General features: G+C 40.2%; 5 protein-coding genes and 1 pseudogene across 5 annotated transcripts; 1 reads left to right on the forward strand and 5 right to left on the reverse strand.

Annotated features, from left to right (window-relative positions):
* Nucleotides 1-1,560: 1,560 nt before the first annotated feature.
* LOC125147962 (olfactory receptor 7D4-like) lies at nt 1,561-5,600 on the forward strand. The gene is made up of 2 exons (XM_047825535.1): nt 1,561-2,453; nt 5,555-5,600. The coding sequence occupies exons 1-2, from the start codon at nt 1,561-1,563 to the stop codon at nt 5,598-5,600; spliced, it is 939 nt and encodes a 312-aa protein (XP_047681491.1).
* Nucleotides 5,601-11,483: 5,883 nt separating this feature from the next.
* LOC125149957 (olfactory receptor 18-like) lies at nt 11,484-12,476 on the reverse strand. The gene has a single exon (XM_047829177.1). The coding sequence runs from the start codon at nt 12,474-12,476 to the stop codon at nt 11,484-11,486; it is 993 nt and encodes a 330-aa protein (XP_047685133.1).
* Nucleotides 12,477-20,595: 8,119 nt separating this feature from the next.
* LOC125149935 (putative gustatory receptor clone PTE01) lies at nt 20,596-21,684 on the reverse strand. The gene is given in 1 exon segment (XM_047829130.1): nt 20,596-21,684. A coding segment is annotated over 1 exon segment (1,089 nt).
* A 13,045-nt stretch (nt 21,685-34,729) lies between these two features.
* On the reverse strand, nt 34,730-35,719 carry LOC125149973 (putative gustatory receptor clone PTE01). Its single transcript, XM_047829207.1, is given in 1 exon segment — nt 34,730-35,719. A coding segment is annotated over 1 exon segment (990 nt).
* Nucleotides 35,720-43,213: 7,494 nt separating this feature from the next.
* LOC125149963 (putative gustatory receptor clone PTE01) lies at nt 43,214-44,206 on the reverse strand. The gene has a single exon (XM_047829189.1). The coding sequence runs from the start codon at nt 44,204-44,206 to the stop codon at nt 43,214-43,216; it is 993 nt and encodes a 330-aa protein (XP_047685145.1).
* A 14,322-nt stretch (nt 44,207-58,528) lies between these two features.
* Nucleotides 58,529-59,361, reverse strand: LOC125147975 (olfactory receptor 18-like; annotated as a pseudogene).
* Nucleotides 59,362-60,948: the final 1,587 nt, after the last annotated feature.

The following is a 60,948-nucleotide window of genomic DNA, read 5'->3' on the forward strand; positions in this document are numbered from 1 at the left end:
TACCACAATAGGTCTAGTTAACATCTGCCACCACACATAGTCACAAAAATTTTTTTCTGGTGATGAGAAATTATACGATCTATTTTCTTCTTTTTTAAATATTTTTTATTTATTTTTGAGAAACAGTGCACTAGTGAGGGAGGAGCAGAGAGAGAGGGAGACAGGGAATCTGAAGCAGGCTCCAGGCTCCAAGCTGTCAGTACAGAGCCAGATACAGGACTGGAACTCATAAACTGCGAGATCATGACCTGAGCTGAAGTCAGACACTTATCCGACTGAGCCACCCAGGTGCCTCTATAAAGTCTATTTTCTTAGCAACTCTCAAATATACCATATAATATTATTAACTGTATTCATACAGCACATTATACCTCATGGTTTATTTGTTTTATAACTGGAAGTTAGTACCTTTTGACCACCTTCACCTATTTCAGCCACCCCTTCCCTGCTACTTTGGTTTTTATACCTAAGAGGACTGACAGGGATGACAGTCAATGGTGGCTTTTTCCCTTTATAGTTAGGGGCATTACAGAATAGTAGTTGTGCAAAAATACTTCTAACGAGACAAAATACAACACTGAAGATCATTTTATGATTTTATGCTGTTCAGCATCCTGGGTTATAGGACCCCTTCCTCTGTATCTGGGAACAGGACCTCAGGACCTGAAACAAAGAGAGTAGGAGAGTAGGTGGGCTCCTCTTCTTCCCAGCCTCATTGAATCATCACCTGAATATGAGTGCCACATCTGACTCTCATTTTTTTGGGCTCCTATGTCAACATCCTGGAGCAGTTTCTATGCTTCCTTGGGTATGTCATGAGCACCATAGAGGATATGACTAAAATTCTATTTGTGACCTTTGTAGTATATCATGGTACTGAAATAGTGCAAATGTTAATATGCATTTTTTGCTCGAACGTATGCCATCTGGATGAAGAGCATTTTGTCAAGCAACAAATATCCAGGAAGCATCTGGCCCTGTTCCTGCAGGATGTTGATGGCCCCTGGTACACTAAGCATTAAGAATCTGTTCATGTGATTTATCATTTTGTGAAAACATTTTCTTTTTCTTCCTTTTTTTTCTTCTTGAGGAGTAAACCTACATTCTACTCATCCTACAATAGTGTGTCCAGACATGTGAGATACCCTCAAATTTTCTCACCTCTGAGACATAGTTATCTGACCCTTTTTTGCGTCCCACACAAGGCAGATAATCCACATTAAGTTACTGCAGTTCACCAGACCTCATTTTGCTCATTTGTGTTAGAATGAGTTTGGATCATGTTATGGCTGATGTCCAAAGTTGTTCTTAACTTTTTAGATTTGGTGATTCTAAATAAAGAGGATAAATGAGGGCCCCAAAGGCCAGTGGACAGGGTATTGATCAACATTATTAAATGTTGTACATAAAACAGAATATAGGATGTCTAAATTCTGTAATGTTAAGGCTTTTATGCCCAATGCTTCATTTCAAGAAATAAAAAAGTAGACTCTAGAGTTTGTCTAGTGTCTATTTCATGTGCATTCCCTTCTTCAATCATCTAGCTGATGTGTTGACAATATGGAACCAAGAAATGAAACGAGTGTTTCAGAATTTTTACTCCTGGGATTTTCCCAAGACTCAGAGCATCAACCCATTCTATTTGGGCTATTCCTGTCCATGTACCTGGTCACCGTGCTCGGGAATCTGCTCATCATCCTGGCTGTCAGCTCTGACTCTCACCTCCACACCCCCATGTACTTCTTCCTCTCCAACTTGTCCTTTGCTGACATCTGCTTCACCTCTACCACCGTCCCTAAGATGCTGGTGAACATCCAAACACAGAGCAAATCCATCACCTATGCAGGCTGCATCACCCAGATGTATTTTTTCATGGTTTTTGGAGGTATGGACACTTTTCTCCTCACTGTGATGGCCTATGACCGGTTTGTAGCCATCTGTCACCCCTTGCACTACACAGTCATCATGAACCCGTGGCTCTGTGGCCTCCTGGTTCTTGTGTCCTGGTTCATCAGCTTGTCATACTCCCTGATCCAGAGTCTCTTAATGTTGCGGCTGTCCTTCTGCACCAACTGGGTAATTCCACACTTTTACTGTGAACTTGCTCAGGCCCTCATGCTTGCCTGCTCAGACACATTGGTCAATCACATCCTGCAATACATGGTGACTGGCCTTCTTGGCATTGTTCCCTTCTCAGGGATCCTTTTCTCCTATAGCCGAATTGCCTCCTCAATCCTGAGAATCCCATCAGCTAATGGGAAGTATAAGACATTTTCCACCTGTGCATCTCACTTGTCTGTGGTTTCTTTGTTCTATGGGACAGGGCTTGGTGTGTATCTCAGTTCTGATGCATCTTCCTGGAGGGGCATGATTGCCTCATTGATGTACACCGTGGTCACCCCAATGCTCAATCCCTTCATCTACAGCCTACGGAACAGGGACATCAAGAGGGCTTTACAAAAATTCTCAGGATAACACTCTATGTTCAGTGATGGGAACACTAGTCCTGGGTTTTTGAGCTGACAGTGGTAGCAGCAGGTGGCTGCTAAAGAAATCCTACCTCCTAATCACACTGAGTTGTGCTTCTCACCCGTCCCCCATATGTAAGTGACGTTGCCCAGAGCTGCCTTGCCATTACTTTTTCTAGGTACTTTAACCTCTTATGTTGACTCCTCTGTTATCCTCAGTTCTACCCTCTGCGTCCCCTCCTTTCACTTGCCTATTACTGCACCTCCCCTTGGATTTCCAGTCCTGTGGCCACTTATGCTACTACCAGTTCAGAACAGTTGCATGAGGATTATGAAAAGTAGTGCATTTTATCAATAACCATTGTTAGTTCTTATTAACTAAGCGCCTTTGGTGTGCTAGGCTGCAAGAGATGTCTGGAAAACAGCACTGAAGGAAAAAAAACACACAGAAAAAAATCTTTGCCCTAATAGAGCATAAATCCAGGATCTCAGAGTTTCTGATCACATGATGTGTCCAAACAGAATATTCACTGATGGATTAATTATTTGGCTATTAGCAAGGTTGAACGTTTCTCCAAATGTTTCTTGAGTGCACTTCCAAAATAAGCTCTAAAAATATATCACTAAATGTAGAAAAACTTCTGGGTCCAGAGTATCAGAATTGACCAGGCTCTGATACATCATTTGGTTTAGTTGCCTTGTTGTGCAGGTGAATCTACCAAGGGCCCAACACAGGAGAACACACAGTGATAAAATCTGTGTGAAAGGAAACATGTCTTTAAGAATGATGTCATGGCACAAAAACAGACACATAGACCAATGGAATAGAATAGAAACCCCAGAACTAGACCCACAAACGTATGGCCAACTCATCTTTGACAGAGCAGGAAAGAACATCCAATGGAAAAAAGACAGTCTCTTTAACAAATGGTGCTGGGAGAACTGGACAGCAACATGCAGAAGGTTGAAACTAGACCACTTTCTCACACCATTCACAAAAATAAACTCAAAATGGATAAAGGACCTAAATGTGAGACAGGAAACCATCAAAACCCTAGAGGAGAAAGCAGGAAAAGACCTCTCTGACCTCAGCCGTAGCAATCTCTTACTCGACACATCCCCAAAGGCAAGGGAATTAAAAGCAAAAGTGAATTACTGGGACCTTATGAAGATAAAAAGCTTCTGCACAGCAAAGGAAACAACCAACAAAACTAAAAGGCAACCAACAGAATGGGAAAAGATATTCGCAAATGACATATCGGACAAAGGGCTAGTATCCAAAATCTATAAAGAGCTCACCAAACTCCACACCCGAAAAACAAATAACCCAGTGAAGAAATGGGCAGAAAACATGAATAGACACTTCTCTAAAGAAGACATCCAGATGGCCAACAGGCACATGAAAAGATGTTCAGGGTCGCTCCTTATCAGGGAAATACAAATCAAAACCACACTCAGGTATCACCTCACGCCAATCAGAGTGGCCAAAATGAACAAATCAGGAGACTATAGATGCTGGAGAGGATGTGGAGAAACGGGAACCCTCTTGCACTGTTGGTGGGAATGCAAATTGGTGCAGCCACTCTGGAAAGCAGTGTGGAGGTTCCTCAGAAAATTAAAAATAGACCTACCCTATGACCCAGCAATAGCACTGCTAGGAATTTATCCAAGGGATACAGGAGTACTGATGCATAGGGCCACTTGTACCCCAATGTTCATAGCAGCACTCTCAACAATAGCCAAATTATGGAAAGAGCCTAAATGTCCATCAACTGATGAATGGATAAAGAAATTGTGGTTTATATACACAATGGAATTCTACGTGGCAATGAGAAAAAATGAAATATGGCCTTTTGTAGCAACGTGGATGGAACTGGAGAGTGTGATGCTAAGTGAAATAAGCCATACAGAGAAAGACAGATACCATATGGTTTCACTCTTATGTGGATCCTGAGAAACTTAACAGGAACCCATGGGGGAGGGGAAGGAAAAAAAAAAAAAGAGGTTAGAATGGGAGAGAGCCAAAGCATAAGAGACTGTTAAAAACTGAGAACAAACTGAGGGTTGATGGGGGGTGGGAGGGAGGAGAGGGTGGGTGATGGGTATTGAGGAGGGCACCTTTTGGGATGAGCACTGGGTGTTGTATGGAAACCAATTTGTCAATAAATTTCATTAAAAAAAAAAGAATGATGTCAATTACTGGATTACAATTCAGGAGAGTAAGGACAGAATCACAGAATCACTGCTCTCTAGGTATGTGATTCTGGGCAGCTTCAGCTGAGGTAGAGTATGTTAGGACCAGTGGATCTTCTGATAAATGTTTGTTTTCATATCTTCTTCACCATAAAGCAATTGGATAATGTGCTAAGTCTTGGGATGGTGGTGTTTGCCAAGGCACTGCAACAGGAAAGGCAAACATAAACACAAAAATATCCGTCCTGATAAAGATGAGTTGCTGACCACTCCAGGATGGAAGGAGTCTGACAGAATCTACTTTCCATCAAGTGGAGTCTTCAAGGGATAGCACCATTTTGAAAAACTATCTATGGATTTCCAAAAGGGCGACCCACCTCCCCCTTAATATCTTTTAGGCTTTGTGTCTAAAAACAGATTTCACCTAGAAACTGGGAAAAGAATCAGGATATTCGATTGTGGTAGCCAACATCTGATAATTGCAGGCTTGCTTTTTATATTTTGGGTTATCTAAGTCAACTGATATTCTTTATGTCTGCTCATCTATGATCTGTTACCACCACCACAGGTCTCTGTGGCTCATGGATCCCAGTCACCATTCTGGATTTGTTGCTCAATCACCCATGGTTAAGGCTACTGCCATTTAAGTTTAGAACTCAAGATATTTGTGGATGTAGTTTAGAACTTCTGTCCAGGTATGGAGGTTAGCTAACTGAACCATATTAAAACACTCAAGAATTACAAGTTTGGAACAAGAGTAGAAATTTTGGATATCAGTTGATTAAGACTGCCTTAACATTCCCTGCAGCTTGACTAAACTTAAAACATGTTTCTTCCTGACTGCAAGGGCCTGACCTCCTCTTTGTCATCAATTTTACAACCCAGGATGTCTTCCTTAAAGACCTGGGAGCCATCCTTTTGATATATAATCGTCAATAATGTTAGCACCTTTATCTCCCAACCTCTTTGCATAGGAAGGAAGGCACTTAAGTTCAATAAGCAGCAATTAGCAAACACAGACTAGCCACATCGACCAACCTCCCCCCAATATATTCCACCCCTTTTCCATAAGCTCACCCCAGCTTTTAAAATCCTCCTGTCTTAGATACCATATGGTTTCACTCTTATGTGGATCCTGAAAAACTTAACAGAAACCCATGGGGGAGGGGAAGAAAAAAAAAAAGAGTTTAGAGTGGGAGAGAGCCAAAGCATAAGAGACTGCTAAAAACTGAGAACAAACTGAGGGTTGATGGGGGTGGTAGGGAGGGGAGGGTGGGTGATAGGTATTGATGAGGGCACCTTTTGGGATGAGCACTGGGTGTTGTATGGAAACCAATTTGACAATAAATTTCATATATTAAAAATAAATAAATAAATAAATAAATAAATAAATAAATAAATAAATAAATAAAAATAAAAAATAAAATCCTCCTGTCTTTTGTTCTGTGGAGTTGAGTTCAATCTCTATCCCTTACTGTAATAGTCTTGAATAAGGTCTTCTTTACCTGTTTGACTATGTCCAATGCAATTTTACTTGGACACACAATGAACGACTTTCTCTAGAAAGTCTCTAGAAATTCCTAACAAATTTCTATCAAAGTACTCTTTTGATGAAATTGCCCAGTGTCTTGCCTGTTTAAGCAAATAATATTGCATCTCACAAAGGACTTCAGACTGGAAGAGGAGCAAAACCCACTTTCTTGATGCATCAGTTTCATTTGGAACAAAATATCTGAGGTAGCCTGGTACAAAGACTGTCCATGACACTCAAAACATGTGAACTCACTCAGAAGGTAATGGTAGTAAAAGATGAATAGAGACTAACCTGATGGAGAGAGCATCAGGAGAATTTAGATGGGTGTAAGAGAAGGCATATTTTTTTTTAAGTTTATATTACTTACTTTGAGAGAGAGAGAGAGAGAGAGAGAGAGAGAGCGAGCAAGCATGGGAGGCGCAGAGAGGGAGAGAGAGAATCCTAAGCAGGCTCCTCACCGTTAGCATGGAGCCTGATGTGGGGCTCCAACCCAAGAACTGTGAGAGAATGACTGAAGCTGATCAAGATTTCTTCACTTAACTGACTGAGCCATCCAGGTACCCCAGAGAGAGAACACAGCTTTAAGCTTCGATATTTAAGTGGAAAATTGAGTAAGAAAGGGGAAGAAAATTTTAGGCAGAGAGAATTAAGTGTAATGGTCTAAAGACTGAAAGAATATACTCTGTTTAAAGAAAAATAAGATGGGTGCCTGGGTGGCTTAGTCAGTTGAGGGCCCAACATTGACTCTAGTCATCATCTCACGGTTTGTGGCTTTGAGCCCCGTGTTGGGCTCTGTGCTGATGGTTCAGAGCCTGCTTCAGATTCTGTGTCTCCCTCTCTCTCTGCTCCTCCCCTGCTCCTGCTCTGTCTTGTATGTTTCAAAATAAATAAATAAACATTAAAACATTTTTTTAATTAAAAAAACAAATATAAGATATCCAATATGTCTGGGAATGCAAGCTGGTGCAGCCGCTCTGGAAAACAGTATGGAGGTTCCTCAAAACATTAAAAATAGAAATACCCTTTACCCAGAAATTGCGCTACTAGGCATTTATCCAAGGGATACAAGTGTGCTGTTTTGAAGGGACACATGCACCCCGATGTTTATAGCAGCACTATCAACAAAAGCCAAAGTATGGAAAGAGCCCAAATGCCCATCGATGGATGAATGGATAAGAAAGATTTGGCATATATATATATATATATATATATATATATATATATATACACACACACACACATACATACATACATGCAATGGAGTATTACTCGGCAATCAAAAAGAATGAAATCTTGCCATTTGCAACTACGTGGATGGAACTGGAGGGTATTATGCTTAGTGAAATTAGTCAGTCAGAGAAAGACAAATATCATACAACTTCACCCCTATGAGGACTTTAAGAGACAAAACAGGTGAACATAAGGCAAGGGAAACAAAAATAGTATAAACAAGGGGAGGGGATAAAACATAAAAGACTCATAAATATGGAGAACAAACAGAGGGTTACGGGAGGGGGTATGGGAGAGGGTGTGGGCTAAATGGGTCAGGAACACTAAGGAATCTACTCCTGAAATCACTGTTGCACTATATGCTAACTAATCTGGATGTAAATTTAAAAAAATAAAATAAAATAAAAAAGATATCCAATATGTCTAGGCAAATGGTTCTCACACTTAGTGTGCAATAGAATCACCTGGTGGGCTTGTTAAAATACAGATGGCTGGGTTCCAGCTGTAGAGGTTCTGATTTAGCAGGTCTGGAGAGGGTATGAAAGTTGGCATTTGTAGTTTCCCAGGTGAAGCTGGTGGTGCTGGTCCAGGGACCAATCAAGGACTTGGAAAGGCATAGGAGAGACTAACTGAAGGGTGTTATAGACCTTGGCAAGGGGTTCGAATTGTACTCAAAGAGTAACAGAAAGTGACTAGAAGGTTTTAAGCAGAGAAGTCACAAGTTTTGACTACACCTAAAAAATCTATCTGGCTGCCATGTCCACAGGGAGAAAGTGACTATTGCGCACCCAATTAGGGCACTCTTGTAAGAGCAATAATACAATGTGACCAAGAATTGTTTTGGAAGAATGGGAAAAGCAAATTATATCACTAAAACAGTGCTATACAGATCATTTAATTGCTTTGATATGAAGACAAATAAAACAAAGACCTAAAATGACAAAATTTGGGGGGGTCTGAGTGACTTGAAAGGGAGGAGTAGGTCTCTCACTTGAAAATCTGAACAGCTATATTGTATGTGCTAGATGCGAGATGCTAGTGAATTTTGGCAGTGGAAACAAGAAGAGACTTACTAGTATGTCTGCCAACATGCAGTTAGAGCAAGTTCCACTAATGGACCAGTGTTGGAATGTTTCTTAATTCTTCAGAAAACTCCTCTTCCGAGAAGGGAAGGAATAGCCTCAGTGTTGAACACTGAAGTCATCCCCACGAGCAATGCTTTCAAAATCCAATCAACAGAGGAATCTGTGGGGCGATGGTAAAACTTGTCACAAAATAAGAAGTTGGGTAGGGAGGAAGTGTTTACGGTTGGACCACTGACTCCAGAAATTTGAGGATTACAATAGCAGCAGCAGCAGCCAAAATTGTCATTTTTAATGCATATTTTATTTACACCAAGGGTTTAATGTTTTAAAATAAACTTTTTAAAAGTGTAACACACATGGGGATATGTATGTTACCTTATTATCTCAAACTCTACACTCCTTTTCTATCAAATATCTCTGCGTTTGGGTTTCCAGAGTCATTAAAAATTTCAATGGTGACCTCCCTGCTGCCCCCAGGGAGCATTGAATGAATGAATGCCCCCATTCTTCATCTCTTGCCCTTGAATTTTCCTTTTCATGAGCCCAGCGGTAGGTTTGTAATTCAAAGAATATTTCAACTACTTCAGAACTGCCTTTAAAATTTTTTCAAGGAGCACCTGGGTGGCTCAGTCGGTGAAGCAACCAACTCTTGATCTCGGCTCAGGTCATGATCTCACAGTTTGTGAGTTCATGTGAGCCCAGTGTCGAGCTCTATCTTGGGCTCCCAGCTGACCATGCAGAGCCCACTTGGGATTTCTCCCTCCCCCTCTCTCTCTGCACCTTCCCCCTCTCAAAATAAGTAAATAAACTTGAAAAAAAATAAAATAAAGTGTTCTCAAATACATTTTATTAGTAACAAGGTGTCCCATATTGAGTTCCTTCTGAAGCCGACTCTGAGACAATGATTAGCACACAGGATGTTTACCAAGCAATGTTCCTAGAATCAACATCTGTGGAAGGGCATATGTGTCGTAAAGAATTTGGCCTCACCTAAAGAGAGATGGCCTTTGTCCCAGCTCCTGGGAGGTAACCTTTAAATGCTTGAAAATTTCCTAGTGATAGAAGTGATTGGTTATTCCTGAAAGACCTCAGGTTACTCATGAAGGACCACAGCTGATAGTTTATGCTAATGAAATGACTTAGGATGGGAACTGGCCTTGCCAAAAAGACCAGCCATGTGATTAAAGGGTTGGAGTGTTGGGCAAAGGGATATCAGGCCAATATAAGGAGGGAGGTTGGAAATTGGGTTCAACCTCATAGGCCATAATTCAACTACTCATGTCTATATAATGAAGCCTCAATAAAAATTCTGGACAATGGAGCTCAGGTGAGCTACCTGATTGGAAATGGTCTTTGAGTATTGTCACACATATTGTCACCAGGAGGAGGTAATGGGTCTGGACTCCAAGGGAAGAGAACAACAAGAAGCTTCGCATATGGGAACCTCCATATGCCCTTCTTTGGCTGACTCTAACTTGTGTCTCTTTCCTATAAGCAAACTGCAATCATAAGCACACTGCTTCTTGAGCTCTGTGAGTCATTCTGGTGCATCTGAGGCAGTCCTCTCGGTTTCAATCATTCTAGCAAAGTATCGAATATGAAAAAGTTCCCAAATTTGTATCCAACTGGTCTGATGTGAGAGTGGACCTAGGGGCTCCTGGACTTGCATCTGGTGTCAGAGGTGAGGACAATCTTGTGGTTTGGCAAATTCTTTGCAGCAAAGAAGGAGACTGGAAAAAGTCGAGCCAAGATGAAGCCCATCAAAGATCTCCAACAACCAGCAGGAAGTTCTGGAGCTAAGATGATCTCTTAGAGTTGTCTGGAATTAGGGCAAAGGGACCAAATGTTTGCACCCCCACACCTAATCAGTCATGGGATGTGGGCTGCCCCAAGAGGGAGGCATGAGCTTGCTGAAGTAGGTCCCTATAGAGGTTGATTGTTGAGGGCTGAGTAACACCCAACATTTGAAGCAACATGTCCCTTATTCCTGACACAAGATCTTTTTTTTAATTGTGGTAAAAGAACATAAAATTTACCATCTTAAGCAGTTTTCAGTACAGTGGCATGAAGTACATTCACAATGTTGTACAGCCATCACCACCATCCAACTCTAGAACTTTGCTTTCTTCCCAAACTGAAATTCTGAACCTACTAAACACTACCTCCCTGTCTCTTGCTCCTCCAGACCCCAGCTCCCACCATTCTACTTTCTGTCTCTATGGATTCAACTACTTTAGGCACCTTATATAAATGGAAGTATACAATATTTGCCCCTTTGCGTCAGGTTATGTAATATGACTGGGGAGAAGTTAGATGGAATGGGAAGGAGAATTATCAGGAAAATTGGGAATCACCTCTGTTCTGGTAGTTCCTCTCCCATCTATTCCTTGGGAACCATACATCCCAATGTTCCTAGAGAAGTCCCAGGAAACTTGATAACTGTTGACTCAAACTCAATATTAATAGCGTCCCATTTCAATTTCAAAAAGAAATTAGTCATCCTACTCACTCAAAAATCTGACCAAGAGCATTAAGGTGCCAAAATGTATCAGACGTCTGGGTCCTTAAGGTAGGGTTTAGAACCTCCCATCAAATTGGTGGGTGGATGGGGCGGGGGGGAGGAATCTCAGGAAAAGTATAGAAACAATACATAACAAGAGAGAGTTATGATTATTTTGCATTGATAGAAACAAGACTGCTCATGACCAAGAGTCCTGGGTAATGCAAAAGGAAAGTGAGAGGGATATATGGATATATACATAATCCTGCAGAGGTTATAATTTAAATGGGGAGCCCAAAATAATCTCCCAATTCCATTAGAGCTATGCTAAGAGGAAAAATTGTGTAAGCAAAAACCAGAGATCCATATAGGTACCTATACCATGTGACTGCACATCCAAAATGTCTTGTGCATGTTTGATTTGCTGCATTTTGCAGTGCAATGAACCGAAAAGGATAAGACACATGCTGAGATTAGTCTGTCCTGCTGATAATCCCCCACAGTGCTCTCTTGATATCCTTGTTTCTCAGGCTGTAGATGAAGGGGTTCAGCATTGGGGTGACCACAGTGTACATCACCGAGGCTACTGCACCCTTCCTAGGGGAGGGGGAGACAGATGAACTGAGGTATACCCCAAGACCTGTTCCGTAAAACAAGCAAACAACTGATAGGTGAGAGCCACAGGTAGAAAAGGCTTTGTACTTCCCGCCTGTTGATGGGACTCTCAGAATGGAGGAAACAATTCGGGTATAAGAGCAAAGGATCCCTGAGAGTGGAATGCCACCAAAAATGGCCCCCACGAAATACATTAGTATGGTATTGATGGAGGTATCAGAACAGGCAAGGTGGAGAAGCTGAGGTGCATCACAAAAGAAATGATGAATTTCCACACTTGTGCAGAAGGTACGTTGTGACACCATCAAATAGTGAATCTGAGAGTCCAAAAGGCTGCTGAAAAATGACACGAGGACCAAAAAGCCACAGAGGCATGGGTTCATGATGACTGGGTAGTGCAGGGGGTGACAAATGGCCACAAACCTGTCATATGCCATCACAGCCAGGAGTAGATTGTCCAAACATCCAAATAGAAAAAAAAAGGACACCTGAGTTAGGCACTCTGCATAGGTGATAGATCTACTGTGTGTTTGAATGTTCAACAGCATCTTGGGGATCGTAGTGGTGCTGAAACCAATGTCAGCCAAGGACAGGGTGGAAAGGAAGAAGTACATGGGTGTGTAGAGGTGGGGGTCAGAGCTGACAGCCAGGATGATGAGCAGGTTCCCCAGCACAGTGACCAGGTACATGGACAGGAACAGCCCAAAGAGAAGGGGCTGTAGTTCCAGGTCATCTGAGAGTCCCATGAGGAAGAATTCTGAGACACCAGTTAGATTCTGTGGTTCCATGAAGATGGGACACCTCTTGAATAAGAAGAGAGTGTTGAATAAACAAAACAAGTGTAGAGACATCCAGCTAAGTGTGAATATTTTGATTCAAGCAATTCATAAGTAAAGCATTCACACTTGAGGATCCTACCTCCTGTTACCTTCAGCAACATTTGTCAATTGTAAACTCTTCTTAGAACTCTTTCCTGATTGGTGTCTTGGCAATTTACCTGGTTCTACATATACCCATCATGAAGACATTGAGCCAAAGAATGTTAGACAAGCATCTAAATATATAAACATAGAAATATTTAGGGGCAGCTAGGTGGCTCAGTTGGTTAAGCATCTGACTCATGAGTTCAGCTCAGGTTATGATCTCATGGTTTGTGGGTTCAAGCCCCTCATCAGGCTCTGTACTGACAGCATAGAGCCTGCTTGGGCTTCTCTCTCTCCCTCTCACTCTGCCCCTCCCTTGCTTGTACTTTCTTTCTCTCTCTCAAAATAAATAAATAAACTTTAAAAAGAGAAATATTTAGTTATACTTGCTTTGGAACTCATATTTGTGGCCAGGAAAAGTTGAGTTTTCTTGCTATCCCTGCATGATCCCATTGCCCTCTTCACTTCAGCTGCCCAAAGGCAAACACTGTCACGAATGTGGCAGTATATTTTCCTTTCAGTGTTTTCATAATATTAGTACTGATGTATTTATGAACAGTTTTCTTAAAAACTTAATACTGGGGCGCCTGGGTGGCTCAGTCGATCGAGTGTCTGACTTCGGCTCAGGTCATGATCTCATGGTTTGTGAGTTCTAGCCCCGCGTCAGGCTCTGTGCGGACAGCTCAGAGCCTGGAGCCTGCTTCAGATTTTGTGTCTCCCTCTCTCTCTACCCCGCCCCGACCTGTGCTCTATCTCTCTCTCTCAAAAACCAATAAAGTTGAAAAAAAACCTTACTTAATACTATAATAATGCTCACATTGCTTTCTTCATTCTCACTTACCACAATAATGTGTTTTAAGTGTCTCTGTGAAGTACACACATCTATTTCAAGCACTTCAAATGATGCATAGTATTACCTGATGGATGATTTTATTTTATTTTTCCATTTCTTATTTTAATATTCGTAATAAAATTCTTCTGCACACTTCCATATTATACAAGAATTTCTATACCATATAACCAGAAAGGTGAAGAATTGTAAAAATCAATACATGTACAATTGTACTATTAATTATCTATATTTATTTTCCTAATAGAAAAGGTAGACAAAAGCAACTTCATGCTTTTATTGTCAAGGTACAGAATTGGAAAGATGCCTGAAGTCTGTGTTGCCATGCTCTTTCAGAGTAGATCCACATGAAAATTCTATTTTTGTCTAGGGAATAATATTTCCAAATCACAGATCTCCAAAATAGGCTGCCAAATGCATTACTCCTCATAAAAAAATCCATGATCTATAATATTCATACAGTAAAGGCCCCCGTAAACCATTTGGCCCATTTCCCTAATTGACAGACAAATTCACAAAATCTCAAGAGAAGGAATTGGTCGTCCTCTTTCTGTTTTCTCATCTGGGACAAAAGCATGTGTGAAATTGAAGAAATCATTCCACACTGGTGGAGTGCACAGAGTCTTGGGATGGGAATCAGGACTTTGAGTCTCACATCTGTCACATACTAAATCTGGAGTATTTGCAAGCTCTCAACCTCTCCGTGCTGGTATCCCTCTAGGTATCACCTAGAAATGGGGACAACAGTACCCATGTGGCACCTAACAGAGGTTTGTACTGGAAGGAAGAGAAGCACGCAGAGAGAGCATTGAAGCCATATTGTCTATGCTCTGTTTCTGAGAACCCATGTAGGGTCTATTCAATATTGAACAGAGATCACTGTTGTCCTTGTCAACTACACTGTGCCAAGCAAAGTATAGACTCTGGGAAATCAGAAATGAATGGGATTCAGTTGTTTCCCTCCAAACACTCAGTACCTACCTGCATAAGAACAACAACAACAACAACAACAAATGTTCTCTTAGGATCTCAGGAAACCCAAAACTTCCAATCACAGGATATTTAGTTGGATAGATGGTGCTTAGCCTTGATAATGACAGTAAAAACAATATTAATAATGCCTAAAATTTACCTTGCCCTTACTATATGCATTCATCACATATTTAGTCACATGTACAGTGTTCATGTTAATTCTTACTCAGTGCAGTTGTATAAATCAGGTCAAAGATATTAAGAGCTTGCCCAGTCCCATACAGATGAAAAAGTAGAGCAGATAAGATTCAAAATTCAATGGTGGGTCCCTGTTTCCCTGAACTTCAGAGCATTTAAGGAGAAGTCCAGAGGTCTTTTCCAAAATCGCTAAGATATACCTTTGAACTGTTTCTTTCTATTTTGTTGTTGTTCTTGTTGTTGTTGTTTGTTTGTTTGTTTTTTGGAGAGAGAGAGAAGCATGCAGGGCAGATGGACAGAAAAAGGGAGAGAGAGAATCCAAAGCAGGCTGCATGCCCAGTGTTGAGCCCAATGTGGGGCTCAATCCCACTATTCTGGGATCATGACCTGAGCGAAAATCAAGAGTCAGAAGCTCAACCGACTTAGCCACTCAGGCACCCCTGAACTCTTTATTTCTTAAGAATGGGATCTCATGGGGCGCCTGGGTGGCACAGTCAGTTAAGCGTCCGACTTCAGCCAGGTCACGATCTCGTGGTCCGTGAGTTCGAGCCCCGCGTCAGGCTATTGGCTGATGGCTCAGAGCCTGGAGCCTGTTTCTGATTCTGTGTCTCCCTCTCTCTCTGCCCCTCCCCCGTTCATGCTCTGTCTCTCTCTGTCCCAAAAATAAATAAACGTTGAAAAAAAAATTTTTTTAAAAGAATGGGATCTCACATACTGACTCTATCCCCTTAGAGATCAAGAGGGCCGAAATTACAAAAATGGAGGAGAAAGTGGAGTGTGAAGCAAAATCCAGGAGAAGGGGCAAGAGAGAGCTTCTCTGAACTGTCATGAGTTCTTTTTTTTTTTTTAAATGTTTATGTATTTTTCAGAGTGGAAGACAGAGTGCGAGTGGGGAAAAAATATAGAGACGGAGACACAGGATTCGAAGCAGGCTCCAGGCTCTGAGCTGTTAGCCCAGACCCAATGCGGAGCTCAAACTCATGAGTCCTGAGATCATGACCTGAGCCAGAGTCTGACGCTTCGCTGACCGAGACATCCAGGTGCCCCATGAGCGGACTGTTTATATGATCTCTACCTTCATGTCAACTATCTTTTCTATAGTTGACGCAGCTGGTGGCACCACTGCTCTCTGGTGTCTTCTACCATGAACCCCCAAAGGAAAGAGCACAGAGAGCAGGAGTCTCTTCCTGGAGTAACGGGAAAAAGACAGGCAGGTTGGATAAGCAGGAGTGAATACAGTCTAGGTGCCCTGTGAACAGAGTCTCACTGTCTGCATCTAAACCTGACTTCATCCCTATCTATTCCAGGACCTGGTAAAACTTAAAAACTTTATGCATAGCAAAGAAACAATCTTTCCAAAGAAGACATACAGACACGTGACAAGATGCTCAACATCACTCATCATCAGGGAAATACAAATCAAAACCACCATGAGATACCATTCAACACCTGTCAGAATGGCTAAAACTAGCAACACAGGAAACACCAGGTGTTGGAAAGGATGTGGAGAAAGGGGAACACTCTTCACTGCTGGTGTAGGCATTCTGGAAAATACTATTGAGTTTCCTCAAAAAATTAAATATAGAACTGCCCTATGATCCAGCAACTGCATTACTAGATATTTACCCAAAGAATATAAAAATACTAATTCAGAGGGATACATGCACTCTGATAGCTATGGCATTATTATCTACAATAATAGTTATAGAAACAGCCCGAGTGTCCATCTATTGATGAATGGATAAAATAGTCGTGATATGTATATATATATGTATATGTATATGTACATATATATGTATATATGTGTGTGTATATATATATATATATATATATATATATATATTTCTCAGCCATAAAAAAGAATGAAATCTTGCCATTTGCAACAACATGGATGGAGCTAGAGAGTATTATGCTAAGTGACATAAGTCAGTGAGAGAAAGACAAATACAATAAGCTTTCACTCCTATGTGGAATTCAAGAAACAAAACAAACAAGGAAAGGGGGAAGAAGAGAGGCAAGTCAAGAAACAGACTCTTAACTATAGAGAAAAAACTAGAAGGGAGGTGGTTGGGGGGAATGAGTGAAATGGGTCATGGGCATTAAGGAGAGCACTTGTCATGATGAGCATTAGGTGACATATGAAATTGTGGAATCATTATACAGTACATCTAAAACTAATATTATGTTAACTATGATCACAAACTGGGATTTAAATTAAGTCTTAAAAATAAAAGTGGGTTGGACACAAAAAATAAATAAAATCAGGAAGTGAAAGAAAATGCTGTGCTCCTCTCCTTATCTCTGAAATGATGATAATGCATGTTGTTGTCTGTTGGGAGTGGTAATGCAGATAAAAGGTAGCAAGCTACATAGAAAACTTAACTCAGTGCCTGAAACTCGGAGTCCCAAGGTAAAAGTTTGTAACATTCTGGTTACTGTCATCATTGCCATCATCACCATCATCATCACCTTCATGATCATTTGCAGGACTTGTGGGCAGTTAAGAAGGACCAATTTCCTGCTCTGATGGGGAAGATGCCCACAGGAGACAGAAATAACATGGGGGCAAAAATAGAAATCTAAATAAGAGTTCTTGGATCCACACCAAAACCAATAACAATAGGTCTTTATAGGGCTGTGAGTTGAATCTTTCCATTTTGGTCCCCTCATGTCTGGCTATTCCAACGGCTCTAGTTGTCTTGATGAGGAGGAAACAATGCTCCTCCAGTCCCTTCTGCCTTCAGTCTCTCCCACTGCACTTACTCCTCCTGGACTGTGCTGTGTCTCTGCTGGAGCAGGTCTGAGGAATGCAGATCCCACTGCCACTCCACTGCCTGGAACTGGATGAGGACAGAGGCTTTGTTTCCAGGACTGGCAGGAACACAGATGCAGCTACGGGTCTTCTGGAGCAGACAACTCTGGGAGAAGGAGGGACATGTATGGAGCCCACTTAACTGGAACTGGCCACTAAAGGGCTGGAAAGCACGGGCTGATTGTTTACAGCTGTTTGACCTTGAGGGCTCAAAGCACATGGCACATAATTAGCCAAATTGGTCCCTGTTCTCTCAATCTCTAAGGACATTCTATTACTAATGGAAGAGGAAAAGGAAAAAAGTGAATGTACTGACGTTGCAGGGGGTTGGGGACGGGGTGTCAAGACCCTTCCTCTTCTCAGGAAAAAGCTGACCTCTACTCCTCACTTCTGACTTCCAAGTTACATACCTAACCATAAAATTCAGACACATTTTTTTCCAACCAGAGAAAGCACCTTATGACTTTTATATCTGTGAGGCCATTAACTTAATCATAATTTAGAGATAATTAGGTCTTCTATACCAAGAATCTGATACACCAAAAAAAAAAAATAGAATCTGATAGTATTTGTATTTTCTCACTGAAAATTTATGTCTCTACGGAGAACTTTCTATTTTTCTCTCTATAGACCTGGTTTGGGGTTTGGAATTTTACACATTGGAGATGTCTGGTTTTTGCTGTTTTGAATGACTCTCCAGGTTCTAAATTTACCATCTAGCCATATAGATTGCTACATTAGACAAGTGTTTATTTTTACGTATTTATCTGGTGAGTTGATAGTTTGCTTAAATACTTCAGGGGCTCTCAGAGATCTCTACATTCAAAATGTGGGCCAGGGATGTAGTCCTCTCAAGGCTTGACTGGAAGATGAGCTCAGAGATTGATTTCTCATTTACTGATACAAAGAAAACCTCAATAATTATCAAATTAATTGGATATGAAAGAAAGTGTGCTAATCATGTTTGTGTGTGCATAAATGGCAGAAGAAAATTTTAGAGTGTCCAAAGGACCAAATGACAGGAATATAGAGAAGGGTTGGAGAAGGAAGTGTGCATACTGAGATATTTTATAATGCTTGAACAACAGGAAAATTTAGTATTAAACTGTAGTCACTTTGTAGCAGGAAGAGCTAATCCAATGCTAGGTTCATTGCCAGTGAAGCTGGTAGGCCATTGGCTTAGTGTAGAGGCAGAGCAAATGAAAGCAGTTATCAGAAAGCTTTTCAGAAAGCCCCCAAATTTCTACCTCAGAAACTATCTGTACCACCTGTAAAGGAAAGACTGATATGAACATGGGTTCCTGGGAGTGTAGCAGAAGAGAGAAGAACCCGTCATGATAGAAGTGGTCATGATAGAAGAGAAGGAAGCATGGTGACAAAATGGAATCCTAATAAGGTGGTTACTAGTGAAAGGGAAGATCTGCCCTTTGCTGAGGACACGGTCCTTTGCTATCCTTGAGTAATGACAATGAAGATACAGTTACATTTATCCACAAAGACTTAGGTGATTTACAACCTACAGGCACAATCAAAACCACTGGAAATATCACCACTGCTTGAAACCTCAGTTGTATACCCTTGACCAAGACACATCATTACACTCACCTTTTCATCTTCACCCACTTGCATTCTTCCCATCGCATCTCACAATGTAGCTTTATTCCCCACATTATGATTTACCAGACTTCAATCCAGAAAAACCTGCACTAGTTATTGTAATGAAGGTAATTTAATGTAGTTATGATTAAATACTTATTGAACAGTGAAAGACACAAAAGGGAAAATATGGCAACAGAGCAGTAGCCACAGGATGTAGTGATAACAGCATGGGCTAGGAAGTATGGGGAAAAGATTGGGGATTAGTGCATGTGACATTGATCACCATTACTGGAAGAACTTAAAGAAAGGACAGATGGAAAATTAGAGCAGTGGTTGAAAGGTCCCTAGCCCCTACCACAGCATCACAACTTAACGTAGAGAAGGGTAAGTCTGGAGCAGAGAACAAGAGCATAATATTCAGCTATTCAGCACAGTTAACCAGCTGTAGAGTATGGAGGAAGAAGACATGTAAAAAAATATTACCAGGCATATGAAGGAAAAAAGCATATTGGTTATGGCTATGGAAAACTCATGTCTCCTCTATTGGATATGAGCTATGGAAAGCTCATATCTCCTCCTTTACAAGCTCTGATCACTTGGAGATTTCCAGGATCTGGCCATGAACAGTGAAGGACCCAACACATGTAAGTCATCTTTGAATGCAAGGTCTGACAAAATCCCATAGGCCTCCAAATTAGCTGCACATTAGCCCCACCTGGGGAGCTGTTAAAAAAGAAAAAGAAAAAAACTGTTCACATTCTTTTCACTCTCCAGTCCAATTGAATCTTAATCTATAATGGTGGGACTCAGGCATGAGGATATTTTTAAAGATTTTTTACAGTTTATTTATTTATTTTTGAGACAGAGAGAGAGAGAGAGAGAGAGAGAGAGAGAGAGAGAGAGAGAGAAAATCCCAAGCAGGCTCCTTTCTGTCAGCATAGAGCCCAGTGCAGGGCTCAATCTCATGAAACCTGAGAACACTACCTGAGCCAAAATCATGAGTTGGACTCAAGGGACTGAGCCACCTAGGGGCCCCAAGATTTTAGTTTTAGGTAATCTCTATACCCAATGTGAGGCTCGAACTTACAACCTCAAGATCAAGAGTTGCTCACTCTGCTGACTGAGTCAACCAGGCACTCCATAGTATGAGGATTTTAAAAGGCTTATCAGATACTCCAAATAGGAAGCCAAGATTACGGACCAGTGACATACATTCTCTCACACAACATGGATAAATAGATTTGACCAAAGCCAAATTTTTATGGATAATAGACATTATGGTGAAAATGGCTGAGAATTGTGTATCTATTTGAAAAGGGAGCTGTGAATTTCTACAGGAAGCTTGGGTCATAGGTGACAAATCAGAAGATTCCATAGGTATAAAGAGATTCAATTGTGCAGTGATATTGGGATACATAGCGTCCTGGAATACTCCCATAATTCCATCAAAAGGGTGCCAAGATAAGCAATATTTAGAAATGACAAATCAAGAGGAATGGACCACGACCTACAAAAAATGTGACCAAAGAGGCATGCTTGCCAATTCCATATGTTTGGTTTGGCAATCATTTCGGATCAATAGGCACACACACACAAAAAAAGCCCAAGTATTAAGACTAGGCTGTTCTGTTAAGGAGCCTCTGCAAGGCCCTCTTGATGTCCCTGTTCCTCAGGCTGTAGATGAAGGGATTCAGCATGGGAGCAACCACAGCATACATCATGGAGGCCACTGCATCCTTCCTGGGAGAATGTGAGACAGTCGATCCCAGGTACACCCCAAGACCTGTTCCATAAAATAAGCAAACAACTGACAGGTGAGAGCCACAGGTGGAGAAGGCTTTGTACTTCCCACCTGTTGATGGGACTCTCAGAACGGAGGAAAGAATTCATGTATAAGAGAAAACGATCCCTGAGACTGGAATACCACCAAAGATGGCACCAATAAAATACATGAATATTTTCTTGGTGGAAGTATCATTACAGGAAAGCTTGAGGAGTTGAGGAGGGTCACAGAAGAAATGGGGAATTTCCACGTTTGTGCAGAAGGTAAGTTGTGACACAATGAGGCATTGCAGCTGAGAGTCCAGTAGGCTGATCAAAAATGACACCAGAATCAGCAGGCGACAGAGGCGGGGGTTCATGATGACTGGGTAGTACAGAGGATAGCAAATAGCTACAAATCGATCATAGGCCATCACAGTTAAGAGTACACTGTCCAAACAGCCAAAAAGATAAAAAAAAGACAACTGAATCAGGCAGCCCACGTGGGAGATCACTCGGTTATGAGTCTGAATGTCCGAAATCACCTTTGGGACTGTGGTAGATGTGAAACCGATGTCAGCCACGGACAGGACGGAAAGGAAGACATACATGGGGGTATGGAGGTGGGAGTCAGAGCTGACAGCCAGGATGATGAGCAGATTCCCTAGCATGGTGACCACATACATGGACAGGAACAGGCTGAAGGTTAGAGGCTGCCGTTCTGGATCATCTGAGAACCCCAGGAGGAGGAACTCCAACACATCTGTTAGATTATCTGGTTCCACAGAGCAGAGACAGCTTTTGGAAAATAAATGAGAGTTTACATAACAGAAACAAGTATACAGGAATCCATCAGTGTGGCTATACTTTGGATGCACGCAATTCACAAATAAAGTATTCACCCTTGAGGGAAATGTGGCAACATTTCTCAGTTGTGACAACATATTCTTCCTACAACTCTTTTCTCACTGTCTTTTGCTCCATTCACCTGTTTCTATGTGCACCCACTTTGGAAAGATGGAGTTAAAGAAATTAGAGATGCCAAGGATACTTACAGATTTAAAATTCCATAAACACACTAACATATCAGTACCCTCCTTAAAGGAAACAAAAGGAATAAGAAATGTCATTCTCCCTTAAAAGACTGTTCTAATCTAAGGGCACTTAATTATCAGTCAAAAGTACTTTATTTCGTCTAAATGCAGAGAAATTACAAACACCCTAAAGAACTATGTAATAAAGTGTCTGACTCCATTTTTTGTGGTGATATTTGGCTGCAAACGGTGGTTAAGGCTCTCTTTACCCCATCTGCCCAACACCTGGGCTAGCTGATAAAAAAACCCGGGTCCTCCAGTTATAAGTGAGTTCTAAGGATGTGATGTACAGCATGTTAACTATAGTTAATAATACCGTGTTTCATATTTTAAAGCTGTTAAGAGTAGATCTTAAAAGTTCTCATTACAAGAAAAAAATTTTTGCAGGGCACCTGAGTGGCACAGTCGGCTGAGCACCCAACCCTTAATTTCGGCTCAGGTCATGATTCCAGAGTCATGGGATCAAGCTCTGCATCCAGCTCTGCATTGAGTATAGAGCCTGCTTAAGATCATTTCTCTCCCTCTGACCCTCCCTTGCCTGTCTGCTCTCTCTTTCTCTCTCTCTCTCTCTCAAAAAACATTGGAACTATGTATGTGATGGAAGCTAACTAGACCGTAGTGATCATTTTGTAATATGTATAAATTTTGAATCATTATGTTGTATACTTGACCCTAATATAATATTATATGTCAATTTATCTCAAAAACAAATAACAAAAAAAGCAAGCCAGGCAGCCTGGGTTCTCCCTCCTTTGGAGACAGTGAAACATTCAAACCTCACAAGCACATAGGCAGGAATTCTCTCTCTCTGAACTCACACCATAGCCACAATACAAAATCGAAGCCAATCACTTTCCTTGAACTTTTGTACCATTTCGTTTTTTTTTTAATTTACATCCAAATTAGTTAGCATATAGTGCAACAGTGATTTCAGGAGTAGATTCCTTAGTGCCCCTGACCCATTTAGCCCATCCTCCCTCCCACAACCCCTCTAGTAACCCTCAGTTTGTTCTCCCTATTTAAGAGTCTCTTCTGTTTTGTCCCCCTCCCTGTTTTTAGATTATTTTTGTTTCCCTTCTCTTATGTTCATCGGTTTTGTCTCTTAAAGTCCTCATATGAGTAAAGTCATATGATTTTTGTCTTTCTTTGACTGACTAATTTCACTTAGCATAATACCCTCCAGTTCCATCCACGTAGTTGCAAATGGCAAGATTTCATTCTTTTTGATTGCCGAGTAATACTCCATTGTACATATATATATACACCATCTTGTGCCATTTCAGACCAGTTTAGAAAGCCTGCTATGCTTTCCCTAAAAGGAGATCTTTATGAAGAATAAAACGTTTTATAACCTCTTGTATGTGTGGCATTATCAGCCTCAACATCCAAGCCAAATTTTGAATAGGAGTCAATCCTATTTCTGCAGTGTCCTATTGATGCAGTGACTAGGGCATGAGGCAGTGACCACCACCAGACGAGGTCTTTCTTCTCTTGGTCTGGCTTGCTCACTGGCTCTGCTGCCTCATGGCAAGCATGCACTCTGGACTGTGCTGCACTGTGATGCATTTCTTGAGCCCTTCCAATCCTTTCTTAGAGATCCAAATGACCTAATTTAGAAGTGTCAATAATCACTTGGTTGTTAGAGACAAGAGTATGGGATGGGGTCTTTTTCTTTTAACATTTATCTTTGTGAGGGGAGCTAGCGCAAGTGGGGGAGGGGTAGAGAGAGGGGGACAGAGGAGCTGAAGCATGCTCTGTGCTGACAGGCTGACAGCAGTGAACCTGATGTGGGGCTCGAACTCACCAAGCACAAAATCATGACCTGAGCCTAAGTCGGATGGACGCTCAACCGACTGAATCACCCAGGTGCCCCAGGATTGGGTCTTTTCTTAATGTGGCCCTGGGTCTTGTGTTTTGGCCCAGACCTATCCATGTCTTAGAATAAAGCTGTGACTGACATTAGGGTTGAGGAAAGGCTCTTACCCTGACTGTTGTGTAAATTGAGCATTGGCCTCTATGGGTGCTCAAGGGAAAGAGTACACCCTGTGCATGATCTAGGTCCATTGGGTGGTTGCACATGGAAGTGTCATGAGAGAGATAGAAAGGGAAAGAGAGACAGAGGGAGGGAAATAAAGGAGGAAGGGGAGAGGGGAGGGGAAGGAAGGAGAAGGAGAAGAAAAGCAGTCATTGTGTGTCATATGAGGTCTGCATTCCTAAAAACAGACTGGGACTTTTCAATACCTCTGCTGTTCCTGTTGCCCATGCCTTTGTCACAACAAAGATCCAGATCATCAGGGTTATAGGGAGAAACATCCATAGCATCCCTGTAGCACAGTAAAGAGGTTAGTGTAGACCTGGCTTAGGCATGGGGTATCTAAACCCTATAAAACAATCATCATCATGGAAGAGGCCCCTCATCATGAAGATCCTGGCTTGAGGCTCTCTGGAGAAATAAATTTACAAATATGAGCAGGATGGAGAGGACCTCCTTTGAAATATATACAGTGTTTAAAAATAAAGAAAACAAAAGAAGAGAAAGAAAGAAACTTGCATATGGGGAAGGAGACAAAAAATAGAACAGGTATACAATTTGATCCAATTAGAAATCTGAAATGTACTAAAATACTTTATGGAACAAAAAATAAAAAGGTGCTGATTGGCTTTCCATCTCTTCACACAGGTACTGAATTAACTTTAATATCTGCTGAAATGCACCAGTTGGCAAATTTCATGTTCTCAATCAATACATGGGTTCAGGTCACAGTCATTTCTTGGGATCCCATTAAATTTAAACAACGTGCCCTCTAGAATCTTAGGGAGGAGGTTCTTGAACATAAGAACAGTGAAAAAACATGTATGCTTCACCTTCACCATTAAAACTATTGCCTTGCCCTCAAAGATCCCACAATGGGCATGAACACTCTGACCCTATGAGGAGTAAACTAAAATTGAATTAAGTCTTTGGCACTGTATAGGAAAAACCCACGCACTTTTTCACCTCCTCCAATTCTCCATTATTTTACACAGAATACTTTCCCCCCACACTAAGCAATTCTCTACAAGAGCTGAATGTCCTACAGTTTAACTCAGTTCTGACACTATCTGCCTGGAGTGTCAGATCCCAGAGGATGAGGGCTCAGTCTCACAAGACTGCTCCCACCCCACTTCAGATGCCAGTCGCGAGTAGTATGTCCGTCATGTTCTGGCCAATTTCTGTCTGATTTGGCTACAAACCAGGGGTTCCCATGGCCCCTTCCTCAGGGTTTAGTTAATTTGATTTGTCACTCTGGAAGAGTGCTTGGAGGAAACCACTGAATCTCATTCATTTGTCATACAGGACATCCCTGGAAGAAAAGAAAACTTAGACGGGAAAGCCTCTAGTGTATGGAAGCCATATTGATTACATTGTCTTCCTGTGAACTAACAAAGGGTAATCAATATTATATATATTATATGTATATATAATATACATAATACATATACATACACATACACTATGCTAACCACAGTGTAGGTGCTGAGGAATGAATGAGACTCGGTTGTTTCCTGCTGACATTCTGCCTGGAGTGACCTAGAAAGAAAAAGGAAAGGCAGGTTGAGATGTTGGTTGGTTTTCTTTTGTTTGTTTGTTGGTTTGTTGGTTTGTTTTAATATTTTACTTCACCAACTATGTCAAAATATATTATAATTTCACCAATAAACAACATTGAGATATTTACATTCTTTTTTGAACATCTTCAAAATCTGGTATCTTGTATGGGCAGAACATGTCAATTTGGACCACTCACGTTTCAAGGGCTCACAAGCCACATGAAACTAAATTGTACGGAAAGACATTGCCCACACCCTGTGCCTTGTGAATAGAGTCTTGATACTCAGATCCAAACCTGACTTCACCCCTTTTGACCCCAGGACTTGGTGAAAATAAATAAGAATGCTGTGCTCTGTTCTTCAATTGTGCACCTGTGTTTTGGGAAGGATTATGTACATGAAAATAAAAAGCTGTATAGCACAAAGTTCAGAGCCTGGCACATGGAGACTCTCAATAAAGTGTTGTAGAATGGCTACTCTCCTCATCACCATCATGATTACCATCATCACATTCATGATCCTTTTGGAGTGCTTAGGGAACAATTTGGAGACATCCATTTCTTGCTCTCATGTGAGTGTGACATATGGAAGCTAGAAATGGTGTTGGAGGAGAGCAGAATTCTGAATGAGATTCTGAAATTCCCAACAGGAAAAAGAACATCAACTTCATAGGCCTCTGAGCTGAAACTTTGCAATGGCTGTCCTCCCATCTGGCCAGCCCCAGATTGTCTTGCTGAGGAGGAAACAGTTCCCCACAGTCCCTCTTCCATCCACCATCTTCCTGGACACTCACTGGTCTGTGCTATACCTCTGCCGGGTCATGACATAGGAGTTTGGGTCCATCCTCCCCTCCTGCCTGGTAAGTGATGATGGCTGAGGTTTTGTGCTCAGGACTGGCAGGAAGACAGCCTCAGGCATCAATCTTGTTCTGCAGATGATGACTCTTGGAGGAGAAGACACAGTATGAATCCTAACGGAATTGCCATCCAGAAAGGCTGGAGGCACTAGCTAATTATTTACTACTGTATGACCTTGAGAGCTCAATGCACAGAGCTCATAATTAGCAAAATTGGTCCATGCTATCCCACTCTCTGAGGACTTCCTAATAACAGAAGAGTGAAATGAGAAAAGTGACTGTAGTTAGAAGGGTCTAGGCCCTTCTTCCTCTCTGGAGAAAGCTCATCTGTCTGTACACTTTCCTTCTGACTTCTAATTTCAAGGATCTTAATATAAAATACAGACTCTTTTTTTTTTCAATTTAGTGTATGGCTTTTTGACTTTGACATCTACAAATCGATTATGTCAGTCATGTAAATTAGGGAGAATTTGGTTTTCCACAACAAGAATCAGAGGCTATTTCCATCTTCTAAGTTAAAATTTATGTTCCTAAGAGGAACTTCCTTTTTCCCGTTTTTAGGGGGTTTTGTTCCCTTATTTAAATGACAGCCCAAGTTCTAATTTTTCTGTTTCTTTGATGTATGTTGGCATATTAAGTACTATTAATTTTTATATGTTTATTTATAACTTGCTACTTCTCTTAAATAAACAAGAGTATCTAACAAGACTGCAATGAGTGTGCCAGCTACAGTTACAGTCCCCTCAAAGTTTCACTGGGAGAAGACCTATTTCCAAGCGCACTCACATAGCTGTTGGAAGGATGGACTCCCTGTGGGCTGTTGGCCAGAGGTATTCTTCAGTTCTCTGACACATGGGTCTTTCATGGGGAAGCAACATAGCAGCTGGCTTCCATCAGGATAAGCAGGCCGGTGACAAGGAAACTACAGACAGGAAGTTGAAAGCCAGAGTCTTTTTGTACCCCAATCTCAGAAGTGACATCCCATCAGTGTTGCCATGTTGTGTTGGTTGGAAGCAAGTCACTAGGCCCAGGACACTTAAGGGGATAAGTCTCCACTTTGGTATAAATCCAGGAGGTGGAGGTCTTTGGGAACATATGAGAATCTACCCACCATGCAGGTCTCACCGTTTTTCAGGACATTGGTCTTAAACACCACAAGACTTTGAAGATGTTCTCTCTGCTTCCCAACACAGCCCACAACCCATAACACCAAAAGACTCTCAACAAAATTCCTCTGCAAAAGATCTGACATGTGAGCAGAAATGGCCACTGATTTGGTATTTCTGCAGACCCTACCATGTTGCTTCAGGACATGAAGCTAATATAGCTTCTCTTCTACCACCAGGGTAGAAGATCCAAGATAGATGTCTACATCCATTGACATCACACCAAGCTGAGCCGTTCTGTGCTCAAATTTAACAAACATCCCCAGTAGTTTCTGATTTCTACACATTGAGAAGAATTCATTTGCCCTCGAATATATTTTCTTTACATTACGTTGTGTTCACAAATCCTAACATTTAAATAAATGGCCTGTTGAGGGGAGCCTGGGTGGCTCAGTCGGTTAAGCGCCCGACTTCAGCTCAGGTCATGACCTCGAAGTTTGTGAGTTCAAGCCCCGCATCAGGCTCTGTGCTGACAGCTCAGAGCCTGGAGCCTGCTTCAGATTCTGTGTCTCCTTCTCTCTCTGCCCCTTCCCCACTTGTGCTCTCTGTCTCTCAAAAATAAGTAAATGTAAAAAAAAATTTTTTTTAACATTTATTTATTTTTGAGACAGAGAGAGACAGAGCATGAATGGGGGAGGGTCAGAGAGAGAGGGAGACACAGAATCTGAAACAGGCTCCAGGCTCTGAGCTGTCAGCACAGAGCCCGATGCGGGGCTTGAACTCACAGACCGTGAGATCATCACCTGAGCTGAAGTCAGATGCTTAACCGACTGAGCCACTCAGGTGCCCCCCAAAAAATTTTTTTAAATAAATGGCCTGTTGGTTTTTTTCTGGGTGACAAAATAAATTGTGTGAAAATATTGGTCCCTCACAACCTGCCACAGCCTATCATGTGGTTCTCCTGGTTCAGAGGAGTCTGGGTGAGTAACTCAGAGAACGGCTTATCATTAACTGATGCAAAGAAAAATCAATTAATCCAAGATGCTGAAGAAGCAACCCTGGCCTCTGCCACACCCACCTGAGAGATCAATAATTAACCATCCATGAGCAAAAACAGCTCTGGAAGAGCTCAGGAGTCTACTTAAGAAACTTCAGCAAACAGTGACTAACCACACAAAAGGGAATAACCTGAGAATAAGGTTAACACAAGAATAACTACACAAAAGGGAAGAAATAGCTTCATTTTGCCTGCATCATTCCATCCCTCAGCTAGCACTGCTCAGCACCCAGAGGGTATTCCTCAGCTAGAAGAGCTCCTCTCAAAAGGAAAGGGAGAGTAGGGTGAGTGACCAGTTTGCCCTGAGGTTCAGGGATCTGCACAAAGGACCTGCTTCTGGTATACCCCACCCAGAGAATGGCAAAGCTTGCACATATAGATGCAGCTAGAAACAAGGAAGAAGTGTAAGCACTACCAATATCAACCACAAGCAGGTATGGTAATGACATAAAAATAGACACAGAAACCAATAGTACAGACTCAACAGCCCAGAAATAAACCCCTGCATATATAGTCAACTAATTTTTTTTAATTTTTTTTTAACGTTTATTTATTTTGGGGACAGAGAGAGACAGAGCATGAATGGGGGAGGGGCAGAGAGAGAGGGAGACAAAGAATCGGAAGCAGGCTCCAGGCTGTGAGTCATCAGCCCAGAGCCTGACACGGGGCTCGAACTCACAGACCGTGAGATGGTGACCTGAGCTGAAGTCAGACGCTTAAGCGACTGAGCCACCCAGGCGCCCCTATAGTCAACTAATATTTAACAAGAGAACCAAGAACACTCAATGTGGAAAGGATATTCTTTTCAAAAAATAGTGTTGGGAAGGGGCATCTGGGTGGCTTAGTTGATTCACTCTTGATTTCAGCTCATGTTTTGCAAGATGGAGCCCCGTGTTGGGATCTGCACTGAAAGCATAGAGCCTGCTTGAGATTCTCTCTGCCTCTCTCTCTGCCCCTACCCAACTCACACTCTGTCTCCAAAAAAAAAAAAAGTTTGGAAAACTAAATTACTACATGCAGAGGAATAAAATTGGACTCTTATCTTACACTACTCACAAAAACGGACTTGAAATGGGTTAAAGATTTAAACAGAGGACCTGAAAACATAAAACTCCTAGAAGAAAACATAGGGGAAAAAACTCCTTCACATTGGTCTGGCAGCAATTTCCTAAACAGGACACCAAAAGCACAAGCAACAAAAGCAAAAATAAATAAGTGGGACTACATCAAAGTAAAAAGCTTCTGCACAGCAAAAGAAACAACAAAATGCAAAAGCAACCATGGAATGGGAAAATGAGAGGACATATTTGGAAATCATATATCTGATAAAGAGTTAATATCCAAAATATATAAAGAACTCACACAACTCAAGGACTAATAATAATAATAATAATAATAATAATAATAATAATAAACGGGCAGAGGAACCAAGCAAGCAGTTTTCTAAAAGTAGACTAACAAATAACCAAAGGGTGCATGAAAATGCTTGACATCACTCATCATTAGGGAAATGCAAATTGAAACCACAATGAGATATCAACTCAGACCTGTTAAAATTACTGTCTTCAAAGACACTATAACAAATGTTGGCAAAAGTAGAGAAAAGCGAACCCATGTGCACTTTTGTGGGAATGTTCATCAGTACAAACACGATGGAAACGGCATGTGGATGTCTCAAAGTATTGAAAATAGAACTAGCATATGATCCAGCAACCCCACTTCCAGGTATATATTCAAAAGAAATTAAAACTGGATCTCGAAGAGATATCTGTGCTCCCATGTTCATTGCAGCACTATTCACATTAGCCAAAATACAAAAATAATCTAAATGTCCTTCAACAGACAAACAGATAAAGAAGATGCAATATGTATCCATACACACAAAAGGGAATATTAGTCAGCAAAAAGAAAGAAGTAAATTTGGGGTGCCTGGGCGGCTCAGTGGGTTAAGTATCCAACTCCTGATCTTGGCTCAGGTCATGATCTCATGGTTCGAGTGTTCAAGCCCTGTGTTGGGCTCTGCAATGGCAGCATGGAGCCTGCTTGGGGTTCTCTCTCTCCCTTCCTCTTTCTCTGCCCCTTCCCTGCTCACTTGCTTTCTCTCTTTCTCTCTCAAAAATAAATAAATAAACATTTTTTAAAAAGAAAGAAACAAGCAAATTCTGCCATTTGCAACACAGATGGACCTTGAGGACATGATGCTAAGTGAAATAAGTCCGAGAAAGACAAATACTGCATACTATCTTATATGTGGAATCTAAAACAACCAAACTCAAACAAACAAAAAGTAAAAAACTGGTTACCAGGGGATAGAGGGTAGGGAAAATAGGGATATGTTGGTCAAAGGGCACAAACTTTCAGCTATCAGATAAATAAATTCTGAGGATCTAATGTACAGCATGATGACTGTACTATATCATATACTTGAAAGTTGCTGAGAGAGTAGATCTTAAATGTTCTCACCACAAAAAAGAAATGGTACTTATGTGAAATATGGAATTGTTAACTAACTCTGTGGTTGTAAATCACTTTGCAACATATCAGTATATCAAATCAATACACTGTACATTTTGAACTTACACAGTGTTGTATGTCAATTATATCTCAATTGAGTTGAAAAAAAATATATCAACCTTAGGATATAATGATGATAATGATATCTATATTTATTTAGTTGTTACCATGAGCATATTGTCTTTTTATTTTTACTTTTCTTTAAATTATTTTGTTAATGTTTATTTATGTTTGAGAGAGATTGACAAATGTATGAATTGGGGAGGAACAGAGAGAAAGGGAGACACAAATGCGAAGCAAGCTCCAGGCTCTGAGCTGTCAGCACAGAGCCCGACGTGGGGCTTGAACTCATAGACTGCGAGATCATGACCTGAGCCGAAGTCAGACACTTAACCGACTGAGCCACCCAGGTGCCCCCCCCTTTTGCTTTCCTGCTGTCTTTTTAATCCTAGAGTGCTTTCAGCTAAATATTACTTAGAATGAAGGATCAGAGGCCATGAAAGTTATAAAAATATATCCCAGTGCACTCAGCTAATGAGTTAGCTGATGGTGAAGCCAGAGCTGACGTTACAAGTCAAATTTTGGCCTACAAAACCTGTATGTTGGAACTATACACTGGCCTGTCAATATACTACAACAATGTGCCCTATCGACTCCTTACTATATCCTAAATTGTGTTCTATCATTACATTTGATGATATCTTCTCAATCAGCCTCTCATTTAGATGCTCTTACTATCATAACTCTACAGATAAGAAATTAAATAGAAATATGTTATGTATCATACTCAAAGTCACACTGTTTGTAACATCAAGTTACTTATAAATTACTGGAATGTTTATTTAAATTAACTTCCTTAATGGTATAATAAGAATTACCATATACCATCTGACTGGCCCATGGCACAATTATATATAATTATTTCATGGCCTCAGAGGATAAACACTGTTGCACTTCATTTGCTGCTGAGGATTCTGAGGCTCAGAAAAGAACTTTGACTTACTAATTTGCAAATTTTTGAGCCAATACCAGGCCATGGAGTATTTTCCTATCCCACATTTTTTCTATTATCTGTGTTTCCTATTCTTTTTTGGGTTTTGGTTTTTTTTTTTCTTTTTTTTTTTGATGTTTATTTATTTTTGAGAGAGATACAGAGTGTGAGCGTGGGAGGGGAAGGGGCAGAGAGAGAGGGAGATACAGAATGCAAAGCAGGCCCCAGGCTCCAGGCTGTCAGCACAGAGCCTGATGCAGGGCTCAAACTCATGAACAAGATCTTGACCTGAGCCGAAGTCAGACACTCAGCTGACTGAACCACCCAGTCTCCTTCTGTGTTTCCTATTCTAATCAAGTGTTGTCCCACCACATTTACATGGCTGTATGAATCTTCCAGTCTTTTCCCATGCTCAGCTTTCTTCTAAATCTAAACCTAAAAACAAACAAACAAAACCAAAGTGCTGCCACTGGGTAGAGTCTACCATCTGACAAAAAAGGCAGCATCACTTTCCCCCTTACCAAGGTTCTTTGGCCATCACTTAGGTCTGCATAAATGGATAGGCAAATATAGAAATGTGGTAATTTTTCTTGGATGGTAACTTCCCGCTAACTGTTTTGGCTTCATCATCTGTCAATGTCATGCCTTTCTCCAATATCAAGTTCCTTATCCATGTAGTTGGTAGATGATTTACCATAGAGGTAAAAGACAGGGTAAATTAAAGTAACTTTTGGACAGGTTTTCAGAGAACCAAGATTACTACCAATAAACTACATATGACATTTCTAAGGAAAGATAGATACCAAATGGAGCCCAAAGACTGATTTATCAATGACAGAAGACAAGACGGTAAGACAACAAAGTGAAGTCCTAAACAGGCTGTTTGTTACCAGACAAAGAAAAGAGCTCACCTTTGCTGACAACATAAACCTTTGCTGCTGAGGATTTTTTAAAAAGGAGGACAAAGTACAATTTATTTATAATGAAATTTGTGACTTTATAATCCTCAGACACCATTAGAGCCACTCATCTACTGGAAATATGATTCCAGGACTTAGATCTCAGTTGTACATTCCTAAATCTATATTTAAAACCACCTTTATTTTATGAGCTCATTATGCAATATTCCAACTGCACACAACTTATTACACACCTTTCGCCTCATGTTATAATTTAACATTCAGGGTTCGGTCAAGAAAAAAAAAATCAATGGATTATTGTAATAAAGAGAATTAAGTGTAGGTAGTTGAGTAAATAGCTACTTCAAGACAAAGCAAAAGATGGGAAAATGTGGTGACAGATGGAAGCCAATAAATACCAAGGGCTTAGGGTTTTTAGAGGTAGGAGTGAACTTTAATTTTAGAGTGTAATATAATTTGCTGACCATTATTAAAAATATGTAACAACTCATTTTTGATTTTTTAAATGTTTGTTTATTTTTGAGAGAGATAGAGACAGAGCATGAGTGGGGAGAGGGGGAGAGAGAGAGGGATACACAGAATCCAAAGCAGTCTCCAGACTGAGCTGTCAGCATAGAGGCCAATGCAGGGCTCGAACTCATGAACTGTGAGATCATGACCTGAGCCGAAGTTGGGACACTCAACCGAGTCACCCAGGCGCCCCCAAATTATGCAACAACTCTTAACTGTAGTAAACAGACTGAGGGTTGCTGGGGGGGAGGTGGGTGGGGGGATGGGCTAGATGGATGATGGGTACTAAGGAGGGCACTTGTTGTGATGAATCACCGAATTCTACATCTGAAACTAATATTGCACTCTACATCAACTAACTGGAATTTACGTAAAATTTTGGAGAAAGAAAAAAATATATATATGGAAAACAAAGCAGGGATTTCAAGAGACCCACTCTAGCATTACAGGATAAGTATAGAAGGATGAGTTTGGAGCAGAAAGAGTTAACAACCAGCACAAGGGAAAAGCTTATTGTGTTGAAGGACAATATATTTGAAGAAACCCCTTGCTTCGAGCTACAGTACGTTTTTTATGACTTAGCCTTTAGAGCTTGATCTCTTTAGCAACTCACAGCTAAGCCATCTTGGGTGCTTTTTAAAAAAACCCTCATACCTAGACACACACCTGTCCAACTAAATCAGAATCTCTGGTGATGAGACTCAGTCATCATTAGTTATAAAACTTCTCAGCGTATTCTATACAATCCATGATTGGGGGCTGCCTGGGTGGCTCAGTCGGTTAAGTGTCCAACTTCAGCTCAGGCCATGATCTCACCATTCATGAGTTTGACCCCACACTGGGCTCCGCACTGACAGTGCAGAGGCTGCTTGGGATTCTATCTCCCTCTGTCTGTTCCTCCTCCACTTGTGTGCTCGTGTTCTCTCTCTCTGTCAAAATAAATAAACTTAAAAAAAAATCCAAGATTGAGGGCCAGTAATGGCATATTTAGACATTACCCGGATAAATAGCTTTGACAGATGCAGAATTTGTATGGAAAATAAACAGAAACCATGGGAAAGGATATAAATTTTAAGTATATAAAAGGAAGAATGCACCCTGGATACCAGGGTAATTGAGGAGAACTTCTCATGCATTCATTATGATGTACAAAGTGTCCCAGAATACTCCTCCAATCCAATTAAAAACAAATTTTAAAAAATAGTATTCATGTATGAAACATGAAGAGGAATGAAAACCATGAGACTTAAAAAATAATGGGGCCCAGAAAGCAGTATTTGCTGATCTACATGTTTGGTTTGGCTGATTTTTTCAACACACACTTCAAAAAGGAATGCACACATACTGAGATTATCCTAGTCTTCTGAGTGACCTCCATAGGGCACTCTTGATGTCCCTGTTCCTCAAGCTGTAAATGAAGGGGTTCAGCATGGGGGTGACTACGGTGTACACAACTGAGGCCACCACATCCTTCCTGGGAGAAGGCAACAGTGCTGATCCAAGGTATACTCCAATAGCCGTTCCATAAAATAAGCAAACAACTGACAGGTGAGAGCCACAGGTGGAGAAGGCTTTGTACTTCCCACCTGTTGATGGGATTCTCAGAATGGAAGAAACAATTTTATAGTAAGAGAAAAAGATCCCTGAGATAGGGAGAAAGCCAGAGATGACACCAACAAAATACCTGACTACGTTATTGGTGAAAGTGTCAGAGCAGGCAAGGTTGAGGAGTTGAGAAGGGTCACAGAAGAAATTAGAAATTTCCACATCCTTGAAACAGGTAAGTTGCAACACGATTAAATTGTGCAACTGGGAGTCCAAAAGGCTAACACAAAAGGACACCAAAACTAAGAAGCCACAGAGATGTGGGTTCATGATGACTGAGTAGTGTAGAGGATGAGAGATGGCCACAAATCGGTCATATGCCATTGCAGTCAGAAACATACCATCCATACATCCAAAAAGGATCAAAAAAGACATCTGAGTCAGGCAGCCCACATAGGAGATGACTCTGCTCTGAGTTTGGATGTCCACAATCATCTTAGGGACAGTGGTGGAGATGAATCCGATGTCAGCCAAGGACAGGTTGGAGAGGAAGAAGTACATGGGGGTGTGGAGGTGAGAGTCAGAACTGACAACCAGGATGATGAGCAGGTTTCCAAACACACTGACCAGGTACATGGACAGGAAGAGCCCAAAGAGGAGGGGCTGCAGTCCTGGATTATCTGAGAGTCCCGTGAGGAAGAATTCTGAGACACTTGTTAGATTTTGTTCTGTGTAGCTTTGACACCTTTAGAAAACAAAAAGAGGGTTGGAGAAAGGAAACAAGTAAATGGGCATCCAGCACTGTGTCCATGTTGTATATTCAAGCAATTCACAAGTAAAATATTAATACTTGTAGACATGTACCCTAGTGCCTTTAGAAATATTTTTCAATGACACATCCCATTTCTTAGAACTCTTTCCTCATTGGTTTCACATTATTCACCTCTCTATATATACATTTACTTTAGAGAAATTCAACTGAAGAGTGTCAGAGGAGCAAGAACATAAGAGGTAATAAACCATGATCACAGTAAACAAGCCTACTTCTTTAAGAGAAACCACAGAATAAGACAAAAATCACTCTAATTTAAAGAAATGGAGATGCAGTTAAATATATCTTTCTTTACTCAAATGCAATGCTAGATATTCTCTTCATTTAGAGTATTCATAAACACCCCATGAAAGGCAGGACTGTGTGATTTGGATTCTGTATTAAAGTTCAATATTCATAATCAGAAAATATTTTGTTAGTTATATTCATGAGCTTTATCATTTTTTGATTTTCTTTCTTCTCTCCTTCATGGAGGTAAGCAATGATTTGATGTTGGTTGTCTTTTAAAAGTCATTTAATATGTAATTTCTATCCTTGGCTTTGGTGGACTTCAAATTTTGAAAAACACAGTTTAGTTAAGTATGTATAATCATCCAACATTGATGACTATGAAGATAGTTTCTTCTTTGTTTCTGTGAACAATGGAAAGGTTTACCCTACATTTAACAGAGATTTTTAAATTTTTTATGGCTCCCCTGTGCCAAAAAGGTATAGACTCCAGGGATTCAGAAATAAATGAGACTTGGTTGTTTCTCTCCATATGTGAAAGATATACTTGTGTAAACAAAAGTAAAATGTACTGTTAGAACTGTAGGGAAATCATAACCTCAGGTCATCAGATAGTTAAGTCCAATGACATGATAGTTAACTTTATCATTATTAGTAATAAAAATTCTAAAATTTAATTTGCCCTTACTTTATGCACTCATCACATACTTATTGCATAGAGTGCATCCTTTGTTTGTTTAATATTTTTTCAGTTGAGTTGTACCAATTAGGGATCAACTTAGACAACAATTCTAAGTCTCAGAGATACCAAGAACTTGACCTATAACACACTAATAATAAGTGGAGCAGACAGGATTCAAAATTAAATTGTTATTCTCTGAGTCCCATGAACTTCCTTGTCTCTATAATTTCTGAAAGTTTTCAACAGGGGTACAGAGATTTTAACTATAGGTACATCTGAGACATATTTTTTAATTGTTTTCAGTTTCCTAAGTAGAAATAGACCCAAGACTCTGACTTTGTCTCCTTTTGTGATTGAGTAGGCTTATTATAAGAATGGTAGAGGAAGTGGACAGTTGAAGGGAAATCCAGGAACAGGGGCAGAGAGAGAGAGAGAGAGAGAGAGAGAGAGAGAGAGAGATCTCCTGAAGAACTGTGTGCCAACTCTCTAAGATCATTGCCTGTGATCTCAGCCATTCTTCCCATAGTTGATGCAGGAAGTTGACTGCTCTCCAACTGTGGTCTACCAGAAACCCCTAAAGGGAAGAGCAAGAAGTCTCTGCCAGGACTGACAAGGAAGTGAAATGACCATTTTGGGTTGTCGGGGGGGAATACTGGTCTGATGTTCAGATTCAAACGTGGCATCAACCCTTTCCGACTTATGACCTGGTACAAGTTACATAAAATTCTGTTCTCCTTTCTCCTTATATAAAATAATAATAATGTGTGCATTTATCATTTGGGACAACTTATGCAGGTGAAATCAAACAAGATACATAAAATACATATCTCAGAGCCTGGCACTTAGGAAGCCCCCAGTACTATGGGAGTACTTAGGAAGCCCCCAGCACACTATGTTGTGGTTAATGGTTAATGTCATCCTCCTCCTTGTAATCATCATAATCTCCTTCATGATCATTTTGGAGTAGCTTAGGAAAAGGCTAGAGAGATCCATCTGCGGCTATATGGCGGGGCAGATGTCAATAAGAGCCAGAGCCAGTGAGAGGTGGAAGCAGAACTATTTTTTAATTTTTTTAAATGTTTATTTATTTTTGAAAGAGACAGACAGAGTGCAAGTGGGGGAGGGGCAGAGACAGAGGGAGACACAGAATCTGAAGCAGGGTCCAGGCTCGGAGCGGTCAGAGCAGAGCCCGACTTGGGGCTTGAACCAAGAACTGCAAGATCATGACCTGAGCTGAAGTTGGACGCTTAACCGACAGACTCACCCAGGTGCCCCAGAAGAACTCTTAATGAGAATTCTCACACCTCCACCAGAACCAAGAAAATAAATTTCACAGGGCTCTCATCTGAAGGTTTATATAATGATGCCCTCCCATCCGTCTATCCCAAGCATCATCATGTTTGTGTTGTTGAGGAAAAAATGTTCCTGATGGTCCCTCCTCCAATCACTGTCCCCTTCAGCACTTACTGGGTGGGAATGCATCTCTGCTGGAGCATGATGGAGGAGTACAGGTCTCCTGTCGGGTGTATGATGAAGGTTCACAGTCCCTCCTCAGGACAGGCAGGAAGACAGACTTGGCTGGGACCTTCTTATGCAGATGCCCACAAGGGGAGGAGACACAGGTATGGAGCCACTGTATTAGAACTGTCAAACTAAACAGCTGGAGGCACCTGCCAATTATTTACAACTGTATGACTTTGGAGGCTCAATACACAAAGCTTATAATTAGCCAATTGGTCCATGTTGTCCCGATCTCTCAGGACTTGCTAATGTTAATAGAAGAGAAAGGGGAACAAATGAGTATCTTTAGAAGGTTCTAGGTCCTTCCTCTCCTATGGAAGAAGTTCAGCTCTCTCCTTGCTTCTTACTTCCAAGTTGTAGGATCTTAAAATAAAATTCAGACTTTATTTTCAATTGAATCACTCAATATGAGATTTTGATATCTGTAAATCCATTATATATGAATCATGAAATCTAGGCAGAATTAGGTCTTCTATACAGAGAATGTGATACTATTTCCATTTTCTCAGTCAATAGTTGCCTTTCTCTTTTATTTTTTTATTTATGTTTATTTTTGAGATAGAGAGACAGAGTGTGAGCAGGGGAGGAGCAGTCAGGGAGACACAGAATCTGAAGCAGGCTTCAGGTTCTGAGCTGTCAGCACAGAGCCTGGTGGGGGGCTTGAACCCACAACAGTGAGATCATGACCTGAAGTCAGATGCTTAACTGGCTGAGCCACCCAGGTGCCCCAGTTAATAGCTGTCTCTAAAGATAACTTCTTATTTTCATTTTTTAGCTCTTACTTGGGTCAGCATTTTTTTTTTTTTTGAGAGAAAAAGAGAGAGAGAAAGCACATGTGGGGGGAGGGGCAGAGAGAAGGAGAGGCAGAATCTCAAGCAGGCTTCACACCATGAGCACAGAGCCTGATGTGGGGTTTGAACTCACAAACTGTGAGGTCATGATCTGAGCCAAGATCAAAAGTGGGTCACTTAACCGACTGAGCCACCCAGGTGCCCCAGGTTGGCATTTTATATGTTGGAGATTCACAGGGTTATTTTTATTTTTTTGCTAATTTGAATGAGACTTTAGTTCTCTTTTTTTCTTTCTCTCTCTAATTGAGTTACACTGATATATTAGGAAACTATTGATTCTTACATATTTATTTGGTAACTGATATTTTACTTCAATACTTTAGAGAGCCTCTCATAATGTTATAATCAAGGTGTTGGCCAAGGCTGTTATCATCTCAAGTCTTGACAGGCAGAAACCCATTTACAAGCTCATTCATGGGCCATTGGTAGGATTCACATGTTTGCAGGCTGTTGGCCAAAGAATACCCTAAGTTCCTTCACACTCAGGCCTCTTGATGGGGCAGTTCATAACATGGCAATTGGGTTCCATCAACATGATCAACTGAAAGAGTGAGAGAGAGGCGGTAGGAAGAAATCTTTTTTTTTTCACCCTATTCCCAAAAGTGACTTCCCAACATTTCTTCCACTTTCTCATTGTTGGAAGTGAGTCGCTATGTCTATTTCACACTCAGGGGGAGGGAAATACACAAGAACCAGAAAACCAGGAGTTGGGGATCATTGGAAACATCTCAAGTACTGCTTATCACACAAGTCTCATCCTCCATAAGAACTTTGTGCTCCAAGCACTTCAAGACTCAGGTCATTTCTGTCTGCTTTCCAGTATAGTCCCGAATTTGTCACACAACAAAAATTCCTAGGAGACACACTGGCAAATGGGTAGAATGTGTTCTCCATTGGGCACTTCTGCAGACCCCACTTTACTGCTTCTGGTCATGCCATCTCAAGTAGACTCCTTGGTTTCTGTTGCACCATGAGAGCCCCTCCACCAACTTTAAGCCAACTTGCAGCTATTCCATGGCCAAATTTAACAAATATCCTCAGCGGTTCTGATTTCTGCCAACTAGAGAGGAATCAACTCACTCTAGAATCTATTTTCTTTAGATTTCTGTATTCTCAGCTTTTAAAGACATAAATAAACTGTGATTTTTGTTTATCTGGTTTTTTTTTCTAGTGGATAAAGTGAGATGTATGTGGATAGTGAGATGTAACCTTCTAAATTCCCTCTAAGCATCCTTCCTGACTCAGAGATCTCTCTGCTGAGAAATATGGAGATTAGTTTGTCATTAAGTGATATGAAGAAAACTTTAGGGTATACCCAATCAAACTGGGTACTAGAAAGAATGCTATTTACCTATGTGTGGATAAATGACAGAAGGTATTTTTAGGGGAGAGCACATGACAGATAAGTAGAGGTAGATATGAGAGGGAGAGGTGGGGTGTTAAGGCATTTAGAATAGTTAGCCCATAGAAAAACTGTGTTATTAAACTGAAGTTATTTCAGAGTAGGGTGTATAAAGACATTAGTAGGGGGAAAGGATACTAGGGTCATGATAAAGATGAATTTATAGGACACAGAATAGGAAAACCAAAGGCATTTATGTTTGTGTAGTAAAATGTGATATGTGCTTTCTTCTTTTCCAGTTTCCAATTCCCGCTGCCATGATGAGTAGTGGCCAAATGGCAAGTAGGTAGAAGAAATGTATTGGAGAAGGAGAAGGTGAGTATTGGGGCCTTTTAATATTTGGGCAGTAGCAAAAATATTATTAAACTGAAGTCAGCATAGTGGGTAGAGGAGATGAGATATTAGTGTCACTGCCAAAGATGAGTATAGAGGACATGAATATCCAACAAAGGGGTCAATTTCCAAAATATGTAAAGAAATTATACAACTTAGGGGCGCCTGGGTTGCGCAGTCGGTTAAGCGTCCGACTTCAGCCAGGTCACGATCTCGCGGTCCGTGAGTTCGAGCCCCGCATCGGCCTCTGGGCTGATGGCTCAGAGCCTCTCTCTGTCCCAAAAATAAATAAACGTTGAAAAAAAAAATTTTTTTTTAAGAAATTATACAACTTAACACCCAAAAAATTTTTTTCAATTAAAAATGGGCATTTTTCCAAAGAAGACATAAGATGACCAACAAACACATGAAAGTATGCTGACCATCACTAATCACCAGGGAAATGCAAATTACTTGATACCTGTCAGAAGGGCTAAAATCAAAAACATAAGAAGTAACAAGTATTATTGAGGACGTGGAGAAAAAGGAAACTGCACTGGTTGTGGGAATGCAAATTGGAGCACTCACTGTGAAAAACCATATTCTAAAAATAGCATTGCCATACGATCCAGCAATTCCACTAGAAATGGAAAATGAAAATAGAAAAGAAAATAAAAACACTAATTTGAAAAGATATTTGCATGCCCAAATACATATCAAAACCACAATGAGATATCTCACACCTTTCAGAATTGCTAAAATTAACGACGCAGGAAACAACAGATGTTGGTGAGGATGTGGAGAAAGGGGAACACTTTTCCACCATTGGTGGGAATGCAAACTGGTTCAGCCACTCTAGAAAACAGTATGGAGGTTCCTCAAAAAATCAAAATAGAACTACCCTACGACCCAGCAATTGCATGACTAGGTATTTATCCATAGGATACAAAAATGCTGATTTGAAGGGACACATGCATCCCAGTGTATAGCAGTGCTATCAACAATAGCCAAATTATGGAAAAACCCCAAATATCCATAGACTGATGAATGGATAAAGAAGGTGTGGTATGTATAAACAATGGAATATTACTTGGCAATCAATAAGAATGAAATCTTGCCATTTGCAACAACATGGATGGAAACAGAAAAATAGGTCAGTCAGAGAGAGACAAATATCATATGATTTCACTCGTGTGTGAAATTTAAGAAACAAAGGAGATGAACATAGGAGAAGGGAAGGAAAAATAAAATAAGATAAAAACAGAGAGGGAGGCAACCCATAAGAGATTCTTAAGTGCAGAGAACAAACTGAGACTTGCTGGAGGGGAGGTGGGTAGGGGGATGGGCTAGATGGGTGATGGGTATTAAGGAGGGCACTTGTTGGGATGGACACTGGGTGTTATATGTAAGTGACGAATCACTAAATTCTACTCCTAAAACCAATACTACACTATATGTTAACTAACTTGAATTTAAATTAATTAATTAGTTAATTTTAAAAAAGATATTTGCACCCCTCTGTTTGTTGCAGTATTATTTATAATAGCCAAGGTATAGAAGCAACTCAAATGTCCATCAACAGATGAATGGATAAAGAAGATCTGGTATATTTATATACAATGGAATATTATTCAGCCATAAAAAATGCAGTGTAATCTTGCCATTCCCAACAACATGGATGGACCTACGGGGTTTAATGTTAAGTGAAATAAGTCAAAACAAATACCATATGAATTTACCCACATGTGGAATTTAAGAAACAAAACAAATGAACAAACAAAAACATGAACAAGAAAACAGACTTTTAAATACAGAGAACAAACTGGTGATTGCCACAGGAGAGGTGGGTGAGAGGATGGGTGAAATAGATAAAGGGGATTAAGAGTACACTTATCACAATGAGCACTGAGTAATGTATGAATTGTTGAATAATTATAATGTACACCTGAAACTAATATAACACTGTATGTTAATTATACTTGAATATAAATGAAAGAAAGAAAGGATAAATGGGATAAATGAATGAATGAATGAATGAATGAATGAATGTCAAGTTTGACAACCAGTGACATGAATCCTCCCACATAACCTGATTGGAAAAATGAGAAATCTGTATGGAAAATACACAAGAACTGTGGGGGAAATGTGATTTAAATGTATAAAAAAAGAGAACCTCTCATCTTTCTGGGATGCTTGGATCACCAATGCTAAAGCACAGAATCTCCACAGATATAATAGGATTCAGTCATGCAATGATTATGATATACAAAGGACCCCAGAATATTTTCTGTCCCATTGAAGACATATGAAAAAAAGCAATATGGAAATGTTCAGCAAGGAGAGGGGTGAAAGCCATGACAGCTAAAAAAATGATATGGTGAGAGAGGTAGGATTTGCAAGTCTAGGTTAGTTTTGCTGCATTTTCCTACCTACACTCCAAATGGACAGCACAGTATTGAGATTAGATTGTTTTGCTGAGGAGCCTCTGCATGGCCCTTTGGATGTCCCTGTTCCTCAGGCTGTAGATGAAAGGGTTCAACATGGGGGTGACCACAGTATACACCACCGAGGCCAGTGCACCCTTCCTGGGGGAAGTTGACACAGCTGAACTGAGATACACCCCAAGTCCTGTTCCATAAAATAAGCAAACAACTGACAGGTGAGAGCCACAGGTGGAGAAGGCTTTGTACTTCCCACCTGTTGATGGGATTCTCAGAATGGAAGAAACAATTTTATAGTAAGAGAAAAAGATCCCTGAGATAGGGAGAAAGCCAGAGATGGCACCAACAAAATACATGACTATGTTATTGGTGAAAGTGTCAGAGCAGGCAAGGTTGAGGAGTTGTGAAGGATCACAGAAGAAATGAGAAATTTCCACATCCTTGAAGTAGGTAAGTTGTAACACGATTGAATTGTGCATCTGGGAGACCAAAACACTGATGAAAAGTGATGCCAAAACCAACAAGCCACAGAGGCGAGGGTTCATGATGACCAAGTAGCGCAGGGGGTGACAGATTGCCACAAACCGGTCATATGCCATCGCAGCCAGGAGGAGACTGTCTAAACATCCAAAAAGCATAAAAAAAGACATCTGAGTCAGGCAGCCCACATACGAGATGACTCTGCTCTGAGTTTGGATGTCCACAATCATCTTGGGGATGGTAGTAGAGGTGAAACTGATGTCAACCAATGACAGGTTGGAGAGGAAAAAGTACATGGGGGTGTGGAGGTGGGGGTCAGAGCTGACGGCCAGGATGATGAGCAGGTTCCCGAGCACGCTGACCAGGTACATAGACAGGAACAGCCCAAAGAGGAGGGGCTGCAGTTCTAGATCATCTGAGAGTCCCGTGAGGAAGAATTCTGAAACCCTTGTTAGATTTTGTGGTTCTATGTACCTTGGACACCTTTTGAAAAAGAAAAGAAGGTTGGAGAAAGTAAACAAGTCAATGGGCATTCAGCACTGTGTCCATATTGTGTATTCAAGCAGTTCACAAGGAAAATATTCACACTTAGGATCATACACTCCAGTACCTTCAACAATATTTCTGTGCCTAAAATTCAATTGTCTTAGAACTGTTTCCTCACTCGTTTCTCTGTTATTCTCTCTTTCTCTCTCTTTTTTAAATTTTAGACAGAGTCCACAGGAGTGGAGGAGGGGGCAGAAGGAGTGGGATTGAGAATCCAGCGTTCCATCTCATGACCCTGGGACCATGATCTGAGCAGAAATCAAGTCAGCCACTCAAACAACTGAGCCATCCAGGTACCCTCTTCCTATACACACTTTAAAGATACTCAACTGAAGAATGTTAGAGGAGCAAGAACATTCAGAGATAAATGATAAATCCATGATCACCACAAAATACTCTTTTAAAGAAATATATTGAATAAGAAACATTCTTCTCCCTTTAAGGAAAAAATTATTCTAATTAAAGGGCACTTAGAAGCATCCTATTTTATTCAAATAATTGCAAGAAATTCTCTTTAGGATATTGATAAACTGTGTAATTGCTAGAATTACATTCTGACAATCTAAATTAAAGTCAAATATTTACAATCAGAAAGTTTTTCTTTTTTTTTTTTTTTAATTTTTTTTTTCAACGTTTATTTATTTTTGGGACAGAGAGAGACAGAGCATGAACGGGGAAGGGGCAGAGAGAGAGGGAGACACAGAATCGGAAACAGGCTCCAGGCTCTGAGCCATCAGCCCAGAGCCTGACGCGGGGCTCGAACTCACAGACCGCGAGATCGTGACCTGGCTGAAGTCGGACGCTTAACCGACTGCGCCACCCAGGCGCCCCAGAAAGTTTTTCAAAGTGTATTAATTTTCTTCATGGCTTTCATCACTGTCTGGTTTTCTGACTTTTCTCCTCAGTGGAAATATGTGTTCACTCAAATATGTGGGTTGTCTCCTTAAAGTCTTTTCAAATATAGGGGTGCCTGTTGGCTCAGTTGGTTAAACGTCCAATTCCTGATTTTGGTCATGACTTCATGGTTCATGGGTTCAAGCCCTGTGTTGGACTCTATGCTGACAGCACAAAGCCTGCTTAAAATTCTCTCTCTCTCTCTCTCTCTCTCTCTCTCTCTCTCAAAATAAATAAATTTGAACGTCTTTTCAAATATAACTCTTAACTGTAGACTTTAAATTTTGATAAACATATTTTAGATAAATGCACAAAATCATGCATCATCAGTGACCCCATAGATGGCATTCGTGTACAATGCAGCTCTCAATCATTAAACTATAAATAACTTTTAAAAAATACTGTCATCCTATCTCATTTTATGCAGGATTATATATAAACACTACACAATCTCAGGGAAATTGACACTGGTGTTTGACACTGCTCTTTGGGGTGCTTTTTGTTTGTTTGTTTGCTTTTGTTTTGTTTTTTTGGTCTGCATTTTGTAGTGCTTTGGTATTAGTACAAGTGCTTACAGGTATTTCTAACCCTAAACATTTAGAAGGGCTGCTTCTTTTTATATTTTTAAAATATTTTTCACTTTTTTGTGAATTTTTTTGTTCCATTTTACTTTCATCATTTCATTTTATTCTATTTTATTGTATTCATTTTTTAAATTTTCAAACATTTTCCTTTTTTTCCCTTTATTTTCTTTCCCTTCTTCCTCTATTCTATCAAGCCTCTTTCAACAACCAGACCAAAACAACCTAGGACCTAGCATCCTTTATTTGATTTTTTTGTGTTGTTTTTAATTTAAAATTTTTATTTTATTAATTCTTTTTCTTCTTCCAAAATGACAAAACAAAGGAATTCACCCCAAAAGAAAGGATAGGAAGAAATGACAGCTGGGGACTTAATCAATATATATACAAGCAAGATGTCTGAACAAGAATTTAGAATCATGATAATAAGGACACTAGCTGGGGGTGAAAACAGATTAGAATCCCTTCCTGCAGAGATAAAAGAAATAAAAGCCAGTCAGGGTGAAATAAAAATACCATAACTGAGCTGCAGTTTCCAATGGATGCCATGGCAGCAAGGATGCATGAAGTAGAACAGTGAATCAGTGATATAGAGGACAAACTTATCAATAATTATGAAGCAGGAAAAAAGAGGGTAACTAAGGCAACAGAGCATAATATAAGAATTAGAGAACTCAGCGACTCATTAAAAAGGAATAACATCAGAATCATAGGGGTCCCAGAAGATGAAGAGACAGTAAAAGGGGTAGAAAATTTATGTGAGCAAATCATAGCAGAAAAGTTTCCTAACCTGGGAAAGACATAGACATCAAAATCCAGGACACGCAGAGAACTCCCATTAGATTCAACAAAAACTGACCATCAACAAAGCACATCATAGTCAAATTCACAAAGTACACAGACAAGGAAAGAACCAAGAAAGCAGCAAGGGGAAAAAAAAAGTCCTTAACCTACAAGGGAAGACAGATGAGGTTCATAGCAGACCTATCCACAGAAACTTGGCAGACCAGAAAGGAGTGGCAGGATATATTCAACGTCCTGAGTCAGAAAAATGTGCAGCCGAGAATTCTTCATCCAGCAAGACTGTAATTTAAAATAGGAGAGATAAAAAGTTTCCCAGACAAACAAAAACTAAAGGAGTTCGTGACCACTAAACCAGCACTGCAAGAAATTTTAAGGGGGACTCTCTGAGGCAAGAAAAGATGAAAGACAACAAAAAAGACCAAAAGCAACAAAGACTAGAAAGGACCAGAGAACACCACCAGAAACTCCCAACTCTACAGGTAACACAATGGCAATAAATTCATATCTTTCAGTACTTACTCTAAATGTCAATGAACTAAATGCTCCAATAAAAGACGTAGAGTAACCGAATGGATAAGAAAACAAGATCCATCTATATGCTGTTTACAAGACACCCATTTTAGACCTAAAGACACCTTCAGATTGAAAGTAAAGGGATGGAGAACCATCTATCATGCTAATGGTCGCCAAAAGGAAGCTGGTAGCCATACTTAGACAATCTAGATTTTAAAATAAAGACTGTAACAAGAGATGAAGAAGGACATTATATCATAATTAAGGGGACTATCCACCAAGATGACCAAACAGTTGTAAACACCTATGACCCCAACGTGAAGCGCCCAAATATATAAATCAATTAATCATGGACATACAGAAACTCACTGATAATACCATAATAGTAGGGGACTTCAACACCTCACTTACAGCAATGGACAGATATCTAAACAGAAAATGAACATGGAAACAATGGCTTTGAATGACACACTGGACCAGATGGACTTAACAGATATATTCAGAACATTTCATCCTAAAGCAGGGGAATATACATCCTTCTGCAGTGCACATGGAACATTCTCCAGAATAGATTACATACTGGGACACAAATCAGCCCTCAACAAGTACAAAAGGATCGAGATCACACTGCATATTTTCAGACCACAAAGCTATAAAACTCAAAATCAACCACAAGAAAATATTTGAAAAGACAACAAACACTTGTAGACTAAAGAACATCCTAGTAAAGAATGAATGGGCTAACCAAGAAATTAAAAGGTAGATGGAAGCCAATGAAAATGATAACACCACAGCCTAAAACCTCTGGGATGCAGCAAAGGCAGTCATAAGAGGGAAGTATATAGCAATCCAGGCTTTCCTAAAGAAAGAAGAAAGGTCTCAGATATACAACCTAACCTTACACCTTAAAGAGCTGGAAAAAGAACAGCAAATAAAACTCAAAACCAGAAGAAGACAGGAAATAATAAAGATTAGAGCAGAAATCAATGCTATTGAAACCAAAAAACCAGTACAACAGATCAACAAAACCAGAAGCTGGTTCTTTGAAAGAATTCACAAAATTGATAACCTTCTAGCAAGTTTGATCAAAAAGAAAAAGGAAAGGACCCAAATAAATAAAATCAAGAATGAAAGAGGAGAGATCACAACCAACACAGCAGAAATAAAAACAATAATAAGAGAATATTGTGAGTAATTATACGCCAATAAAATGGGCAATCTGGAAGAAATGGAAAAATTCCTAGAAACATATAAACTACCACAACTGAAACAGGAAGAAATAGAAAATTTTAACAGACCATAACCAGTAAAAACCATCAAATTAGTAATCAAATATCTCCCCAAAAACAAAAGTCCAAGGCCAGATGGCTTTCCAGGGTAATTCTACCAAACATTTAGAGTTAACACTTACTATTTTGAAGCTGTTCCAAAAAATAGAAATCAAAGGGAATCTTCCAAACTCATTCTATGAAGCCAGCATTACCTTGACTCCAAAACCAGACAAAGACCCCCTATAAAAAGGAGAACTACAGATCCATTTCCTGATGAACATCCTCAACAAGATACTAGCCAACTGGATCCAACAATATATTCAAAGAATTTTTCACCAACCAAGTGGGATTTATACCTGGGTTGCAGGACTGGTTCAATATCTGCAAAACAATCAATGTGATAGATCACATCAGTAAAAGAAAGGACAAGAACCACGTGATCCTCTCAATAGATGCAGAGAAAGCTTTTGACCAATACAGCATTCTTTCTTGATAAAAACCCTCAAGAAAGTAGGGATAGAAGGACCATACCTTGAGATCATAAAAGCCATATATGAGAGAACGACTGCTAATATCATCCTCAATGGGGAAAAACTGAGAGCTTTCCCCCTAAGGTCAGGAATAAGACAGGGATGTCCACTCTCGCCACTGTTATTCAACATAGTATTGGAAGTCTTAGCCTCAGCAATCAGACAACACAAAGAAATAAAAGGCATCCAAATTGGACAGGAGGAGGTCAAACTTTCACTCTTTGCAGATGACATGTTACTCTATATGGAAAACCCAAAAAATTCCACAAAAAAAACCCTGCTATAATTGGTCCATGAATTTTCAAAGTCTCAGGATATAAAATCAATGCACAGAAATTGGTTGCATTCCTATACACCAATAATGAAGCAACAGAAAGAGAAATCAAGGAATCGATCTCATTTACAATTGCACCAAAAACCATAAAATACCTTGGAATACACCTAACCAAAGAGGTGAAAAACCTATACACTGAAAACTATAGAAAGTTTATGAAAGAAAGTGAAGAAGACACCAAAAAATGGAAAAACATTCCATGCTCATGGGTTGGAAGAACAAATATTGTTAAAATGTCAATACTACACAAAGCAATCTACATAGTCAATGTAATCCCTATCAAAATAATACCAGCATTCTTCACAGAGCCAGAAGAAACAATCCTAAAATTTGTAGGGAACCACAAAAGACCCTGAATAGCCAAAGAAATCCTAAAAGAGAAAACCAAACCTGGAGGCATCACAATCCTGGACTTCAAGCTGTATTACAAAGCTGTAATCATCAAGACAGTATGGTACTGGCACAAGAACAGACCCTCAGATCAATGGAACAGAATAGAGAACCCAGAAATGGACCCACAAACCTATGGCCAACTAATCTTTGACAAAACAGGAAAGAATACCCAATGGGATAAAGACAGTCTCTTCAGCAAGTGGTGCTGGAAAAACTGGACAGCAACATGCAGAAAAATGAACTTGGACCACTTTCTTATACCAGACACAAAAAGAAACTCAAAATGGATGAAAGACCTAAACGTAAGACAGGAAACCATCAAAATCCTAGAGAACACAGGCAAAAACCTCTTTGATCTTGGTTGCAGCAACTTCCTACTCAACACGTCTCTGGAGGCAAGGGAAACAAAAGCAAAAATGAACTATTGGGACCTCATCAAGATAAAAAGCTTCTGCACGGCAAAGGAAACAATCGGAAAAACTAAAAGGCAACTGACAGAATGGGAGAAGATATTTGCAAATGACATAACACATATAGGGTTAGTATACAAAATCTACAAAGGATTTCTCAAACTCAACACCCAAAAACAACTAATCCAGTGAATAAATGGCCAAGAGACATAAATAGACACTTTTCCAAAGACATCCAGATGACTGACAGACACATGAAAAAATGCTCAACATCACTCAACATCAGGGAAATACAAATCAAAACCACAATGAGATACCACCTCACACCTGTCAGAATGGCTAACATTAACAACTCAGGCAACAACAGATGTTGGTGAGGATGCGGAGAAAGAGGATCTCTTTTGCGCTGCTGGTGGGAATGCAAACTGGTGCAAGCCACTCTGGAAAACAGTATGGAGGTTCCTCAAAAAATTAAAAATAGAATTACCCTATGACCCAGCAATTGTACTACTAGGTGTATATCTGAGGGATACAGGTGTGCTGTTTCAAAGGGGCACAGGCACCCCAATGTTTATAGCAGCACTATTGACAACAGCCAAAGTATGGAAAGAGACCAAATGCCCATTGATGGATGAATGGATAAAGAAGATGTGGTGTGTGTATATATATACACACATACACACACACACACACACAATGGAATATTACTTGGCAACCAAAAAGAATGAAATCTTGCCATTTGCAACTATGTGGATGGAACTAGAGGTTGTTATGCTAAGCAAACTAACTCAGAGAAAGACAAATATCATATGACTTCACTCGTAAGTGAAATTTAAGATACAAAACAGATGGACATAAGAGAAGGGAAGCAAAAATAATGTAAAAACAGGTAGGGGAACAAACCTTAAGAGACTCTTAAATACAGAGAACAAACTGAGGGTTGTGGATGGGCTGTGGGGGGGCGGGGATGGGCTAAATGGGTAAGGGGTATTAAGGAAGACACGTGTTGGGATGAGCACTGGATGTTATACATAGGGGATGAATCACTGGAATCTACTCCTGAAATCATTATTGCACTACATGCTAACTTGGATGTAAATTAGAAATAAATAAATAAATAAATAAATAAATAAATAAATAAATAAATAAATAAATAAAGTAAATGAATAAATAAATAAATTCCTGCGGAATCTAATTGCCCTGCACACCTGCCCCCAAAGCAACCACTGTCATCAATTAGGTGAGTATATTTTCTGTCGGTGTTTCCATAATGTTAGTACTGATTTACATATTTACAAACTTTTCTTGAAAATTTACCTAAACAGTATATTACTACATACACTGCATCTAAAGTGTTCTTGTTTACTACATTGTGTTTAAATCTAGATATAATACTTTAAGTGATACATAGTACTATCCGAGGAATTAACTTCATTTGATTTGTCAATTCCTTATTTCAATAACTCTATGAAAATCCTTTTTGCATATCATGCAGGTGAGAATTTCTATATGACATGTGCATGGAAAATAGTTGTTTGTGTTGTAAAAATCAGTGCAAGTCCAATTTCACTATTTATTGCCTACATTTGTTTTCCCAGTAGAAAAATTAGTTGGTACAACTACATGCTATTATTAAGGTATAGAATCAGGAGCACCTGGGTAGCTCAGTTGGTTAAGAGTCCGACTTTGACTCAGGTCATGATCTCGTGGTTTGTGAGTTCGAGCCCCGCGTCGGGCTCTGTGCTGATAGCTCGGACCCTGGAGGCTGCTTCGGATTCTGTGTCTCCTTCTCTCTCTGCCCCTCCCATGCTCATGCTCTGTATCTCTCTGTCTCTCAATAATAAATAAACATTTAAAAAAATTTTTTAAAGGTATAGAATCAGAAATATTTCTCAAGTATCTAATAATAGTCATTCTGTGATAGCTCCATTTAAATATTCACATTTTATGTAGGGAATATATTTCCATATCTCAGATTTTCAAACTTGGCTGTAAAGTGCATTACTATTCATAGGAAATCCTATAATCCACTATATTAGTGCTGTAAGTACTCCCCAAAACCACAGTAACCTAATTCACAGAAATATGTGTAAATCCCTCAACCTCTCTGTGTTGAACTCCCTCCTCTGGAAATGGAGAGGATAAGAGCCATCTCCAGAGATGTGTGGCACTTAAAGGAAGAGGAACTTAATAAATATTTGTCACTTTGTACCCAGAATTTGAATCATTATTGTAATAGTGGGTTTCTTGATGAAATGCAATCCTATGCACATTTGAATCACCTTTTACTCGATTATATGGAGAAAATCTGAAGGCTCTCTTCTCAAGGTGCTAGGAATCTTAAAATGTGTCTAAGCTGACACAGTAAAATTTATCTTCCCCTTCTCATTCTGCCTTTTCTTTTTGATACTTATGAAAATCACTGTAACGATTTCTTAGTAACTGAATGTTGTAGATGCTATTAAATAGAAAATAATAGATCCTATTGAAAGTTTATGACATAGATACAAACAAGTGGTATTTTTTCTTATCCCTTGTCCTATGGGATGTCCCCAGGATGGATGAAGGGTCAAGCAGGAAAGCAGCAGTTTGTGCAAGCCATATTGACTATGCTTCGTTCCTGTGACTCAAAGAAGGGTCTATTCAATATTTAACATATTTGAGGGTTTCGTTGTTGTTGCCTACTCTGGGACAAAGATAATATAAGTTCTGGAGAATCAGAAATGAATGTGACTCAGTTATTCCCTTCCAAGTACTGAATACTTGTACAGGGACAAAAATTGAAATTTTTATTAGTATCCATTGAAAATCAATCAGATCACAGGATATTTGGGTTGAATGGTATAATAAAGCTTGGTATTAACAATATTAATCAACATTATCAATAATAATATCTAAATCTTTTGCCCTTACTATATGGATCCATCACATATTTAACGACATTGTTAGTATTCATTATCTATTTAGTCCTTACTCGGTGGAGTAGTATCAACAAGGAATCTATTCAGATGACAATTTTGAGGCTCAGAGATGCTAAGGACTTGCTCCAGGTCACTAGATAATAAGTAGAGAACATAGGACTTAAAATTATATTATGAATGGGGCACCTGGGTGGCTCAGTTGGTTCAGTGTCTGACTTCAGCTCAGGTCATGATCTCGAGGTTCGTGAGTTCAAGTCCCACATTGAGCTTTCTGCTGTCAATGCAGAGCTTGATTTGGATCTTCTGTCTCCCTATCTCTCTGCCCCTTCCCTGGTTCTTCTCTCTCTCTCTCTCAAAAATAAATAAACATTAAAAAAAAAAGAAATGCAGATTTCCAGCAATCTTTGTTTTAAAAAAATTATATTATGGTTCTGAGGCACATGCATTTTACTTCTTCACTCTGTTAAAACTCAGAAACTTTAAAGCAGGGATCCACAGGTCTTCACAATAACACATCTATTGTACATCTTTTAATAATTTCTGGCTTCCTGATTGTGGATAGAAACTGAGACATTGACATTATGTCTCCCTTTGAAATGGAGAAGGGCTAAATTATAAGCATGGAGTAGGAGGGGCACCTGGGTGGCCCAGTCAGTTAAGAGTCTGACTTTTGATTTTGGCTCAGGTCATGATCTCATGGTCATAGGATCGAGTCCTATGGCTGACTCCACTCTGGGCACGGAGTCTGCTTAAGATTCTTTCTGCCCCTCTTCCCCACTTGCAATCTCAAAAGAAAGAAAGAAAGAAAGAAAGAAAGAAAGAAAGAAAGAAAGAAAGAAAGAAAGAAAGAAAGAAAGAAAAGGAAAAAGGAAAAAGGAAAAAGGAAAAAGAAAAAAAGAAGAAAAAAAGAAAAGAAAGAAAAGAAGAAAGAAAGAAAAGAAGAAAAAAAGAAAAGAAAGAAAGAAAGAAAAGAAAAGAAGAAAGAAAGAAAGAGAGAGAGAATGGAGGAGGAAGTGGACAACTGAGGCAAAGTCCAGGAGCCAGGGCCAGAGAAAGACCTACCCTAAGCTGTACTGTCATGAGCCGGCTCTTTCTGTGATCTGGGCCAGCGATCTCAGACGCCCTCCCTATAGATGATACACCAACGGCTCACCACTGTGGTTTACCAGTTACCTCAAATAGAAGAGCACAGTGAGCAGAGAGTGTATGGGTGGAATGACCAGAAAAGTGAAGTGGTTGGTTGCATTGGCAAGGAGAGAATACTGGCCAGGGGCACTGTGTCTGGAGACAGACCGTTTGATTCAAACCTGGCTTCATCCCATTCTATCCCATGACCTGGTACAAGTTACATTAAAAGGCTATAATCCTCTCCTCTTTAAAAGGACAATAATGTGTACACATATTTTAGGGGTGACTACGTAGGTGAAAAGAAACAGGCTACATAAAGCACTTTATTTCAGAGCCTGGTACTTGCGAATCCTTAAAAAGGCTTCATGATATCAAGTACATAGTCATCTGGCATCATTCCCCTGCTCATCTTCCACTTTCATGATCATTTTGGAATGTTTAAGAGATGGTTTAGAGGGACTTGTTTCCTGCTCTGGTTAGAAAGGTTCTTACAGGAGGGGCGCCTGGGTGGCTCATTCAGTTGAGCTTCTGACTTTGGCTCAGGTCATGATCTTGCAGTTTGTGAGTTTGAGCCCTGCATCGGACTCTGGGCTGACAGCTCAGAGCCTGGAACCTGCTTTGGATTCTTTGTCTTCCTCTCTCCCTCTGCCCCTCCCCCGCTCGTGCTCTGTCTCTCTCTCAAAAATAAACGTTAAAAAAAATTTTTTTTTAAAGAAGTATTTAGAAAGGTTCCTACAGGAGCTAGAACCAGTGTGGGAGGAAAGCAGAACTTTGAGAATTTTCAGATTCCCACCAGAACCAAGAACAAACCTCATAGCCTCTGAGCTGAAACTACTACAAAGGGGACATATGGTCCCCTTCCATCTGGCTTCTCCAACTATCCTGCTTATCCTGATGATGAAGAAACAACGCTCCCCAAGCCATTCCTGTATCCAATATCCCCAGCATCACTCACGGCACTGTGCTGCCTCTGTGTTGGGGAATAACAAAGGAATGACGATCCATCACCCTTCTTGTGCCTGGTGAGTGATGAAGGCTCAGGCTCTGTTCTCAGGACCTGCAGGAAGACAGAGTCAGGTATGGACCCCTTGATGCATATAATGATTCTGGGAAGAGAGGACACACATACAGATCCAACTGTGCTGGGACAGGCCAACTGAAAGTCTGCAGAGCACAGACCAATTATTTATAGTTGTGTGGGCCTGAAAGCTCAATGTACAGAGCTCCTAATTAGCCAAATTGGTCTGTGTTCTCCCAATCTCTGAAGACTTGTTAATATTAATGGACCAGGAACATAGGGAAAGGAAATGTCTTTTGTCGGCTCTGAGGCCTTCCACTTCTCAGGGGGAATAGCACCTGTACGCTTCTGATTTTCAGGTTTCATATATCAATAAAAAACCGAGACTTAATTTTTAAATTAATATACATAAATGTGAGTTTATCATTCATCAAATGCATTCAAATGACTGAGCAATTTAGGGAGAATTAGGACTTCTATATCAGGAATCTGGTAGTACTTCCATTTTCTCAGTTAATATTTGTGGCTCTAAGAACACTTAACATGAGATCTACCCTTTTAACAAACTTTGAAGTATTCATATATTATTGTCGACTTTAGGTACAATGCTGTACATCTCTAGAGCTTATTCCTCTTGCTTGACTGAAACTTTATGCCCTTTGATTGCCCATTTCCCCCTCCTGCCACAACTCTACTCTGACTCTATGAATTTTACTATTTTAGATACATAAACGGAATCATGCAGTATTTATCTTTCTGTGATTGGCTTATTTCATTTAGCATAATCTCCTTAAGGCTCACCATGTTGTTTCAAATGACAGAATGCCCTTCTTTCTTCAGGCTGAATAGTATATATATGTATATATACTAGATAGATAGATCACACACAGTTTTTTTATCCATTCATCTGTCAGTGGACATTTAGGTTGTTCCCAGATCTTGGCTATTTTGAGTAGTACTACAGGGAACATAGATCTCTCTTTGGGATCTTGATTTCAATTCTTTTGGAGATACACACACACACACACACACACACACACACACACACACACCCCAACAGGACAGGTGTGAAGTGACATCTCATTGTGGTTTTGATTTGCATTTCTTTGATGAATAGTGAGTGATATTGAGCACCTTTTCATACACTTTTTAGCTACTTATATATCTCCTTTGGAGAAATGTCTATTTAAGTCCTTAACCCATTTTTTTTAAACAAATTAGTTGTTGTTGTTGTTGTTGTTGTTGTTGTTGTTGTTGTTTACCATTGAATTGTAGGAGTTCTTGCATATTTTGGAGATTAACCAGTGATCAGTCATAGGGTTTGCAAATGTTTTCTCCCATTCCATAGGTTACCTTTTCACTGGTGAGGAATCTGAAGTACACTGATTTGCCACAGGTTTCAAATTGTTGTTGAGATGAGATAGAATTGTGTCTTTGAATCCCATACCCTTTCTATTATCTGTGGTGCCTCTCTCATATCAAGGATATTAGCACCACTCTTAGATAGCTACTGTGGACCTACCTGACACATTTCCCTATCCAGGCTTTCACCTCCATGCCTAGTGTTAATCAATTAGCACTCATTCTAAATTTTGAATTTGAAGAAGAAAAAGAAAGCATCACCTTTGGGGACAATGTTAAATGAGATATCAACATCAGTATTACTGTATTAGCATTCTCTGGAGAAAGAGACCCAACAGGATATGTATATATTTATATATAAAGAGAGACTTAAGAAGTTGGTTCACATGATTGTGGAGGCTTCGTAAGCTCCAATTATGCAGGGTAGGCTAGCAGGCAGGAAACATAGGAAGAACTGCAATTCAAGTCCAAAGACAGTTTGCTGGCAGGATTCTCGCTCCCTCTGGAAGGTCAGTCTTTGTTCTATTAAGGCCTTCAACTGAGTGGATAAAGCCCGCCTATATTATAGAGGGTAATCTGCTTTACTCAAAGTCCACTGATCTAAATGTTAATCTCACCCAAAAAATACTTTCATAGAGACATCCAGAATAATGTTTGACCAAATATCTGGGCACTATGGCCCAGCCAAGCTGACACATAAAATTAACCATCACAATTATCTTGGCAAATTCCAAGCATTTTTGCCCATTATTTAGGTTTTCAGAAATAGAGACACACCCTATTCATTGTTCCAGAGTAGGTCAGACCCGAAGTATTCTATCTCAGTTCATGAAAACCAAGGAATCAAAACCATAATTTAGTCATTTTTAATAGGATGTATTTCTTCTCACTGGCTAGTATGGCTTTCTCCTCTATAAAGGACTACCCTTCTCCAGTATTAAAGTTCCTGGTCGGTGATGCTGATAGATGACTTAGCTTAGTGGCCAAAGGGTAAGTAAATTAAACAACTTATTAGGCAGGTTTCAAAGAGTCCCCAATTATTGTCTCAGAAACTATATGTGACATCTCTAAAGGAAGTGGCCTTTACTATGTACCATATAGTGGACACAGAACAGAGCCCAAAGACAGATGTGTCGAGACAAGACAAAGGTTTTAAAGTAAAGTCCTAAAGATACTTTTACTAGTGAAAGAGAAGAGCCACCCTTTACTGAGGTAAAGTATAGATAGGTGAGTTTGGAGCAAGGTGACAATATCTAATTCACCAGCACAGATGATTAGTTGTATGGCATGGAAGGAGAATATATGCAAAGGAATATCAGGAATTTTAGGAAAAATCACACTGGCTGTTGCTAGGGTGAATTTTTTCACATCATCTCTCTTATGAGCTCAGATTACTTTAAGAACTTCAGCACCTGCTCGTGAGCATTAAAAGACCCAAACATACTAGTTATATCTGAACAAAACATGTAGTTAGATCAGTAGCCCCCAACCTTGGTTATGTGTGAGAGCCAACCAGGATAATTTTTAAACCCTTATGCTAAGGCTATACTTCAGTCCAATTAAACCATAATCTGTGGTGAGAAGCAGTCATCAATTTTTTTTAAGTTTATTTTTAAGTTTATTTATTTAGTTTGAGAAATTGAGTGAGCAGGGAAGGGGCAGAGAGAATCTCAAGCAGGCTCTGCACTGCCAGCATGGAGCCTGATGCAGGGGCTCAAACCCACAAACTGTGAGATTACGACCTGAGCTGAAATCAAGAGTCAGACATTTGACCAACTGAGCCACCCAGTGCCCCAATTGTAATTATTAAAAAAAAAAAAAAATGCCTGGGTCATAGATGAGAAATAAAGAAAGCTCTATAGTTACAATATGATTCATTCATGCATTGACTCTAATATAGGTAGGATCCCACAAAACTCCCTCAATCCCATTTAAGATGTATCACAATAAGCAATATTCAGATATGAAGCACTGAACAGATTGAAAGGCACAAAAACTACCAAAATTATGGAACCAAATGGGCAGAATTTCCAGTTCCAAGTGTTTGGTTTGACTGACTTTTCCAGCTCCCACACTAAAAAAGGGGGACAAGTATTGAGAACGGGCTGTTCTGAGGTACCTCTCTGTGGCCCTCTTGATGGCCCTGTACCTCAGACTAGATGAAGGGGAGTGAGCATGGGGGTGACCACAGTATACACCACCAAGGCCACCTCACCCTTCCTGGGAAAATATGAGACAGCTAAACTGAGGTACACTCCAAGACCTGTTGCACAAAATAAGCCAGTAACTAACAGGTGACAGCCACAGGTAGAAAAGGCTTTGTTACTTCCCACCTGTGGATGGGACTCTTGGAATGGAGGCAACAATTTGAGTATAAGAGAAAAGGATCCCTGAGAGTGGAACACCACCAAAAATGGCACCAGTAAAATAAATTCATGGGTTATTGGTGGGGATTTCCAAGGAGGCAAGTTTGAATAGCTGAGAAGGGCCATGAAGGAAATGAGGTATACTTCCACATCTGTGAAGAAGGTAAGTTGTGACACCATCAGACTGTGCAACTGGTGAAAAGCTGGTGAAAAAAGACACCAAAACCAGCAGGACACAGAGGTGGGTAGTGCAAGGGATGACAGATGGCCACAAACCGATCATAGGCCATTGCGGTCAGTAGATTGTCTTAACATCCAAAAAGAATAAAAACAGACATCTGAGACTACATAGGAGATGATTCTTCTGTGAGTATGGATATCCGCAATCATATTGGGGACAGTAGTAGAGGTGAAACGATGTCAGCCAAGGACAGGTTGGAGAGGAAGAAGTACATGGGGGTGTGGAGGTGGGGGTCCAGGATGATCAGCAGGTTCCTGAGCACAGTGACCAGGTACATGGACAGGAACATCCCAAAGAGGAGAGGCTGCCATTCTGGATCCTCCAAGAGGCTCAGGAGGAAGAATTCTGAGATGAGTGTTAGAGTCTTTAATCCCATGTGGCTGAGACCCCTCCCAGGAAGGAAAAGAATCTTGGAATAAATGGCACAAGCAAACAGGCAGCAAGTGTGTCTGTATTTTGTATTCAAGCAAATCAAAATAAAGCATTCACACTTGAGGACTGTGTACTCCAGTACTTTCAGCCTTCAGCTATATTTCTCAGTGGTGGCAAACTCATCTCCTCTCAGAACTCTTTCCTCATTGATTTCTTGGCTAGTTACCTGTTTCTATATAAACACACTTTAGAGGGGAGCCTGGGTGATTCAGTAGGTTGAGTGTCCAACTTCGGCTTAGACCATGATCTCATGGCTCCTGAGTTGGAGCCCCACGTTGGGCCCTGTGCTGACAGCTCAGAGCCTGGAGCCTGTTTCAGATTCTGGATCTCACTCTCTCTCTCCCTCTCCCCCGTTCATGCTCGCTCTCTCTCTCTCTCTCTCAAAAATAAATAAACATTAAAAAAATTAAACACATTTTAGAGAGACTGCACCAAAGTGTGATAGAGGAACAAGGCAACTTAGAGTAAATAAATCAGTGAACACAGTAAAATATCAGTCCCCTCTGCTGAAGGAAATATATGAAAGAAGTATCTTTCTCCCACCTTCCCCCCAAAAAATCACTCCAATGAAAAACACTAGGAAGTAGTCAAATATAATTTATCTATATGCAGCACAAGAAATTCTTTTAATTTAAAATATTTATAAATATTCTGTAATGTTACCTGCATTCTAAATTAAAGTCAAATACATTTAATCAGTTAGAATTAAAAAAAATTTTTTTAATGTTTATTCATTTTTGGAGGAGAGAGAGAGACGGAGGATGAGGGAAGGAGGGGCAGAGAGAGAGGGAGACACAGAATCTGAAACAGTCTCCAGGCTCTGAGCTGTCAGCACAGAGCCTGACACAGGACTCGAACTCCTGAACTGTGAGATCATGACCTGAGCTGAAGTCAAATGCAAAACCGACTGAGCCACCCAGGCACCCCTAATCAGTTAGAATTTAATATGATAGCTATTTTCATGGATTTTCATCCTTATTTGGTTTTCTGATACCTATCCTCAATGGAAATGAATGCTCACGGGGCATCTGGTTGGCTCAGTCAGTAGAGCATGCAACTGTTTATCCTGACATTATGAGTTCAAGTCCCACTTTGGGCATGGAGTCTGCTTTAAAAAAAAAAAAAAAAAAGGAATGAGTGCTCACTTAAATGTGAGTTGTCTTTTAAAAGTCTTTTTGATAATGGGGGTGCCTGGGTGGCTCAGTCGGTTAAGCATCCGACTTTGGCTCAGGTCATGATCTCATGGTTTGTGGGTTCGGGCCCTGGGTCAGGCTCTGTGCTGACAGCTCAGAGCCTGGAGCCTGCTTCAAACTCTGTGTCTCCCTCTCTCTCTGCCCCTCCCCTGCTCATACCCTGTCTCTCAAAAATAAATGTTTAAAAAAATTAAAATAAAAAAAGTCTTTTTGATATTAATTTTAACCCTAGACTTTTTATGCAGGGTTATTTGTATTAACTTCACACCATTTCAGGGACTGTCTTTGTGACTGCCATTGGCATTTCTTGTCTCCATCACATAGTGGCTTAGTAAAAG

This window comes from Prionailurus viverrinus, chromosome A2 (assembly GCF_022837055.1).
Source record: "Prionailurus viverrinus isolate Anna chromosome A2, UM_Priviv_1.0, whole genome shotgun sequence".
Classification (NCBI taxonomy): Eukaryota; Metazoa; Chordata; class Mammalia; order Carnivora; family Felidae; genus Prionailurus; species Prionailurus viverrinus.

What these genes read in the sequence shown, in the direction of transcription:
- LOC125149963 (XM_047829189.1), bottom strand. Translation starts at nt 44,206, where the DNA reads ATGCCCATTGACTTGTTTACTTTCTCCAACCTTCTTTTCTTTTTCAAA.
- LOC125149957 (XM_047829177.1), bottom strand. Translation starts at nt 12,476, where the DNA reads ATGTCTCTACACTTGTTTTGTTTATTCAACACTCTCTTCTTATTCAAG.
- LOC125147962 (XM_047825535.1), top strand. Translation starts at nt 1,561, where the DNA reads ATGGAACCAAGAAATGAAACGAGTGTTTCAGAATTTTTACTCCTGGGA. An exon ending in AACAGGGACATCAAGAGGGC is followed by an intron (nt 2,454 to 5,554) that starts TTTACAAAAATT and finishes CCAGGATGTCTT; the next exon opens with CCTTAAAGACCTGGGAGCCA.